A 62,145-nucleotide genomic window follows, 5' to 3' on the forward strand; every position below is an offset into this window, starting at 1 on the left:
CGGGCAGGAATCCGAGCATGGGGACAGCAATAGGCGATGGTAGGGCAATCATAGGGATGGGATTTCCCTAGTTCCCGAGTTTTTCCACTCCCTGGTTGGGTTTTAGAGTTTTAAACATGTTCCACCGAAGGGCTTTAGCTGTTTGAAAACCATGTTTTGAGGAGCTGACACACACATTTCTCACATCCAGCTAACACGTCTGGAGATGGATGGATGGACCTACTACAAGCCTACAAAGTGTGTTAATGACACCATCATGACTTTATTGACTTGAAACAGAAACCTTTCCTTTCCCACGGGATAAACGGTAAGTGGCGGGACAAACGGTTGACTTTCAATTTCCTGATAGGATAGGATACAATAGGATACCCGATAGGTCCACCGACTCTATACACGATGTGATTGCCCTGAGCGAAGTTTGGTTTTTCCACCTCACAAGCCAACAGAGAGTTGCTATACTACCCTGACTGCAAATTACATTTTCTGCCGCTAGGGTGCGTCAAAATTTCTAGGCTGTATCTTTTGTCGACGTTCTCCAGTGCCCAGGATAATGAGACTGTCTTTGTTGATGTCTGGTACCCTGCGAAGGGCAAGCACCAAGACATCTGTGTGACATATAGATATATGGGGTTTTGCCAAAATGACTTACTGCTACTGCCACCTTTGTGTGTGTGAACTGTGACTGGCAGTTTACATAGTTCAACAGCTTTATGACCAAGGTAGAGGATGAGGTTGGCTTTGGTTTCCTTCGATCCCAGGAAAGCTTTAAAGTCTTTGATTGGTGTAGAGTCTTGTATTTTGTATCCCTTATCATGTGCTTTTCCCATTGTATGGACCTATCTCGTCCTGTCTTTCATGGAGTTTGGGATGGTATAGTTGTTAAATAATAAGTATGTCATTGTAGCCTCGTGCCTTACTTTCAACATTTTCAAAGAAGCATTCTGCCAGATCTTGGCAACAGTCACTTTTCCTGACAACCATCTCCTGCACAACAGCCATGCCATCTATTAAGATGCTATCCAATGTGTGTGTTAATTGCACTGAGCTACTCTCTGTAGATTGTTCAGAGGATGCTGTTTCTGAAACCAGTCACGATTCATGGATAAAGGCAGACTTAGCTGTAGTGGGCAGCATTAGGCTTGCATATAATCAACAAATTCATATGTTCCCACAATTTCCTGCAAGTCCTGTTAACAGAATTATTGAAGACCAAAGAGCTAATTGTGGACTTCAGGAAGTCTAAAGCTAGCACACACACCCATTCTCATCAATGGGACTGAAGTGGAGTGTATCACCAGCTTCAGATTTCTGGGTGTCCACATCTCTTGGACCTCTCTTGGACCCTCAACACCTCTACCCTGATCAAGAAGGCTTACCAGCATCTCTTCTATCTGAGGAGGCTAAAGAAGGTCCACCGGCCTCCTCAGATCCTGGTGAACTTCTACCCCTGCACCATCAAGCGTATCCTTACCAACTGTGTCACAGTTTGGTATGGCAACTGCTCTACCCACAACCGAAAAGCACTGCAGAGGGTGGTGAAAACTGCCCAACGCATTCCTCACTCCCCTCCATTGAGGCCATCCAGGGCAAGCGATGCTTGCATAAGGCGCACAGCAGGTTCAGAGGAAGCTTCTTTCCTGCAGCTGAAGTCTAGCTCTCCATCCCAGTGACAACCAACCAACTAAGCCCCCCCCCCCCCACCCCTGGCAACCTTGACAGGGACAACAAGGAGGCAGACCCCCCCCCCCAATATATGTTGTTCATACATTGTTTACATTACATAGCCATATTTATTCTGCTCTTATAAGGTAACTGCTAATACACTGCACATATTTATATTACTCTAAACCTCTCTACTTTATATAAATCAACTGTATACTACTATCTACACTGCACTATATTTTTTGACCTGTCTATGCACCACCTGTCTATACTTTGTATATCACATTGCACTTTTCTCCTTTTTTGCACTTCTGGTTAGACGCAAACCACATTTCGTTGTCTTCATACTTGTACTCTGCAATGACAATAAAGTTGAATCTAATCTACTCTAATCGAATCTATTGGGGTGAGTGCAGAACATTACTTTAATTCAAATGATTATTAGGTTATGTGAAGGAAACTTTTAAATCAGTCAATGTGTTTTTCCGGGTATGCCAATAAATAGCATAATGGTGGTTACACCCATCACTGGTTGATAATCATGACATCTCATGTCACCCATGGTCATATTTATTACCTAAGTAAATCAATTTTATTAGAAAATTTATGTATATAATGGTAATACCTAACATATATCCATTTAAAATGTTTAAAAAGGCGATTATTTGCAATTTTTGGTGATATATCCGCCATCTTGGATTTTGGACCTGTGCAGTCCGGGAAAAAATTGGAAACAGGTAGTTTTGCAAACTATAGGGTCTGAAGAAGTGAAAAAACATAATTTGCAAAAATCTATATGAAATGTTCCAAACACCTTTTTTTGCTACATATCGCCCTGCACTAACATCCACACACACAACCGTACAGAACTCGAACTTCCCACCCTGAGCATGACGTCAAAACAAGATGGCCGCCGTGTGAATTTGGTGATAAACGAACAAATAAATATTGCAAATTCAAAAATGATCGGAAATGTCGTCCAATTTTCTAATACTATTATTTGATGACAACAATACATTTGGAAAACAGAATACAGCCATTTCGGCTTTTTTTCTTTTAAACAAAAAACTAAGCTGCACCCTTTTTTAAATTTAATCTTTTATTCCAAAACAGAATAATGAATGAACGAAAAAGTACACGGACCATAAAGGAACACTGAATATTGATTTCCAATATTATTGTTATGTGGTACCGTACCGGTATATAAGAAGTGGAACCAAGTCAAGCAGCATGTGTGTCTTGCAGCAAAAAGTTGCGTCATCTGATGGACAAACCAGATAACGATAACAACTCTTTGCTGTCATTGTGAAGTGTGTAACCCACCTCATGGTTATGGAAAGGAAATGTGTGTTCGCATTTCTATGTTTCCCCATACACAAAATATATTCACAGTGTATTTTAAAATATATGTAAATATTCAAAATTGAGAGTAAAAATCTATATTTTTGACATTTAAAATATATTTCAATATATTTTTTCCAAATAAGTGCTCTTAACATCCCACACCTTGTCAGTCTCCATAGCTTAACATGGTAAAAGTCAATCCCCTATTAAACATCTTTCTTAAACTGCTTTTCCATGTCCCACCCCCATTAAATCATATAAACAGATAAATGAAGAGAAAATTAAACAAACAACCTATAAGTTTAACTAGCGTTAACATTAGCGAGCTGTTTTCATATAATATAGGCATACATTCAGGCGAATTGCAACAGAAAGTGCATGATGTATCGCTTGCTGAAGTTGCTGCCATTGCACAAGGCTGTTGACCATCCATTTGGGTCCAGACCAGAGCAGTGTGTGCAGACTGCAGAGTAGGCTACTAACAAACTAACAAACAGAGTTGTAACAAACAAAAGTGACTGCTTTAGCCTATTATCAAGCTACATATTAGACCAAAAGTGTGCTTCTTAGCCAGTGAACGAACACTGGCTTGGCACTACACACAGTCGCATGCTGCGCACCTAATAGCAAGCTAATTTGGTAGCATAAATGTATGTTCCCTAGCCTAGCCGCTAACATTTGCACGAATAACAGCGGCACCAAGATTGCTAAATGAGCTTCAGAGCTACTTCAACTACTGGTCCCCTCGAAATAAGTTATTATGACCGCCGCGCAGCGAAGCGGCGGTCATATAGGTTTAGTCAGAATTTTTTTTTTTTTTTTTCTTTTTCGCATGCCCAAATTTCCGTCAATGATTCCCGGGACACTGAAAGACCGGGGTACACGAAACTTGGTGGGCATGTAACCCCACATGGCTAGCATGGAACCATCGTTTTTCGTTTTGATCTGTAGCCCCCCCGCTGGACTGGACCCCCCAAAAGGAGGGTAGGGCAGACACAGTTTTCTGTGAATATCTCGAGAACCGTAGGGTTTAGGAGGACCATTTTTTTTTGTATGTTGATCTCAAGGGGCCATGTCAACCCATTACATAACCACTCATTTCATGTATAGCGCCACCTAGTTAAACACAAAAAAGTAAAAATGAGGTGTTGTAATCGCAGGTATCTGTGACCTAACATAGTCAAAACTGCACGAATTGGAAGTGTAGGATCGTTATAACACCCTCTGTATTCACGCCAAGTTTTGTGGAATTCCGTTCATGGGGGGCCACACAATAAATTAATTTATGTTACTATACACCAACTGGCCTGTAGGTGGCCGGAGACAGTTTTCTGTGAATATCTCGAGAACCGTAGGGCCTAGGAGGTCCACCTTTTTTATGTATGTTGGTCTTAAGGGGGCATGTCAACCCATCCCATTACCACTTATTTCATGTATAGCGCCACCTAGTTAAAAATTAAAAAGCAAAAAATCAGGTGTTTTCATCACAATATCTCTGGCTGACAAGGTCAAAACTGCACGAAAATAAAAGTGTAGGATCATTATGACACCCTCCGAATTTCTCAGAATTATGAACAGGCAAGATGGAGGTGGGGTTGTATAAAATGAATTTTACATGTGAAATCTATGTACTAATCATGCTTTGGTACTTGTTGTCTAGCAGATACCAGTGAGAATTGAGTGTGGATAATGCAATTTAGTGAGACAGTTAGAATCATATAGGCCTTTCAGCGTGATTTATTTTTGTGGAAAAAAATGTGCTGGACTGGGCGGCGGTCATATTTTGTGCGGTCATACTTTCTGCGGTACATCTAGTTGATATTACATCACAAGTTACATGTGGTTTTGAATGGTATTATTTTATATATTGGTATAGTCACTACTGTTGAAATGTCATTTTCAAAATTGAATGGTGTTTATGTATCTAATGGGCTTGGGAGGGGTTACTCTATGAAATCAGATGGAGAGGCCAGTTATCAGAGAGTAGGCCAGTCAGTTCTGAATCCAGTAGCATGTTCCACCCCCATTACCCGCGTCATTAGAAGCTCACCAGAACGGGTGGTAAATTCAGTTGGCTATCCTAACAATAGACATGCAGAGCAAGCACATGACATTAATAATACAATGCATCACTCTATACCTACCACTCATTCAGACCCAGCACATACTCCACAGACCTGTTCAGGGGGCTGCCTGGATGCCTCAAGGCTAAACGTGGTTGTCCAATCAGATATTAAACCACCCCCATTCTTCAGAGGTGACCGTACTGACACATGCACTGTCCATGAATGGGAAGATTTGATGCAGGCTTACATTCGCCGACGCAAATATAGTACTTCTGAAATGTATGATGTGATAGCAAGCAGACTGATGGGAAAAGCCAGGGACATTGTGAAGGTTTCACTACGTAGCAACCCAGAAATTAACCCCTGTAGCCATCCTGCAGCTGTTTTTGATATACCGAAGCAGAACTTTAGTGAACTCCCATACTCTGGCATGCCAATGGCGGACTTTTATAGCACACTTCCAAAAAAAGGTGAGAGTGCACTGGACTACTGGGTGCGACTGAACAAGGCTATAGATGTTGCCGATGAATGTCTCCGCAGACGGGGTAAATGTGTTGAGGGAGTGAGTGCTGAAGTTGTGATGATGTTTGTTACTCACTGCCCAGACCCTCACCTGGCTATGTCTTTCAAATATAAACCAGCTGGGAGATGGACAGCCCCTGAAGTGCAGGAGCGCTTAGATAGCGAGATCTGAGACGCGGAGCTTCAATGAGTCAGCACTCTCCTCACGTTCACAGTCCGGGCCCTGTGGCAGTCACTCAGTCCACAGCACAGTTCAACCGCTCATTCAGCAGCACGCAGGCAGAGATCCTGTGAGCCATCCTGTACAGCCACCCGCAACTGTGCTGTTGACTGCTGTCCGTTCAGAGGAAGAGCCAGGTATGCGTGAGGTGGTAAGCATGCTGAATAAAGTCATCACACTGTGCTCTGCTTCTCAGTCATTCTCACGTCATGTTCAGCCTCAACAGCGCCAACGGTCCCCTCAGCCTTTAATGTCTTCTGCATGCAGAGTATGCAGCAGCACTGACCATTCCACCTTTAGCCATTGCAGGCTGCTGAAACTCTGTCGTCACTGCTTTCAACCTGGCCATTTCAAACATAATTGCCCGAGTGCCTCTCATCCAGCGGCAGCATCTGCACAGGCCAGCCGCACTCCGTTAAACTAGATGCCCCACGCTGTGAGAGGGCAAGCGTGGGTGGTGGTACAGAAGCCCTCATGAGAGAACCAGATCTGCTTTCCATCTACAGTAACAACAGTCGACTTTTGCAAGCAGGACAGGTGCAGATTCTCATTGGCTCGCAGAGACTTGAAGGGTCAAGTGAGCTGTTTTATGCACCTGCGTTGGTGAGTGGCAAAGTCACTTTGAGAGGAATGTTAGATTCTGGCTCCATGTCTTGTACACTTAGTGAAGAGGCAGAGAAGAGACTTCAGGCTGCTGGTGTGCTGCCCAGTGCTCAGTTAATCCCTGGGAATGTGGTGATTGTGGGTTGTGGTGGCTTAACAACGTACCCGAAGTGCTTCTATGACCTTGAAATTGAAGTGTATTCGTCTAAGTTTATTGTACACACTCTAGTTGTTGCTGGCCAGAGAGATGATTTCATAATTGGTACTAACGTGATCAAGTCTGTTCTACAAAACATGAGAAATAAAAAAGAATACTGGGAACTAATTTCCTCCAAAAGCAGTGACCCTGAATGTGAGCGCTTCCTGGAGCTACTGAGCTGTGTGTCACGGTGGGAGGGCCCGGGTGAGCAAGACAAAGTCGGAACAGTGAAGCTGGTGCATAGTGTTACACTTCTCCCAAAGCAAGAACACCTGGTGTGGGGTAGGCTACCCAGTGATGTCCATGTGTCCCCTGGTAGCACCATCATTGTTGAGCCTACTTCTGCCCGCTCAGCTCCAACGCACATTCTTGTGGGAAAGCCTATGTGGGGAGATCGCTGGGTCCCAATGAAGGTTCTTAATCCAACACTGGATCCTATCACTCTGCGGCGCAATTCTAAGATAGCCGATGTGTTCCCGTGTCTGGCAATGGAGGACTTGAACATTGCACAAGGACTGTGTCAAACCCAGGATGTTGCCACTAACCCAGTGTTGTCCAGTAGTGTGCACACTGATCTGGTTCAGGCAATGAAGGATGCTGGTTTGACTGATATCGACTTAGAGGGCTGCGAAGTTTCCCCTGCTGACAAAGCCAAGCTAGCCACCCTGCTCTTGGAGTACAGTGACATCTTCTCAAAAGACTCGCTTGACTGTGGGAAGGTTAAAGACTTTGTTCACAAGATCCACCTTTCAGATGACCGTCCTTTCCGGCTTCCCTATCGGAGAGTCCCACCAGCACACTACCACAAACTGCGGCAGGTGCTGAACGAGATGGAGGAGCGGGAGATCATCAAGAAGTCTGTGAGTGACTATGCCTCCCCTTTAGTCATGGTCTGGAAGAAGAATGGGGACCTACGTATCTGCACAGACTTCAGGTGGTTGAACGCTAGGACCATCAAAGATGCCCACCCTCTGCCCCATCAGTCTGACTGCCTTGCTGCGCTTGGGGGCAATGCTGTTTTCAGCACTATGGACTTGACGTCTGGATTTTACAATGTCCCCCTATGTGAAGCTGATAGGAAATTCACAGCTTTTACCACTCCGCTAGGGTTGTACGAATATAACCGTTTACCACAAGACCTATGCAACAGTCCTGGATCCTTTATGAGGATGATGCTCAGCATCTTTGGTGACTTAAATTTTTCCACACTTTTATGTTACCTTGATGATTTGCTATCTTTTGCTCCATCTGTCAGTGAGGGATTAGAGCACCTGAGAACTGTATTCGACCGGCTGAGAGCCAACAACCTCAAGCTTTCTCAAAAGAAGTGCCACTTCCTGAGACAGTCAGTTAAGTTTTTGGGCCACATAGTGGACAGTAATGGGGTTTCAGTAGATCAGGATAAAGTTGCGGTGATTTCATCCTTTGAGAAGACTGACTTGATGGAGTCAGATGGCTGCACCCCGTCCCAGAAAAGGATACGGTCGTTCTTGGGCATGGTCCTATACTACCAGCATTTCATTCCAAACTGTTCCTCCATTGCAAAGCCTCAGTTTTGTTTGACTGCAGGCTCTAAGCGTAGAGGCAGAACAGCGAAAGGTGGGAGGTGGCACTTTTCGCCAGTTGACTCCGCAAGACTGGACGGCAGCTTGTGATAGGGGTTTTGCAGAGCTGAAGGCTGCTTTGGTCAACTGTGTGGTCCTTGCCCATCCAGACTTTAATAAGCCTTTCATTCTCTCCACTGATGCGTCTCTTGATGGCCTGGGAGCTGTTCTCTCACAAGTCCAGGATGCGTCTCTTGATGGCCTGGGAGCTGTTCTCTCACAAGTCCAGGATGCGTCTCTTGATGGCCTGGGAGCTGTTCTCTCACAAGTCCAGGATGGTGATGACAGAGCGAGGCCAGTGGCGTTTGCAAGTAAGTCACTCAGCCGAAGCCAAGCCAACTACCCAGCACACAGACTAGAACTACCCAGCACACAGACTACAACTACCCAGCACACAGACTAGAGTTTGTGGCGCTTAAGTGGGCGGTGTGTGTTAAGTTCAGCCATTGGCTGAAGGGCAGCCAGTTCACAGTGTGGACTGATAACAATCCACTCACATACATCATGACAAAGCCCAAGCTGGACGCCTGTGAGCAGTGCTGGGTTGCCAAGTTGGCTCCATATAACTTCAAGATCAAGCATATTCCGGGAAAGTTGAACATTGTTGCCGATGCACTGAGCAGAGACCCCTTTGTCAAGCCTTTGAGCCAGCGGCTGCTTTCAGAACCATACAGGGACCTGCTTGGGTGTGTGAAGGATGTTGGAGATGTTCTCGTCCAGGATGTTTTCCGCTTCATCAGCCAGCCACAAGCACTTACCTGTATGAAGGGGTCTTCAGCCAGCTCCCATGCATCTCATGAGGTTTCAACGTTGCTTGATAGCCACAGTGACTGGGAGTCTGCCTCACAGCTCAGAGCGATGTCAGTAGTGGAACACCTGTCTGATGTGGTTCCTGTTGGCCAGCCTGCTTTCCCCGCTATGTCTTTACAGGACCTGCAGTCTCACCAGCGTCGAGACACGTCCATCGCAGCCGTTATACCTTATGTGGAAAGGAAACGAATACCATCTTTCCGTGAGCGTTGCCGAGAAAGCCAGTCTACTCTACAGCTGCTGAGGCACTGGGACAAACTGGTCCTCCAGAATGGTGTCCTGTATAGAGTTTGTAAGGATTTTTTTTTTACTCTAAACAACCAATACAAATAAAATACTATTTATTTTAGTAGGCCTAAGTATTGTGAATATAAATTGCCTACATACAAACGTAGGCTCTCTTAAATAAAACCCTGTGGTGTCATCTCTACACCATTGGTTTACGCATGTCCCACTATGGCCTATACGCTTTGTTTCATTCACACAAACATCGACTCAACGCCAGTGTTTCCCATCCATTGACTAATCTGTGGCGGGGCGCCACAAAATAAAAATCGGCCGCCACACATAAATATTCTATGTCTAATTTAATTTAAATTAAATATAAGATCAAGTCCTTGCATTGCCATTGAGCTGCGCTTTTTATGCACGCAGCATTTCCTTGCCCCGCCCCGCTCTCTCTCGTAGCCCGCTGCCCCTCCTCTGCATGTGCATTTAACAAAATTCACGATTGTTGAAGGATTGTTGTTGCCACATTTGCAACAATGCAAAATTTGCGCAGCATCGTGACCATGCTGCGCAAATTTGTTCAAAACTGCTGCATTGAAGATAACTCTGCTAAGATCTTATCACAAGTAGGCTACATTGAAGAGACTAAACTAAGTTAAGTTATGCAATCAAGCAGTATCTCAAAGCTAACGTTAGAATACTGTTTGAATGTCGAATTTAGCATGCTTAGCCTACTTACAGCTGCTTGTCAATTTCGTTGAAGGGCTCATTTTATTGACTCTGACACTGAATGTTTGCAAAATCCCGATGTAAGTGGAAAAGTGTTTTCCAAAATTCAAAAGTGCTTGTCCCAAGGAGAAGTACGAACCTTTATTTTAACTATGTAGAAAACGTTAAGAATTGCATCCACACATCAGCAGCCTTTAAACTGTGTTACAATTGCAATTTGCAAGGGTTCCCTCACGAACGTTTAAAGTGACAGGCCCTCAATTAGACCTATACACTACCAAGACGATGCCCCCCCCCCCCCCTCTTTTCCCGTTCTTTCTCCCCTCTAGTCTAACGGTAACCTGACCCTCGCCAGATGAATTTCGTTCCGCTTAACTCCGCCTAGCTTCACTCACATCCATCTGGGACCTCTTCCATTGAGAGTGATTTCTGCAACCGACTTTATGGTTCAGCCAATCAGGACGCAGGGCGGGAGTTTCATAGATGTGACATAGTGGAGAAGCGACCGTGAGACTGTTATCAGCGTCACAGGTTGGCTTCGATGTGAGTGGTTGAAGTAGCACGTCAATAGATGACGGACAAGTGGCTTATTCAATCATATGCAAGCATTTTTTGATAAGGCCCAGCCTTCTGAAAGGCCATTCCAATGGATCGGAGACCAGATGGATGAGTGGAGCTAGGCGGAGCGAAATTCATCTGGCGAGGGTCAGGTTAGTCTAACGGTGACCGTGTTGAAGAATTGAAATTGGTTGTGGTCTATTCTAGCCTGACGAGCCAGACCCACATTAAAATGTAGGGTCTGGACACTCACAGTTCGCAGTGCTCAGTCCGAGGGGCGGGATAATCAGTTGTCTTTCAAATTTCCTCTGCATGCAATAGGACAGCGGCAGCGCTATGAGTCCCATGCGTTTCCCACCAGCGGAGCTAGTTGGCTAGTTCAAACGTTTGCCAACTTAATAAAAGCTTAACTCGTGTCACACTGTTCGCCAAAAATAAAGGCCTCATTAAAATGTAGGGTCTGGGCACTCACCGTTCGCAGTGCTCAGTCCGAGGGGCGGGATAATCAGTTGTCTTTCAAATTCCCTCTGCACGCAATAGGACAGCGGCAGCGCTATGAGTCCCATGCGTTTCCAACCAGCGGAGCTAGTTGGCTAGTTCAAACGTTTGCCAACTTAATAAAAGCTTAACTCGTGTCACACTGTTCGCCAGCAGCAACATCCATCTTATTTGTTTTCAAGTTCACAAGCCAACGGAGAGTTGCTAGACTAGCCCTGGCAGCAAATGTAATTTAGATTTCTAGGCTAGCAGCCTACAGTAAGTAGGATAAATAACAGACCCGCCACAATGTGCGGTATGATGATTTTTTACGAGCAAGACGTTTTTGGTGCCCTGCATGTTCTTAAATAACAATGATCATCAGTAGCCTAATATTCAACCATTATTTTGTGTAAATGGGCTATGCATTGGGTTAGACACCAGGGGCCATATTCACAAAGCCTTTTATCTTACCACTAGGAGTAGGCTACTCCTAAATAGCAATAAAAGATTTTAGCTATAGGAGTTTCTCTTATTAAAGGGAAACTTGGCAGGATTTCCCCCTCTGCTGGAGAAATTGTGCATTATGCTAATTCAAACTGTGGAAAAAGGTAATGATAAAGCACATGGACTTGTTTACAAGGTAGCAAAATGGTTAGCATAAGTTCGGCAGACAATGTGGATGTTACAAGGTAAGAAACACGATTTAAAACGAGTTTCTTGTTTCTCACTTCTCTTTCCAGGACGGTAGTCTCAATGTTGCAAGGTTGGTTTTCCGCCTGGGGACGCTAGGGGCAGCGGGAAAAGTCACCATTTTCACCGGAACAGGTCATTTAACCATCCAAATGATTTCTAAACGGGTTTATTACGTTGAAATAGTTGCCAAGTACCCCTTTAAGTTATTCACAAAGCCTTTCAGACCTACTCTTAGTAAGGGAAAATGACAACTCCTGAACAGATTCTGGAGCTGAGCGCTCTAGAATCTTTGACTAAGAGTGAGTGAGTCTTCGTTGCTATGGATGACGTTATTACATATGCACGAGCTTGACTGAAGTGACCACCTTGATTGGCTGATGATTGTAACGCGGGAATGATTCCAAACACCTCCCTTACGATGAGTGGCAGGTGACAGGTCTGAGAATGTGTGCGCTACACAAGGACGGAAGATGATGAATAACTAAATAAAAAGGCCTAGCCTAAATGAATCAAGAGTAAGGCAAAACAAATAGCCTAGTAGCCTAATGAAACATACGGATTGATGTAGTATCTTTGTAACATTATTAAATCAATCTGTTGCCTATGCCTACGTTTGCAAAAGAGAACCTTTTAATTTGATTCACAATAATGTTACATTTAATTTACATGTTGACAATGAGTAGCCTAGTTTTGGTTGTTGTTGGTGCCGTTATTGCATGTTAGTTATGCCTACAATCAGGGTAGGAATTTCACGGCGGCCATGGCCGTCGTAGCCCCTTGCGTTGGCCGTGACGCCCCTTTGAAAATCAGAGCAGAGACGGTTGATAAAGTGTATATTAAAGAGGCCCTATGCAACAATTTTAGCAAATTATGCAGGTTGAGAGTCGTTCTGATGGTTCTACAACACTTTTTGGGTCGTTTGGTGGGTGCTTCGTCTCCCCCTAGTGCTTCTCCGCGGAAAAACCGAATATGCAACTTTCTGGTCACGGTCGGAACACATCCGAATGTAACTCGGCGGAAATACTCGAAAATGTAGTCAGATTGTAGTTTCTAAGAAGACTGCAAAACGGACTCCGACTTGGCTTTGTTGCTGTTGAAATTGTAAGTAGCCTACCTTTGGGTGAACTTCGTTTTTGTAATGTGATTTTTGCTCGACCGTTTTATTGTGAGCCCTATGTGTTTAGCCTGGTTTATTGATGCTAGCTCGCTAGCTATTGGGGGTTTAGCGTAGCAGTCACTTGCTACCGAAGCTGCAGGGGGAGCTATGTCGTGAATAATGCGAGCCCAAATCAGGCGAAAACCCAGAAACAGCGAAGGAACAACCAGACCTGCATAGGGCTTCTTTAAGCATCTTTGATCAGAGGTTTACAGTCCACGGTGGCCTTGGTGCCCCCTTATTTCAATATTCTGCTTTGCGTCCTACTAATAGCGATATATATTTAGCCTAAGGCCTGTCAAAACAATCTTAGCATTCACAGCGCAAATTACGCTGTGGAGAAAGTTAGCGCAAGAAAGAAAGTGCATCCAAATTCACCCATTCTTCTCAGTTGAACTACTCGCGAAGTAGCCTACTCATCACACATACATCACAAGTAAAGAGCTTTTTCTCAGCTTTTAAACGATGTCAGCCGCCAATTGCTGTGGTGAACGGTTCGCGAGAAAAGTAAATAATATCATTCAATTTAATCATAAATGCTACTTAAGGTTTTGCGTCCATCTCCCTACCCATTCATCTCGGCGGAATACTTCACGAACCCCTCGTTTAACACGTGACAAACCATATATCAGAATAAACAGCAGACCTTACCGAACAAAGGTGTAAAGCAGTCCCCTGTACAGTTAGCCGTTCCAGAGTAATCCCGTTTTGAATTTGCAGTAAATTTCAACATAGCCTACATGGATGTCTCCAAATTTGGGCTTTAAGTTTTACACTGTGTTTAAATTATTCCACATTATTTCATAACGGGCCAAATACAAAATAAATATAGCCGCAAGCGGCAATGGCGGGCCCAAACACCTGCGGGCCGCAACTTGTGACATGTCGGAATCCAACAAAGCACCGACGTGGTGCGTTTGTGAAATGTACATATTTGATGCGTGTGCTATTTGTTTTTGTATTTTATTTTCTGCCACATGTACTTCCTTGGCCAGGTGGGGGTGAAATGCAAGGCAGGCCCATTGGGTGTCATCATAATCATAATATATATTAACCTGAGAAATTTCAGACCATTCATTTTAAGCAAAGAACATTTCTGATACACTTTTTGGTTGGCCAGATGGTGGCGCTATGTTAGGCATGGAAATTACACATGTGAATATCATCACAATAATGATATCCAAATTTTTTGTAAACAGATCAATCACTTAAGGCATTGTCCATTTTCTGGCACATTTCCTGCTTGACCAGGTGGTGGCGCTATGCCAGGCAGGCTCATTGGGTGTCTGGATACCATCATAATTATAATATCTATTACCATGAGAAGTGTCAGACCATTTATTCAAAGCATAGAGCATTTCTGGCACATTTCCTGCTTGGCCAGATGGTGGCGCTATGCTAGGCCTGTGAATTACGAATGTGAATATCATCACAATAATGATGTCTGATATTTTATAAAGTTTCAGATCAATCACTTAAGGCATTGTCCATTTCTGGCACATTTCCTGCTTGGCCAGGTGGTGGCGCTATGTCAGGCAGGCCCATTGGGTGTCTGGATATCATCATAATCATGATATCTATTAACCTGAGAAGTTTCAGACCATTCATTCAATGCACTGTGATTTATGACACATTTCCTGTTTATGTGGTGAGATATTAAAATCATATCAAATATATAAGTTATCAAAAATCCCTTCACAATTTAACATCAGCGACATCTTGGCATAATATTCGCCAAATTTCAAATGAATCTGACAAACCGTCTAGGAGGAGTATGTTCAAATTGATCATGTGAAATCAGTATAATTGTCATTCTTTCTGTTTCCAGGTGGTGGCGCAATGCCAAACATGCATTATGGGCATGTGAATATTATCATTAACATGGTCTTTAATGACCTGTGAAATTTAAAACATTTCAAGCCATGCATTGTGAATTATGACACATTTATTGTTCATGTGGAAGGGTATTAAAATTAATAATTTCGCCATTTCGTCAAATTACAACATATCAAAAAAAGGCTTCACAATTTATAATCAGGAACATCTCGGCGTCATGTATACCAACTTTGACATGAATCGGATCAACCGTCTAGGAGGAGTATGTTAAAATTGATCATGTCCACAACACACAAAATCTCAATTACCTCACTTCCTGTGGGCGTGGCTAATGACATGTTAATACAAAAGTTGTTTGGTTTTGGGAGTTACATACACTCACCAAATTTGGTGTGTGTATCTAAAACTATATGCCAACCACAAGTCACAGTGACATAAGGGGGCGCTATGGAGTTCCTGGCCAACGCCCGGTGCCAAGCTTTTATCCATGTCTATTCACTGTATCACTTGATGTGTGTGCCAAATTTCATGCGTTTTCACCCATGGGAAGCACCTCTTTTGGGATCACAATTCAGCACATATTTCATCACATTAGTCTGCACAAAATCCCAAATATCTCACTTCCTGTTGGGCGTGGCTAATGCATTGTACATAGGAAAGTTGTTCATCTTGGAGAGATACAGACACCTACCAAATTTGGTGTGTGTAGCTGAAATTATATGCCAACCACGGGATCAGTCACCTAAGGAGGCATAAGGGGGCGCTAGCGAGTCCCTGGGCCATGCCCGGGGCCAAGCTTTTGTACCTAGCTGCTTTGTGTGACACCTTATATGTGTGTCAAATTTCAAGACTTTTCGTTTATGTTAACCACCTCAAAATATATGCCAACCACGAGATCAGTCACCTAAGGGGGCGCTAGCGAGACCCTGGGCCACGCCCGAAGTCAAACTCTTGTACATAACTGCGATGCGAGACACTTGACGTGTGTGCCACATTTCAAGAGTTTTCGACAATGTTAACCACTTCAAAAACAGGAAAGCAAAAAAGTAGAATAATGAATAATAATAATAAATATAGCCGCAAGCGGCAATGGCGGGCCCGAGCACCTGCGGGCCGCAACCCGTGACATGTCGGAATCCAACAAAGCCCCGACGTGGTGCGTGTGTGAAATGTACATATTTGATGCGTGGGCTATTTGCTTTTGTATTTTATTTTCTGCCACATTTACTCGCTTGGCCAGGTGGGGGCGTAATGCAAGGCAGGCCCATTGGGTGTCATCATAATCATAATATATATTAACCTGAGAAATTTCAGACCATTTATTTTAAGCAAAGAACATTTCTGATACACTTTTTGGTTGGCCAGATGGTGGCGCTATGTTAGGCATTGAAATTACACATGTGAATATCATCACAATAATGATATCCAAAATGTTTGTACACTTTCAGATCAATCACTTAAGGCATTGTCCATTTCTGGCACATTTCCTGCTTGACCAGGTGGTGGCGCTATGCCAGGCAGGCCCATTGGGTGTCTGGATATCATCATAATCATAATATCTATTAACCTGAGAAGTTTCAGACCATTTATTCAAAGCATAGAGCATTTCTGGCACATTTCCTGCTTGGCCAGAAGGTGGCGCTATGCTAGGCCTGTGAATTACGCATGTGAATATCATCACAATAATGATATCCAATATTTTATAAAGTTTCAGATCAATCACTTAAGGCATTTTCCATTTCTGGCACATTTCCTGCTTGGCCAGGTGGTGGCGCTATGCCAGGCAGGCCCATTTGGTGTCTGGATATCATCATAATCATGATATCTATTAACCTGAGAAGTTTCAGACCATTCATTCAATGCACTGTGATTTATGACACATTTCCTGTTTATGTGGTGAGATATTAAAATCATATCAAATATATTACAACATTCAAAAATACCTTCACAATTTAACATCAGCGACATCTTGGCATAATGTTTGCCAAATTTCAAATGAATCTGACAAACCGTCTAGGAGGAGTATGTTCAAATTGATCATGTGACATCAGTATAATTGTCATTCTTTCTGTTGCCAGTTGGTGGCGCTATGCCAAACATGCATTATGGGCATGTGAATATTATCATCAACATGGTCTTCAATGACCTGTGAAATTTAAAACATTTCAAGCCATGCATGGTGAATTATAACACATTTATTGTTTATGTGGAAGGGTATTAAAATTAATAATTTCGCCATTTCGTCAAATTACAACATATCAAAAAAAGGCTTCACAATTTAGAATCAGGAACATCTCGGCGTCATGTATACCAACTTTGACATGAATCGGATCAACCGTCTAGGAGGAGTACGTTAAAATTGATCATGTCCACAATGCACAAATTCTCAGTTACCTCACTTCCTGTGGGCGTGGCTAATGGCATGTTAATACAAAAGTCGTTTGGTTTTGGGAGTTGCATACACCCACCAAATTTGGTGTGTGTATCTAAAACTATATGCCAACCACAAGTCACTGTGACATAAGGGGGCGCTATGGAGTTCCTGGGCAACGCCCGGTGCCAAGCTTTTATCCCTGTCTATTCACTGTACCACTTGATGTGTGTGCCAAATTTCATGCGTTTTCGACCATGTTAACCACCTCAAAATATATGCCAACCACTGGATCAGTCACCTAAGGGAGCGCTAGCGAGTCTCTGGGCCACACCCGAGGTCAAGCTCTTGTACCTAACTGCGTTGCGTGACAACTGACGTGTGTGCCAAATTTCAAGAATTTTCGACCATGTTAACCACCTCAAAAAAAGGAAAGCAAAAAAGTGGAATAACAATAATAATAATAAATATAGCCGCAAGCGGCAATGGCGGGCCCGAGCACCTGCGGGCCGCAACCCATGACATTTCAGAATCCAACAAAGCACCGACGTGGTGCATTTGTAAAATGTACATATTTGATATGTGTGTTATTTGTTTTTGCATGTTATTTTCTGGCACATTTACTTGCTTGGCCAGGTGGGGCAATATGCAAGGCAGGCCCATTGTGTGTCATCATAATCATAATATATATTAACCTGAGAAATTTCAGATTATTCATTTTAAGCAAAGAACATTTTTTATACACTTTTTGGCCAGATGGTGGCGCTATATTAGGCATGTGAATTACACATGTGAATATCATCACAATAATGATATCCAATATTTTATAAAGTTTCAGATCAACCAATAAAGGCATTACCAATTTCTGGCACATTTTCCTGCTTGGCCAGGTGGTGGCGCTATGCCAGGCAGGCCCATAGGGTGTCTGGATATCATCATAATTATAATATCTATTAACCTGAGAAGTTTCAGACCATTCACTCAAAGCATAGAGCATTTCTGGCATATTTCCTGTTTGGCCAGATGGTGGCGCTATGCTAGGCATGTGAATTATATGTGTGAATATCATCACAATAATGATATCCAATATTTTATAAAGTTTCAGATCAATCACTTAAGGCATTGTCCATTTCTGTCACATTTCCTACTTGGCCAGGTGGTGGCGCTATGTCAGGCAGGCCCATTGGGTGTCTGGATATCATCATAATCATAATATCTATTAACCTGAGAAGTTTCAGACCATTCATTCAATGCACTGTGATTATATGACACATTTCCAGTTTATATGGTGAGATATTAAAAGCATGACATATTACAACATATCAAAAATCCCTTCGCAATTTAACATCAGCAACATCTTGGCATAATGTTAGCCAAATTTCACATGAATCCCGCAAACCGTCTAGGAGGAGTATGTTAAAATTGATCATGTAACATCAGTATAATTGTCATTCTTTCTGTTGCCAGTTGGTGGCGCTATGCCAAATATACATTATGGGCATGTGAATATCATCACTACCATAGTATTCAAAGACCTGTGAAATTTAAAACATTTCAAGCCATGCATGGTGAATTAAGACACATTTATTGTTAACGTGGAAGGGTATTAAAATTCATAGTTTCGCCATTTCGTCAAATTACAACATATCAAAAAAAGCTTCACAATTTAGAATCAGAAGCATATTGGCATCATGTATACCAACTTTCACATGAATCGGATCAATCGTCTAGGAGGAGTACATTAAAATTGATCATGTCCACAATGCACAAAATCCCAATTACCTCACTTCCTGTGGGTGTGGCTAATGGCATGTTAATACAAAAGTTGATTGTTTTTGGGAGTTACACACACCCACCAAATTTGGTGTGTATCTAAAACTATATTCCAACCACAAGTCAAAGTGACATAAGGGGGCGCTATGGAGTTCCTGGGCCAAGCCCAGTGCCAAGGCTTTTCCCCTGTGTATTCATGGTACCTCTTGACGTGTGTGCCAAATTTCATGAGTTTTCACCTATGGGAAGAACGTCTTCTGGCATCACAATTCATCACATTTTAGTCCGCACAAAATCCCAAATACCTCACTTCCTGTTGGGCGTGGCTAATGCATTGTACATACGAAAGTTGTTCATCTTGGGGAGATACACATACCTACCGAATTTGATGCGTCTAGCTGAAAGTATGTGCCAACCACTGCCTCAATCACCTAAGGGGGCGCTACTGAGTCCCTTGGCCACGCCCAGGGCCAAGCTCTTGTACCTAACTGCTTTGCGTGACACCTGATATGTGTGCCAAATTTCAAGCGTTTTCGACCATGTTAACCACCTCAAAAAAGGAAAATGCTCTGAGACAAAGTTAAAATAATAATAATAATAATAATAATAATCCTTACAAAAACAATAGGGCCTTGCGCCCTTCGGTGCTCGGGCCCTAATAATAATCCTTACAAAAACAATAGGGCCTTGCGCCCTTCGGTGCTCGGGCCCTAAATATAGCCGCAAGCGGCAATGGCGGGCCCGAGCACCTGCGGGCCGCAACCCGTGACATGTCGGAATCCAACAAAGCACCGACGTGATGCGTTTGTGAAATGTACATATTTGATGCGTGTGCTATTTGTTTTTGTATTTTATTTTCTGCCACATGTACTTGCTTGGCCAGGTGGGGGCGCAATGCAAGGCAGGCCCATTGGGTGTCATCATAATCATAATATATATTAACCTGAGAAATTTCAGACCATTCATTTTAAGCAAAGAACATTTCTGATGCACTTTTTGGTTGGCCAGATGGTGGCGCTATGTTAGGCATGAAAATTACACATGTGAATATCATCACAATAATGATATCCAAAATGTTTGTAAACTTTCAGATCAATCACTTAAGGCATTGTCCATTTCTGGCACATTTACTGCTTGACCAGGTGGTGGCGCTATGCCAGGCAGGCCCATTGGGTGTCTGGATATCATCATAATCATAATATCTATTAACCTGAGAAGTTTCAGACCATTTATTCAAAGCATAGAGCATTTCTGGCACATTTCCCGCTTGGCCAGAAGGTGGCGCTATGTTAGGCCTGTGAATTACGCATGTGAATATCATCACAATAATGATATCCAATATTTTATAAAGTTTTAGATCAATCACTTAAGGCATTGTCCATTTCTGGCACATTTCCTGCTTGGCCAGGTGGTGGCGCTATGCCAGGCAGGCCCATTGGGTGTCTGGATATCATCATAATCATGATATCTATTAACCTGAGAAGTTTCAGACCATTCATTCAATGCACTGTGATTTATGACACATTTCCTGTTTATGTGGTGAGATATTAAAATCATATTAAATATATTACAACATTCCAAAATCCATTCACAATTTAACATAAGCGACATCTTGGCATAATGTTTGCCAAATTTAAAATGAATCTGACAAACTGTCTAGGAGGAGTATGTTCAAATTGATCATGTGACATCAGTATAATTGTCATTCTTTCTGTTTCCAGTTGGTGGCGCTATGCCAAACATGCATTATGGGCATGTGAATATTATCATTAACATGGTCTTCAATGACCTGTGAAATTTAAAACATTTCAAGCCATGCATGGTGAATTATGACACATTTAGTGTTTATGTGGAAGGGTATTAAAATTAATAATTTCGCCATTTTGTCAAATTACAACATATCAAAAAAAAGCTTCACAATTTATAATCAGGAACATCTCGGCGTCATGTACACCAACTTTGACATGAATCGGATCAACCGTCTAGGAGGAGTACGTTAAAATTGATCATGTCCACAACGCACAAAATCTCAATTACCTCACTTCCTGTGGGCGTGGCTAATGGCATGTTAATACAAAAGTTGTTTGTTTTTGGGAGTTACATACACCCACCAAATTTGGTGTGTGTATCTAAAACTATATGCCAACCACAAGTCACAGTGACATAAGGGGGCGCTATGGAGTTCCTGGGCAACGCCCGGTGCCAAGCTTTTATTCCTGTCTATTCACTGTACCACTTGATGTGTGTGCTAAATTTCATGCGTTTTCGATTATGTTAACCACCTCAAAATATTTGCCAACCACGGGATCAGTCACCTAAGGGGGCGCTAGCGAGTCCCTGGGCCACGCCCGGGGTCAAGCTCTTGTACCTAACTGCGATGCATGACACCTTACGTGTGTGCCAAATTTCAAGAATTTCCGACCATGTTAACCACCTCAAAAACAGGAAAGCAAAAAAGTGGAATAACAATAATAATAAATAATAATAATCCTTACAAAAACAATAGGGCCTTGCGCCCTTCGGTGCTCGGGCCCTAAGCCCTAATAATAATCCTTACAAAAACAATAGGGCCTTGCGCCCTTCGGTGCTCGGGCCCTAAATATTACAAATGTCGCCTAGATATCGGTAAATCAGAGGACAGCTGAGTTTGTGAAAGTAGCCTTATGCATGCATCTAGGCTATTTGACTTTCTTAAATCTAAGCTGTGCTTAAAATGTTCAATACATGATTTCATAACAGGCCAAATATCAAATAAATGTTAAATATAGCCTAGATATCTACAAATATTAGATGATCAGATGATTTACAGTTATATGTAATGCGTCATGTTTCATGTTTTTGTAATGTTTCATACAGTGATGCAGGTCTACTGCAGTGAATAGGCTAAATACTATGGAAAGCCGTTCAAGACAAAACGTCTGTCAAAATAACGCCTCCACGTGTAGATTTTTTTACTTCTTCAGGAGTAAAAAATAGACGTCTGAGCGTCAGACGTCATATTTTTACGTGTGCCACACGCAAAAACTTTGCGTCTGACGTCAGACGTTAAAAAATGACGCCTGGTTGATTTCAGAGCCAACCCAGACGGCACACATAAATCTTACCGATGTCGGGCCGATGAATGCCGTTATAGTCTAGAAGACATCGCATAGGAAGCGTTTGCTCATTGGCAAGACATCGCAGAGATGTCGGCAAATCATCGAAAACGACAATGAGCCAATGTTTCAACAACTCATCGTTTGCTCATTGGCAAGACATCGCCGGGATGTCGGCAAATAATCGAAAACGACAATGAGCCAATGTTTCAACGACTCATCAAAGCTATGCCCACCCCTGGCTTATACGACCTTTATTTATTTAGGTCGGAACTTGAGATTGCACATTTTACACTAGGCTATAAATTATTAGATCTATAAAGACACAAGAAAGATGCCAGAAATATTTTCAGTTCATTTTATTGAATGTTTAAAAAAGTCTGAATGATGAAAAAAATGCTGTTAGAAAATGTTCCCCAAAAAATCAGGTTCTTCTCCTGCAAGAGACAGAAACAATTAATTCACTGCAACACTTTCATCTTTATTGTCTACCCTTACCGATTGCTGTTAATGCATTTTCATAGATGCAGAGAACCACTACCGAGCTCGGAGAAATAGATTTCAAACCCATTAGCATTACCTCAGCTGATATTTCAATCAAGCAGAGGCGAGCTCAGGGCCGCGTTTGGGCATTGGGCAAAGGGGCTGCTGCCCCGGGCCCCGGCCACTAGGGGGCCCCGGCGCGGGACATTTAAAAAAGAAAACAAGTGTCTTATCGTCACCTGTCTTTGCCCGTATCAATGCATGTTATTACAGACAACAATGGCTTCGCATGAGACAATTAGGAAATATGAAAGCGGATCTCGAAAAAAGAGAGAGCTTCAGCCAGACGTTCTCAGTAAGGCGCGCCAAAACCATGGCCGTACGCACTGTGCGTATCAGCCAGGCTACTCAACAAGAGAGAATTTCCCCTGTGTGCGTGTATTCACACCAAATTGGCCTAGGCTACCATAACTTCTCAACTCTGCACAGTAGCCTATTCCATTAACTGCATGCCAGTAGGTTATACAATTTTCTGTAAAGTAGCCTAAAGTTTGTAACGTTATCAAAATCAACTTAATGCAGAACTACGCGCGCACCTTTTGTTTGAGCAGGAGAGATAGACAGGCATGCTACAGAAGTTGTAGGCTAGCTTGTTATTTTCTATCAGCACACAATGGTATAAGCTAATTCATTAACTCGAGACTCATCATGGATATAACAAGTTTTTTAAACAACGAAAACAAGGATGGAGACAGCAAAGCGAGAGGAGTTATTTCAAATGGGCAAGCTGCAAGCACAAGGTAGGCAAGATTATTGCTTGTCAAAACGTTAGGCTAGAATCACCACTGTTTAAAGCCATACGTGAACGTAGCCTTCGCTAGAAAAAAACTAGGTAACTTTAGCCTTTATAGGGCTATACAAAGTTGTCCAAATAAATAGGTCGTTGGCGTTGTTGTTATAAAGATATTGCATGTGGATGTTATTAGCCTACTATATGTAGGCTACTTTTTAACTGACCAATGCAGGAACCTAACCGGGACAAATATTATCAAAGCGTTGAAAGTTAGGTGGGTGTGTGCGTACCATCGCATTCATTCCTGCAGGTGACCTGTCCACTTTTTTCAAAACGAGGATCAAAATAGGGATAAGTCCACGTCTAGGCATACTATCCCTGTCCCTGACAACGTTACCGTTATCGGCTGCGACACCCCCCTTGTTTGTATTTGATGTGGTTGGGCTGTGTGTGTGCGCTAGACTGCGTGTTTCAATGTATTTGACGTCGTGGCTGGCTATACTAGGGCTGCGTGTTACAGTGTATTACAGACAGCGTGTTACAATGCATCATGATGTGGCTGTGTGCGTGCGCGCCAAACTCTAGGCTACAATGTTTCATGAGTTCAGAGTTCGGGAGTTCCACATTTTAGTCTGACCTGGGTACCACTGGCAGTTTTCAAGCCTTAGTTGAAGTAATTGATGGTAATAATGTAATATTTCATGGTTTATTTTTTGTGTGCATTGCCCCATGTTTGTAGGCTACCGGTACTTGTTTTTTGTATGTTGGTACAATTGTATGTTGGTTATATGGTTCCACAATATAAATGCAAATTTAATTTTTACATTATGTCTGTCATAATTTAATTGCCTCTCTCTCTCTGTCTTATGTATATTGATAATAATAATAATAGGAATATATATTGAAAAAAAATGGGGGGGGGGGGGGGCCTCGGGGAGGCCTCTGCCCCGGGCCCCAGATGACCCTAACCTGGCCCTGGGCGAGCTAATGCCGTTACTTGGCTAGCGCGCTAACGCCGGCCAAAACACGAACTCTGGAAGTGACTAGAGAAAGTTGGGACTGAAACGTAGCCTACATTTGCTTTGGGAACTTCGGCTGATGCATCTGTGCATTTCCTCTGTGCAAAGGCGTTATGATGACACGACCAGCAGGTTAGCTCAGCCAAGACAGTAACGTTAGCCTAGCTCCCACTCCTCTCCATACAAAAACGACAGCCTTTCCTGGGTGAAGTCTCACGGTCAAATAATAACTTGCTATTCTTACACCCAAGCATATTGCTGTCCTTGTACCGGTAATCATGGATGCTGTAGTGTTAACATTTCGCCATAGCCGCTAGCTTTAACATATTTTCCAGTGTTAGCTCAACTAGCTAACGTGAATTAGTTCACAACGAAGTTGTAATTACCCCAAAACAGCTCTTTATAAAGTAATGTACACCAAGTTATGGCTTAGCCTAGCAAGCAAATATATAAACAGTCATACAATTGACACAATGCCTATTTTCTGACAATTTACATGAGTGCATTTACCAACCTGAAAATCGCTGCTCCAGGAGGCTGATCTGACGTGCCTGGCTGCCTGCTACACACGCAAAAAAAAAGAACAGATAGAGCGGGATCTGCGTTGGGTAGTAGGAACGATCAAAAGCCAACATACATGGAAGCTGGGGTAAAAAAAACATAGCGGGATCTGCTTTGGGTAGTAGGAACGATCAAAAGCCAACATACATGTAAGCTGGGGTAAAAAAAAACAGATAGCGGGATCTGCTTTGGGTAGTAGGAACGATCAAAAGCCAACATACATGGAAGCGACTTCAGGCCGATACCCCTGCGACATTATTATATGGGAGGATTCCATGCTGATCTGAAACCGACATCGGGCAGATGTACGTGTGCTGTCTGGGAATAGGCGAGTTCGACTTGCGGCAGATCTGTGCAGATCTGACTTGATGTGATGCATGCTGGGTTGAACACAATGCATACTGAGATGGACGCAATGCTTGCTGGTTAGAAATTCTGTCCGACTTCTGTCAGCCGGCGAGGGACTTACCACCGTGACACCATGTCACATGGCCTTAAAATATCGCGGGAGTCTTAGCCTGCAGACAGCAGTCTTGCAGTTGCCTTCCACGAGCTGAAACACGCCCTCATGACGTCAGTTCAAAGACGTGATAGGGCCATTTGGGAGGAATGTCCTCATGATGATTATGACTGGAGGCTCATGCTGCTTCCTTATGTTGGAATATGCGAAAATAAACAGAAATCGAAGGGATACCTTCTTATACGTGATTTCTGCAACAATGGTAGGCTAGCCTACTGAAAACGTTTGGATATTCTGTTATTTTCTGCTGTTGGCTAAATAGATAGACACACATATAGGGGAAACACTTGATATTGAATTTATGTGCTACAATGCAGGCCTGTTAACTGTATGACAACAGTGGTTTATTTAAACTACATCATAAGAATTTATTTCGTTAGTCATCATGCTCATTTTAATGAGTAAGAATGAAAGTTCTGCTGTGTTTATTGCAAACAACATTCCGCGATATCTCCCGCGAGTCACGTCAGGCAGACTGTAGCCTTTCTGTCTGGGATGAGCTGCCCTCTGTTGTAGCTCCTCCCGGCTAGCTTCTGAAGATCACGTTTATGTAGAAAGCCAGACGAAAGTCAGACTCAGTCAAGACGAACAAGCCTAACGCCTTTTCCTTCTTCTTCTTCTTTGCTTAATTGGCGGATTACAGCTCTTTGGTGCATACCGCCACCTATTGTACAGGAGTGTGTAAATGGACTTAACAGACTATCATGGCCCGACAAACATTTTTAAGAAACTGCAGATCAGTGTTTGCTGATTGTGTTAGGCTTGCGATGTCAGATCATGTGGAGGAAGATGGGATGCCCATTATAACTAGGTAGGTTTAATCATTAGGCTACTTAATCATGCGAGTTTTGCAGAATTTCCTACGACAATGTTGAGCGATTGACTGAAGGTAGGCTATGCATGTTCACACCCATGTGGAAAATGGATGTGCCTCCCAGTGATTTAAACTATATAAAATATGCTGGACAGAGAATATTAAGCGATGGCCCTTCCTAGCCATTTCTCACTGTGCGAAGTCCGTTGCCAGACTTTTCAATAGCCTGTAGCTATGCTATTGTAGAATTTCGCCGACCATAGAAAACGCAATGTCGTAGGCTAGCAAAGCCTTGCTGCCATGCACTGAGAGTCAATATAGGCATGCTTCTGACTTAGAAAGACTCTGGTTCCTTCACTTCATGCACACTTAAATCAGCTCTCTCTCTTGCCACGATGAATAAGGATGTTGCAAGCTCATGTGGCCATGGAGTTAGGCTAAATGTTCAGGTGGTAGTGCAAAAAAGTATTACAGTGCAAGGATAAAGTCCAGCATTATAAAAGAGAATAATGTAAACAGTAGGAGATACAATAATAATATAATACTGTAAACAGTAGGAGATACACAAATCAACATTCAATATTAGAGTATTGAGTATTACGATTACAGCCAGTGTTCAAGTATTAAAGCAGGGGTTCTCAAAGTTTTGATTGGTGAGGGCCAATTCAGGAACCCAACATTGAACTGAGGGCCGCCAAAGGGGCAGGGGGAGAAAAAGAAAAAAAAGAACCTGGAAAAATCCCATTTGTAATCATTTTAATGACCAGGTTGCATCTCTACAGTTTATATTGCATTAAACACATTTTAACTCATAACTGAGGGCTAAACCTGGCAAAACTTGTGAAAATCTTAAGGAAAAATTTCAATGCACACACAATCCCTGGGGTTCTCTACCCTCAACAGACAAATTTGGGATAAGTTCTGGTTGCAGTCCATTTCAAGTACAAACTTATTTAGAACAAACAGTCTCAGTGTGCCTTGCTTCTTATCAGCATAGGCCTTATTCAGGGCCAATTCCACCACAGGAAAACCTGACGGCCACGAAACACCACTAAACGTAGATTCATTCTTTTCAAAGCACACTGTACAGTTTTAACAGTTTTACAGATGTTATCAGATGTTATCGTGGGCCGCCAGAAATGTTTCCGCGGGCCGCCATTGGCCCCCGGGCCGCACTTTGAGAACCTATGTATTAAAGTTAGGACGGTTAGGGGTTAGTTAGGAGGAAGGGGTTGTGCATGGGCTAATATAGCCAGTAGACAGTCTGTACACAAACATTGTTATAAGTGGTAGTGGAGGTGGAAGTGGTGGAGAGGGAGACAGACTATGCAGAAAAGTCCATCTCTCCTTTGCATTGTACAGTTGTATGGCCTTGGGGATAAATTAATTCATGTCTGTCAGTTGAGCATAGCAGTGTGCGTATTCTTGAGCTGATCATGAATACAGTAAACATTTTTTCAACAAAGAAATATAAGTGATATCCACTAACTTTATTTGGGAAGGTATATTGGTAGGTTATAACCATGCAAAAAGAAAGTAGGTCGAGTCAGAAGAAAGTAGGCAATGTCACATTTTCACTATGCTGTTGATATATAAACTTTTTTTGGCTGACTCATTTATTATTGTTGTCCATGGTATAAAGCTTACTTACAATACAATACTTTTCAGAATGAATGCAATGAGGAGGAGTGTTCAGTGGGCCAGAGGAAGACTGATTGAGCCAGACTTTGCCAATGGAATGCTCAATATAATATCAGAATTCCTAGAAGAAATGGAAAATGTCACAGTTCAGCAAGGTTGGTTGTGTTGTGTGAAGTGTAAGGGGGCGGGAGGCAGCTACCACTGGTTTACTGGAACAGGGGTCACAAGAGGCTTGGAGCCATCTAAAAAACACCATTGAAGACCACCTGCCCACACCCAAATTTATCCATGACAAGAGTTGCTGAAAGACCTCCAACAATACAAAAAAGGCAACATGTCCCCACTACCTGATTGTATGTTAAGCACTTGAAATATGGTCTTTGAATGTCTTCTGCAATTGTCACACATTTTTTTATGTTTTCAGGTGAGCCTGGATACCATGCTCCACAACTTCAGAGAAGTCAGGGGCGTCCAAGGTTCCTTGTTACACGGGAGCATCTGATGTTTTTCATGTCATTTAATTTCACTGCTCGTCAGATTGCTGAAATGTTGGGTGTGTCATCACGAACGGTGAGGCGACTCCTAAGGTAAGGAGTAGGAGAGGAGAGACATAATCAAATAAATAAATACTATAAATACTAATAACTTTGAATCTGCTTCCATGTCAGTTTCATAACACCAGGTAAATGTACAGAATAGATTAATTCAAGAAAGCCCGACATTAATATTACATTTTACTTCAACAGGCAGTACAACCTCTCCCTAAGAGGCCGCTATACCAATCTGCCTGACACCGATTTGGATCAAAGGGGCAATTGATCGGGGGCAATGACCAGCTCGGTGCAGAGGCAGTAAGAGCACGGCGGGCAGGTGAAGGCCTCACGGTACAGCGGAGGAGAGTTCGCCAGAGCCTATTACGTGTCAACCCAGAGGGGGCAGCAACTCGGACAATGGCTCATCGAATGAGCCGCAGAGCTTACCGGGTTGCTGGGCCAAATTCACTGTGGCATCTCGATGGCAACCACAAGCTGATTAGGTATGTTGTAAATTCCTGCCTACCAGTTAGTTTGTCTTAGAATACTATGCATAACAAAACTATACACACTACAAATTATATACATACAATAAACATGACATGAATGGGGTGGTATGTGCCTTCTTTTTGCTTGTCTTTACTTAAGATGGAGAATTGTCATACATGGAGGGATTGACGGCTTCAGTCGGCTTGTGGTATTCCTGAAAGCCTCAAATAACAACACCAGCCTTACCGTATTTGAGAGCTTTCTTGCTGCCATCGAAATGTACGGGGTGCCCTCTCGAGTCCGTGTCGACCATGGTGGTGAGAACAATGCCGTGTGCCCATTCATGGAGGTGTTCCATGGAAGTGGGAGAGGAAGTGCCATTAGAGGAAGGAGCACACACAATCAACGGATTGAGAGACTGTGGGGAGATGTTTGGAGAGGTGTGACCAACACTTTCCATGCCCTCTTCACACTTTTGGAGAGCGAGGGAAAAATCAATGTGGACAATGAAATGCCTGTTTGGGCTCTTCATTTCGTGTACCTGCCCAGAATCAACGCACAGCTGCGGCTGTTCTTCAACCAGTGGAATCACCACAGGATGCGCACGACAAGAAACATGTCCCCATACCAAATATTTATCAGAGGATGTCTGGCTCAACAAAACAGTGGCCATACAGCCATGCAGGACATTTTTGGGGATGATCCTCCCACACCGCATCCTCCGAACCCTGTTGAAGCGGGAGGTGCAGAGAATGAGGTCGAACCAGAGGCTGTTCAGGTCCCTGCTAATGTATTTCATCCAGACCAACAACAAATGGAGATATTGCGGCAACTGAATCCTCTTGGTGGTGAACCAGACAACTTTGGTGTGGACAACTCCAACATCTGACCTGAACAGTCATCTCATACAATTTGAAAGTTAATAACAGAAGTCAACTTTACCAGGGCTGCAAATACATGTGGAGGGCGGTGTTTTTGAAAATAGCCAGTACCAGGATAAACAGCAATTGAACATGGAATTTAAATTATAGAAACGTTTTCCAAAAGTCCCTTAAGCAGTCCTTCGAGGTATTAAAAAAAAGTAGTCAAATCATTCCAAAACAAGGGGCCTGCAGAATGCCCTCTTCCATGAATTGGCAGAAGGTTTCATACTCCTGGTGAATCGGTAACCTGAGTACTATTAGGCAGGTGTTGGCTTCTGGAAAAAGCATTTTGCCTTCATGCAGGAATGTTACCTGGGGTTGTTGGGGAAACCCCAGAGGAGGCACAGTGGAGGCCCCAGAGGTGAATTCGAGAACTTGCTCCAGGCTTACGGCGCATTCTCCCCCTGAAACACAACAAAGGGGTGAAAATGTATGATATGTCACGTAAAAAGTAATTCTGGCCTATTCTAAATTCCAAGTTAAGTAGTGGGTTTCGCTGTGTGTGAGTACGGGGTATACTGTATGAGGAATATAGATAGTATACCTTGGATGTCAATAAGCCAATCCATGAAAAAACACATGGTCCTTGACTCCGCTGCCCTCCTGTTGCTCCCCTCTACAGAGTAGACCACTTCGAATAGGTCCTGCAGGTCCCTGGCTCGAAGTGGCCTCACCTCGCTCACAAACATGCTGTAGAACACATGGGGGTGTTCCCTCATCTCCCTCAGTAGGCCGAGGGTTCTCAACCCCTCTGCAAACCTGTAAAATATATTACATCATATTAATTACATTACATTACATTTGGCTGACACATTTTTAACCAAAGCAACTAACATGGTAAACAGTTTTAAAGCAATTCTCTCACAATTCTAGGACAATTTAAAAAAGGTAGAGTACAGTAAGAATAAGTGCATAAGTGAGTGCTGTGTTTAAACAGTTGAGTGTCAGTTCTAGACAGGTGGTAAGTGCTAGGATCACCAAGACTAGTTGTAAGTAGTGCTGAGAGGAGATGTCCTCTGAAGAGCTGGGTCTTCAAGAGTTTTTTGAAAATGGAGAGGGATGTCCCTGCCCTTGTAGGAACTGGCAGTGCGTTCCACCAACGAGGAACAACAGATGATAAAAGTTTGGATTGGCCTGAGCGTACCGGTGGCAGAGCTAAACGTCGCTCGTCTGAGGAGCGCAATGGTCTGGAGGTAGCGTACGTCTGTATGAGGGCATTCAAGTAGGTGGGAGCAGAACCGGACACATATAAGAAGTCAATGATTCAAGGATGTCTACTGCCACATACTGTGTTATTTACTGCCCTGTGCATGGATGCAAACGGGTGAGTGAGTACATTCTATGTCACTGATGCTGCAGTCCACAATATATACAAAAGTCAAAACCTGTAACCTTTTCTGTAGTTTCTAGACTAATTGCTTACTGCTCCAGGGCACTTTGCCTCCGTCCATCCACGTAGAAGTCTGCAGCAGTTTGGACAACCATGTTTTTGTCCTCAAGCCTGGATATGTATCGCAATGCACCAATGATGTTGAGGCTATCTCCTGCACTTGAAATGGCATTGTTTGCTTCTTCGACAGTTTCTGCGTCCTGTATCTGAAAAAAGAAAAAAAATTAAAGAGTGAGCAAGAAATTGAGGTGACACAAATGAAAAAGACAAGTGCAATTAAAACATTTTGTATGACAGCCAACAAATGAAAACGGACTGATATAGATATTACATAAATTAATAAAAAATAGTTTGATCTACAAAGAATAAATCAATTAATTTCCTTCTTACTTTGATCAACTGTTCTCTGAAAGTTCGATCATTGATTTCATCAACCCTGGCAGGGGGTGTTGGTATCTCACAGACCTGCTGGTATAGTCTTTCAAAAAAGAAATGTGGGCCAACTCCACCATGCACCACACAAACAGCTATCATTTTAGCTACCCATGTGTACAATTTAGTCTGCAAAGCTAAAATGAACACGATACACATATGATGAAACACTTTCAATCAGCCAGGGTAAAAACTTAGGGAAAAAAAACAGAATATGACTTACCCTGAGTATTCAGGCGCAATTGCCGGCTATTGTCATGGCCCTCAAAAATGTTGGAGCCATGGATGGCCCTCATCAGCAGTCTCAAATATTCCCTTGTTGGGCTTCCCTCATCCACTGCCCCTTCACCAGTGTTACCATAATCGACGAAAACAATGTCTAATTTAGCTTCTGGGTTGAAGTCCCTGCGCTTGAATGCGCGCAAGCTACATATGAAAATATCGTTCCTGCAAACATTGACTTGGTTGCTTGATAGACAGACACTGTCATCAACCCTACAAACCAATCGTTTCAGTACAGTCTGTAGATCAGTCCTGCAAGCACAAAAAACAGACATGTATGTTTTATTTACAGTTATATGCCAAATGTATTAGATTATGTGTTTTAGTAGTTTTAACCACCAGACTTAAACACGAAAAAGGATGGGGTATATTATCAAATGTTTATTATACGGCTCTTCACAATGCTAGTAGAACGCTTCATTGACTTGAATGGGATTTCCCAATGTCTATGGTAAAATATTTTCATGTAATTACCGCTGCAAACATATAATTACCGCTGTCAATGGCAACAGGTTTTGTGCTGCTGATTTAAGTTTTTCATATCACTCTGCAAGTAGTCCGGTCACTTCTTGCATTGGAACTTCATTCAAAAGTGAAAGCAGACGGTTGATCAGCTGTGTTCTAAAGAATGTTTGATTCAAGTACAGCGTGTGTTGCAAACTATTTGTTTCTCAGCAAAAGCCACAACGAAACAGTAACAAATACATGTAAAGAGACATCTTACGTTGTGGTATCTGCTACGTTGAATGAATTCACATGAACAGGAGCATGAACAGGCATTTCATCCTCTTCCTCTATGGAGTTTGAGATGGTCAGATTGTGGGGTGCTCCTTGTTGGTGCCCCCCCCCCCCCCCCCCCCATCCCAATCCTCCCCCACCTTTTTTTATGCAGCCCTTGCCACTTAATCTACTAAACCCCTCTTCTACTGCACTTTCAACCCCCCCCCCCCCATTAATGCACAAATAGGCTGACACCAGACATAATTTCACTGCATTTCTTACTTCCAGTAACTATATGCATGTGACAATAAACTTCCTTGTATCCTTGTATCCTTGTTTGTAGGTGGATGCAGACCATGGTCAGAATCAGATTTGAATATCTGAATAGGAAAGTGACAGGAGATTATCCAAAACAAAAAAAGGACTGAAACAGGACCCCCCCCCCATAGATTATCACTCTTGCAAGTCATACATTGCTAGTGACTGTAGATTTGAGAACTTACATTTTCAGCATCCTGCATATAATCATTATCCTGGTCAAGATCCACAGGTTGCATCATCATCATCATCATCTGGCACATAATCCTCATCCTCAACCTGTGTGTTGTGCATGGAACAGATAGATAGAACAGGTGTTAATTGATGTTATGTTATCTTTTTTTTTAGAATTTTTTGGGCTTTTTATGCCTTTAATTTGATAGGACAGTGGAGAATGACTGGAAGTGAGTGGGAGAGAGAGAGTTGGGGTGGTATCCGGAAAGGACCACGGGGCGGGAATCGAACCCAGGTCGCCGGCGTACGGTGCAGGTGCCCCAGCCAGTTACGCCACAGTTGGGGCCATGTTATATCATATCTTGAAAATGGGAGTTGTATGTGTATGTGCTTCTTACACATACAACTAAAATGATTGCTATAAATAAATATAAAAACGAGGGATTTCACATGTATTTAGACCTCTATTCCATGGCCATATTACATGATCCATATTCCTGTATTCCATATACTATTGAAACTCATTGATTATCAATGTAAGCCTATGCATGGGGATAGTGAGTGAGCCAGGTTAGTTCATTTTCATCTTCTTGTGAACTCCACTGTATTACAGAAATCTTAACACACAACAGGCAGTAAAAATGCCACAAGTGATGGAGATATGACAGTTGATGGATGCAATACGGCTGGAGCATTTGTTTGCATGCTCTGGAAAAAACAAACCACATTCATTAATCATTTAAAATGGCTGGTTTTCAGCTAGGAGACAGTAGGGGCAGCAGGGAGAGCTTCTATTTTCGCCGTAACAGGTCTTATAACTATCGCAATGATTTCTAAAACGTTCTATTAAGTTGAAATTGCTGCATTGTTTTGCTTAAAAAAACACACACACACCTGCACCTCATCAATGGAGAGCCACAGGACATAAACAGTGCACGATTGTTTTATGCCGTAGTATTCTATGTTGCGTCTTTCAAAGCTGTAAAGCGGAGTTGGAGACAGTGGGAGCTGGATAGAGAAAATTTCACTTGCCATGTCATCTAACCCAGCAAAAGCAGCTAGGTCCTGTAACAGAAGCAAATAATAATAATAAAAAACAAGCTTTGTAATTGCATGTGTAAATTGTATATTTTCTGCAACCAAGAACAGCCAACTTTACATGTTGGTGAGAGACTGGGTGTGTGTGCTGGGCTGCTGAGGCCAATCTATTTGAGTACAAATATAACATTCATTTAATGTTCAATTGTCTGCCCGTTATTCTCTATGTAAAATCAATATGTCTCAAAGTCCTAGACAGGGATACAACATTACACACAAGCCTGATAGTTGGGCTATGAAATCACTGTATGATCAATCTTACTAAAATAAAAACTTGCCTCAAATGGCTGAGTAATATTAAAAGCCCGCCTTTGCAGTCTCCCATCCGGATACTTAAATTGAATAATCACGCCGTCATCTGGCTCGGGGATGTTGGCTATATGTTTCTGCCTATCTTTAATTGCCTTTTAAAAGGAATTCTGCAATGAAATTCACAGCAAATAAAAGCTTAAACCGAATTACATAATTCATCATGCTTGTGCATACCTTTCTCCTCCGGTTTTCATACCCCTCAATTTGTCTCCGTCTCATGTCCTATGAAATTTGATATGCAATTAATTACACCACACCATCAACCATTGATGCAGCATTGTTTTGTCATTTTATTATTGTGATGCTTACCCTTGCCCTATCAATTTCAAGGGAACTTGCATATTCTTGGTCTTGGACTTGTCTTAAGGCTCTCCAAGCCATCAACTACAGTACATTAACATCACCATGACACACAGAGACCACACACAACAAAACACAAAATAAATCACCAAATGAATCCATACATGGGTAGGTGTTATGGCACTGTTTTACAGTACTGAAGTATGAAAACATGCACTGCAAGTAGCCAAAATAACAGACCAAAGCAACAAAGCAAAGCAACAATGTCAAACTGGCTAACCTGATCTGGTACAACACTCTGGGTAGAGGTTGGTGTTGTCTGAGAATGGACAGGGAAAATACAGGGAGCATAACATGAGTTAGTCTAAGACAAAACGTGACATACACATTACATTTTTTTCATTGACGTTTTCCAGTGCTAGGTTTTCGGCTAGGAGACGGTAGGCCAGTGGTTCTCAAACTTTTTTTTTCATTCCCCACTTTGATCAAGGGGGCATTCTCGAGCCCCACCTGTCCCTCATCGCTCTAAGAAAGTGGTAGGTCAAGCTTAAAATTGTCAAATTTATTGAAATAATGACAAGTTCTAAATATATCCTCTTCAACAGTTAAAATCAAAGTTAAAATCAGCTGGTGCTGCAGATATAATAATAAATAAATACATAACACACATATTTCTGTTTTCCAGCAACATATTAGGAAGCATAGGCCATTTTACAGCATTGTACAATATATTCAATGAAATACCAACATGCTGCATTAAATGGATCTATAATCCAGTCATACTGAGCACTGCTGGTTGGGAAATATTTTTGAAATAAACTTTGCAGGGATGTGATGTAGGCCTACAGTTTAATACATCGGATCACAAGAGTGCCTCCCAATCAGACGTTTCAGCGATTTCGCTCAGAAATCTCAAAGGCATAATAGGCTACTGTCGCGATCGAGGCGCCTGTCCCATACTCAAGTTTTTTTGGTGAATGCAGTAATCTTATTTGCTAGGTGAGGTAGGTGTTTGTCTTTGCCTTGTAACTGGACATTTAACTCAAATGTATTCTAAGATAGGCCTATATCAAATATATCGCTAAGATAGGCCAGCTTCGTCAAGAAATGTTCATTAGTGAACGTGCTTGCAGATTCAAACATGCGCCCTTCTTCCAAGAAGAGGCGACTCGGAGCTCAAACACGCGCGACAGCACTTTACCTCGGGAAAGCCACCTTTCCTCGCTGTGAAACAAACAGTACAGCCTTTTGTTCAGCTACCATCTCTTCGCAAAGTGCGGAGAATAGACGCGCTTTTAAGGGCCGGGTTTTGATGAAATTCACCACTGTCACAACAACGTTCAAAATCTCATGTAGGTCGGGACTAACTAAGCTGCCTTGACACGAGCGCTTCCCTGTAAATAACACAGTGCGTCCATTGCGCATCGGGTGCTACCTGGGCCCAGATAAAAAAATAAAAATAAAAAAAACTCCTGTTTTTCACGTCAGTTCGCGCCCCACCTGGCATGTCTCCGCGACCCAGTAGTGGGTCGCGACCCACAGTTTGAGAAACGCTGCCGGTAGGGGGAGCCGGGAAAGCTTCTATTTTCGCCATAACAGGTCTTACAGTTTATGATTAATGCTTAATTAATGTTATGTTATTAATTTAGTGTGTAAAGTAGGCTCACTTGATCAACAATTACATTCTGGCCAGAGGATGGTGGGGTTATCTGATCTACCATCTGACCTGAGGGTGGTGGTGCTGTCTGAGAGTAGACAAGAGGCGCAAGCAACATTCCATTCATTTACAGTCATGACATGCTGTATTTTAGACTACAATTTAAGTCTGTGATAAAACATGAGAAAAATTGTTGCGAAATACACATATATCCCACTGCTTACTTTGAGTCTTATGTAAACTGCAGACCTCGAAAATTCTGGACAAGCCTTTATGGCTGAAGGACACAAAGAACTTATTCCTACCGGATGAACTTTTCTCCACCTGTCTACCCTACACAAATCAAAGTCACCATCCTGAAGGTCTGGGAATGTCTCTTTCACCTTCTTTTTGAAGTCTGTCTCAGACATGGAGAAAGGGACATTTATTTTTGTAATTGATGAAGCCTCTGCATGAAAGTAAAAAAAAAAAAAACTTGAGTAATCTGTATGCAGCAACAACACAATTAGAAATGGCATTATATGCAGTCTGGTAAACACACTTCTTGAGCCCAAAACCTCTGCAGAAGGATCTGTCAGAAAGCACAGCCTGAGGGTGCACAGCCTCAATGCCCGACTGGCTGAGGACCTTGTGGACCTTGTGGTTCTTGCGTTGCGGTGTGGATCCACCCTTCGCTGGAAGTCCCTTAGTCTGAAAGAAATTATTTACAAAAAAGGGGAAATTCAACATTGGAAGAATGCAAAACAATTGTTACTTTGAGCATAGGTGCAAATTAGTAGTGAATTGGTAATCCTGAAAACTTAAAACAAAAGGGCAAGACATATGTTTATACACCAAATATGTAAGGGATAATGTATAGACCCTTTCAACAATAAAAACAAAAACAATGCTTGAGTGTTCTATTTGGGCCCCAATCTACTTCCTCTGCATTAAGATAACATATGGAATGTTAAAAAGGAAGTCTTGTGGGGCCAACTATGATGCTGATAATGGAACTCTCTTGAAAGGGTCTATAGAACGCCGGTCATTATTGGGAAAATAAGTTTCGACAGGGCGAACTGGACCCCGACGCGCCAGTGGATGAACTGAGCTGACACTGCGCGCTGTAGTCACGGTTCTGTTATGTGCAATCTAACAACTTTATACCTTGCATGCCTGTTGCAAGTGAGGTTGTGCTATTACTGCGTAGTAAATTGAGTTTGATTATTAAGTTCGCAGGCACGTTTTTGTTCATTTTGTGCGGACACGTTAGGGTTAGGGTCCCCCAGGGGTATATGGGTGCAACAGATTTATGGACATCTCTTTGTTGTCGCAAAACTAAACGAATGTTTTACCCATAGACTGTAAAAAGTTTGACCAAGGGTTTTGATCATGGTTTTGAACTTTAAACTTTAGCCATGATAGTCTGTTAAGTCCATTTACACACTCCTGTACAATAGGTGGCGGTATGCACCAGAGAGCTGTAATCCGCCAATTAAGCAAAGAAGAAGAAGAAGAAGAAGGCATTGGCTCTGAAATCACCCAGGCGTTATTTTTTAACGTCTGACGTCAGACGCTCAGACGTCTATTTTTTACTCCTGAAGAAGAAAAAAATCTACACGTGGAGGCGACAGACGATTTGTCTTAAACGGCTTGCCAAAAAATATAACTTTGATCATTTTTATAGCCTACTACTGTATAGTTAACGTTGGCCCTAGTGCCCTGACATGTGGCCTTTGTGTAGGGTTGCCAACTTCCTCAACCCCAAATGAGGGACACTTCACTTCAAATGCGGGACCCCCCCCCCCCCCCCCCCCCCCCAAAAAAAAAAAAACTAATTTACAAATGGTGTACTGTCACTTTAAGAGCATAGTCTACTCTACACAGTATTCATAATATTTTGCCAGCTCCATTCAAATATAGCCTATGGTCATTCCACAAACTAACATTGTTTGTGCCACATTTAGGCCTATAGCACAATTATAAGTATATTAAGTTGGTGTAAACAACCTTCATTCCTGTGGAAATAGAAGCATGTAATGATGCTAGCTAGATATTTTCTGTTTGCAATTAAAAGTGAATTATGAACCTGGTAGCCACCTAGCTATCTAAGTGGAAAGTGTTTCAATTGGCATAGTTATCATGTGCTTCATGTAAATGCTTAGTTTAAGAGAAACGGATTATTGAAGATTTCAAGACTCACCAATTCCATTACACAAAGGCAATTGACCACTCTTCATATTCTATCAGTCCAAATCACAGTGCGTGCAGCCTATGTCAAAGTGCCCTCACATTGTAAATGGTCAGTAGCATAGTGTGAACCGGATAATTCCGCAATCTTCTCGCGTTGTTTTTGTTGTTCTCGTGATTTCCTTTTAAAAGTTTCTTATATTAAAAAGGTGAAATCAATTACCAATGACCACAAGCCAGCTGGAAACTTCCACCCTCTCTCTCTCTCGTTCCCAATTAAAACGAGTAGCATAACGTTCAAGTTAGATCTGCTGCATAATAGAGAGACTGAGAGGACCCAAAAAGTATCATCCTTATGTAAGATGCTTTTGCTGCATTTTGACATTGTAATCGTTCTCTAAGAGTGAAAAGCAGTTTGCAGTAAAGCTTTTCTGGCTAAATTGTGGTGCCCCTTCTGTCCCTTGGTGCCGTGCGCACAGTGCGAGATGCGCGTGGTTGCGGCGGCACTGGACACTTTGTTCCAGGTGCGTTTACAGTAGCCTACTATTGACAAGTTAACAAGGCCGATGAGCTGTGATTGAAAATCGGGAGTGGCGCTGTCCCTGACGGGACAAATCAAAATCACCCAAAATACGGGATGTCCCGCCCAATTCGGGACGGTTGGCAACCCTACCTTTGTGCCCTCCACCAAATATGCCCAACTGAAGGCCAAGTGGCCTTGCCCCCAGAATGTTGAAATTCCAAGCCTGCCTACAATGCAAAATTGCTTCCTCACGGAAGCTCCTGTAGCCGCATAGGATTTCAAAACAGGCGAAATGCCACAAAACCGGTTTGTGAATAGGTCTGTGAGGAGTCCTCTCAACTTCTTTTAAGCTGTCACAGCTGGTGGGAAGGTGTGATTTGTTGGGGGCAGGGCCGGATTAACTGGGCACAAATGTCTGATGGCCCCCCCTGCCCCCCAGTCAACGTGAATCGGGTGGTCAGTTAATAGGCCTATATCGTGAAGATTTTTCTTGCCATCTAAGGCACGAGCGCATCTATGAGGCCAAGACCAAGAAGCCCGTTTGTTTACAACTAACATTACATTTAATTAAACTGCTTATAGGCTATGCCGAAATAGTTTTCAACATTTTGAATATTAGTGTCGGTGAATTAGGAAATGTTCTCAAAGTAGCCTTATGGCTGAAAGCTGCTTGGGATCCCCCCCTGTCAAGCAATATAACCATACAAATGCGCGCACTCATTGTTTCAAAAGGAGTAATTTCGGCTTTGTCAGAACTGAGCTGTGGACGGCACGGCATGCCCAATTGAAAATAAATTAACGCAACGCAACACAACACAACACAGAACCCGCTTCTCTCGCGTCAGTCACTGACAGTAGCCTAGAATAAATGCATGGGGAAAAAACTTCCCCATGACAAAGACATCGTAAAACACTGAAAGTTAATATTTTGTCACTATAACATACATCTGTCCTTTGTCAAATGTGTTATGTTCCAAGTAGCCTATAGTGCGTAATTTTGCTTCATAAAGTTGAACAAATACATTTGCTTGTTTCACAGAAAAATATAAATAGCCAGTTATGGTCTACAGTGCAGAGTTGGTAAGTTATGGTAGGCCAACATACGAGGAGTGAACATACGAACAGGGGAAATTCTTTCTCTAGTAGCTGAGTAGCCTCAGGTGCGCACGTATAGACATAAGGCCGAACATGCAAGCGCCAATGAATCGTGCTCTCACAACAATCACGCCGTTAAACTTAAATAGGTTACATCACTCTAAGTTCGCCTTCAAGCAAGGAAAACGATGATTTGAAGACATCTGTTTCGTTGGAAGGGCAAGGGGTAGCAACAGGGCAACACAGAGACAGGCCGATGGCAGGGCTGTTATGAGAGTATTAAAATATGGGATATTCTACGGGAAAACATTAAAACGGCAAGACAGCGGGGGGAAGTTAAAATACATGAGAAACACGGAAAAAGCATGCATGCATTGTTGGCATGCATTGTTTCGGTCCCCGTGCACAGGGATTATTAGGGCCCGAGCACCGAAGGGCGCAAGGCCCTAAGGCCCTATTATTATTATACTAACTTTGTCTCAGAGCGTTTTCCTTTTTTCAGGTGGTTAAGATGGGTGAAATTTGGCACACACATCAGGTGTCACGCAAAGCAGTTAGGTACAAGAGCTTGGCCCCGGGCATGGCCCAGGGACTCAGTAGCGCCCCTTAGGTGATTAAGGCAGTGGTTGGCACATAATTTCAGCTAGACGCATCAAATTTGGTAGGTGTGTGTATCTCCCCAAGATGAACAACTTTCGTGTACAATGCATTAGCCACGCCCAACAGGAAGTGAGGTATTTGGGATTTTGTGCGGACTAAAATGTGATGAATTGTGATGCCAAAAGAGGTTCTTCCCATCGGTGAAAACGCATGAAATTTGGCACACACGTCAAGAGGTACCATGAATACACAGGGGAAAAGCCTTGGCACTGGGCTTGGCCGAGGAACTCCATAGCGCCCCCTTATGTCACTGTGACTTGTGGTTGGCATATAGTTTTAGATACACACACCAAATTTGGTGTGTGTGTGTAACTCCCTGAAACAATCAACGTTTGTATTAACATGCCATTAGCCACGCCCACGGGAAGTGAGGTAATTGGGATTTTGTGCATTGTGGACATAATCAATTTTAACGTACTCCTCCTAGACAATTGATCCGATTCATGTGAAAGTTGGTATACATGATGCCAATATGCTTCTGATTCTAAATTGTGAAGCTTTTTTTGATATGTTGTAATTTGACGAAATGGCAAAACTATGAATTTTAATACCCTTCCACATAAACAATAAATGTGTCTTAATTCACAATGCATGGCTTGAAATGTTTTACATTTCACAGGTCTTTGATTACCATGGGAGTGATGATAATTCGCATGCATATAATGCATATATGGCATAGCGCCACCACCTGGCAATAGAAAGAATGGCAATTACACTGATGTCACATGATCAGTTTTTAACATACTCCTAGACGGTTTGTCAGATTCATGTGAAGTTTGGCAAATATGATGCCAAGATGTTGCTGATTTTAAATTGCGAAGGTATTTTTGATATGTTGTAATATGTCATGATTATAATATCTCACCATATAAACAGGAAATGTGTCATAAAGTCACAGTGCATTGAATGAATGGTCTGAAACTTCTCAGGTTAATAGATATTATGATTATGATGATATCCAGACACCCAATGGGCCTGCCTGGCATAGCGCCACCACCTGGCCTAGTAGGAATAAAATAAATATCATTATTGTGATGTCACATGTGTAATTCACATGCCTAGCATAGCGCCACCATCTGGCCAAGCATGAAATGTGCCAAAAATGTTCAAGGCTTTGATGGATTGATCTGAAACTTTACAAAATATTGGATATCATGATTGTGATGACATTCACATGTGGAATTCACATGCCTAGCATAGCGCCACCATCTGGCCAATCAGGAAATGTGCCAAAATGTTCAATGCTTTGACTGATTGATTGAAATTTCACACAAAATTAGATTTCATGATGATGATATTCATATGTCTTATTAACATGCCTTGCATAGCACCACCAATTGGCAAGAGAAGGAATGTGTTTTTCCCACGTCTGTTGGGTATCACAATCAGATGCATCATTAATCAGATTAGGTGTATATGACATCCAAACACCCAATATGCCTGCCTAATATAGCGCCACCATCTGGCCAACCAAAAAGTGCATCAGAAATGTTCTATGCTTAAAATGAATGGTCTGAAATTTCTCAGGTTAATATATATTATGATTATGATGACACCCAATGGGCCTGCCTTTCATTGCGCCCCCACCTGGCCAAGCAAGTAAATATGCCAGAAAATAAAATATATAAACAAATAGCACACGCATCAAATATGTACATTTCACAAACGCACCACATCGGTGCTTGGTTGGATTCCGAAATGTCACGGTTGCGGCCCGCAGGTGCTCGGGCCTGCCATTGCCGCTTGCGGCTATATTTTGTCATATTATTAATCACATATGATTATTTGTGAAATTGTGCAAACAGGCGCAACACATTTGAAAAGGAAGGACTGGTAGCATGCAAGCTCACGGGAAAGATTGATTTAAGAACGTTATCACAGTGTGTGGCTGTGGCGCAAAGCAGCGCGGGCGGAAGACAGCGACAATTGGCAGGGGAGGGTCATGTCTTTTTTAACAATTCTGTCGGAGGGTCATTGAACAATTTCTAGCAGGCAAGGGAGGGTCATGCAACTTTTGACTGAAGCACTCAAAATTCCTCCGGTGGCCCCTTCAATAAATAACGAAGTCCCTAGATTGCTGCTGGGCTATATGTCTTGGTTCATGTCTGTTAACAACTCATTGCCGTCAAACGCGTAGCCTATCTCACGGTTGCATCCATTACAAACAAACATGCAATGTGAACGTCTGGGATTGGGAAGAGCACTAAATGCTCTACTGAATAAGCATGAAGTCAAACCTTTAAATGAAAAACACTCTAATAATCAAAAAAATAAACCGCTAATGAAGTAAACTTGTGACCATCAAAAATCATTTATCGCCTGTAACTCCGTGATAACAGGACGTAACAAGAAGACATTTGGAGGTTAATATGCTCTATATTTTGTCCAAATGATGTCTGTCTATCATCGTTGCACTCGGAGAAAACCAGAATGTTTAATTTGTCCTGCGTTTCTTCTACGGCTGCAAACGGGATTCACTCGCAGTTAACCAAATATTTCTTTATTAGGGCAGGGCAGGCATATTTCTGGATATTAAATTATTTCTAAACCAGTCTGCTAAAGTCTGTAGTGAAGTCTGTGTAGGGTTTTCCAGGCTCCATTTCGTTTTACGAGACACCATGCTCACTTGAGCCATCTACCAGTTGTTTGGGTTGTTGCAGCGTCTCACTGGAAAAATACACCGCATGATCCCACGTGCGGACCGCGAGTGAAGCTGGCCAAGTTGACGCACTGCCCACTGTACGTATATGGGGAAAGATGGCCGTTTTGGTTATTTTTTGTAGGCGAACTTCAGAGGTCTATGTTGGTCCAGGAACAACTCTTACTTGAACAAAACACGGTCACCCACCTAAACACACACACACCCATGTGTACACACGCACGCACACACACACATATATAAAGACACACACACGTGCGCACGCACACACACACACACACACATGCATGTGTACACATGCAGACACACACACATATACAGTATAAAGACACACACACACACACACACACTTTTCTCCAAAGGATATTTAAAGCATATAATAGAAAATGCACGCAACTACAGCAGTAACACATAGGGATGACACTAAATGAAACCAGTCTATGCTTTTATTGGCCAAGGTGCAGAAATAATACAATAGATTTTAAAAGTAACTTGTTCCTGCTGCTAATACCTCCTAAATTGTATTTAATTACATGTGTTTCTGTGTAAATGAATGATGTAATTTGATGTTCTCATGTAATTTCTGCTTTGTGCGCTGTAGGTACTGTTTTTGATTGTTTTCTACAGCTAGCTGTGCCCAGAGGCGGACAGAGTACACAGCTTCATTACTTGAGTAAAAGTACAGATACCCTTTGCTAAATTTTACTCAAGTACAAGTAAAAGTACAACAGTCAGATGTCTACTTAAGTAAAAGTACTGAAGTACTTGTTTTTAAAAGTACTTGAGTATCAAGAGTACAAGAGTACATTTTCTAAATATTGCATTACTACTGCCACAGTGCTTACATTTCAGAAACATCCTACATGGAGTTATGAAAAATGTTAATGTTAATACCTTGGAGAATGTAAAAGGAATTGAAAGTAAAATCAAGTCATTTATATCTTTTTACCATGTTGCCAGGGATGGGCAGTATTTAATACATGTATTTAAAATACGTATTTCAAATACAAAATACTATTTTGTAATTGAAACATTTGAAGTGAAAACTATCATTAACTTGTTCAGAAAATTGAAATAGTCTGGCAAGGTGGGGCCACAGGTTGGCACATTCCCGGGATGGACCTGCTGCGTCTTCATCTATTGTTTCGTCCATGGTTTCGCCTCTTATCTAAATCTGACCATGGAGTTGACTTTGGCGGAAAGCTGAAGGTGATTGCTGATAGGCTGTCCCAATCAGTGGCGCCTGCACAATCCAATCACGTTTGAGAGGGAAACAACAAATTGAGGGTTTCCGAGATTTTTGCTTTTTCCTTTTTTTTAGAAGTAGTAACGGGGCCCCAGCAGTGGCGCGACTGGCTGGGGCACCTGCACCGTACGCCGGCGACCCGGGTTCAATTCCTGCCCCGTGGTCCTTTCCGGATCCCACCCCTGCTCTCTCTCCCACTCACTTCCTGTCAGTCTCCACTATCCTATCTGAGTAAAGCCATACAAAAAAAAAAGCCCAAAAAATATACTTTAAAAAAAAAAAGAAGAAGTAACGGGTACTCACGGTTATGGATAGAAATGTAGTGGAGTAAAGAGTGCAATATTTGCCTCTCAAATGTACTTGAGTAAAGTCATGAGTACTCCCCAAAAATGATACTCGAGTAAAGTACATGTAGCACTCGGCTCAGAAAATATTGTTTAATTATCTAAACTAGTTTTATAGAGTGTCTGGACCAGTTCTATCAGAAGATTTCTATGTTAGACTGCTGGAGGTAGAAAGTTGCAATGCAATGACTCAGAACACGTGGATGGTATACTAGTACGTTTCTGTATTGTATTTAGATATAAAAGGTGAATTGTATTAAATAGGTAGTGCAAATAGTACAAATATTACATCAATAACAAATATAAATAACAAAATAAATAAATCACAAAATGTGCAAAACCATTCAATAGTAATATACAAATATCATAAATTCGTAAATATTACCGTAGTAAAACAAGTCTATCTTAAGTTGGGTGCACCCTCTAAGCTACTGTAAGTTTGTTACATGAAAAATAAATAGTACAATAGGATAATCACTATAATATAATGTATCAATTGCAAGTTATCAGTATCCACTGTTACAATCAATCTGTTCTGTTCTTTGTTTTCCAAATTATCATGAAGATTAATGCATTACATATCATTGTACATTCAATAAATTATCTGTCTGGTGTGGGGAGGTAAAAAGGGAAAGTCAATGTCAGTCTAGAGTCAGTCAAAGTCATGGGTGGTCCTACCGCCAGGGAGGCAATGGGGGTTCAAAGGTTCAGAGGTTGGGTTTGGCTCGCCATCATATTCAACAAAATGTTTCCATCCACACTAAAAACCTGACCGAATTCCAAACTTCCACCGTTACACGTCGTTCTTGTCATCAACGGCCTTATGATTGTTCCTCGGTTTCTTTTCTGTATTCAAGTATTATTAGTTTGTCTTCGTTCGTGATGTTACAGTTGGAAGTTCATTCTATTTTGTTGATATTCTGTTGTTCTATTTTTCCAATCGGTTATCAGCTGTGAAAGCAGTTAGCGGTCTTCAGTCTAGTAACGTCTTATCATTTTGTTTATTGTTGTCAACGTTACCGGGGAGCTACATGCTGATTGGTTGAGCTGCCTCTACAACTTAACCCATTGTTGTCTGGGCTACATACAGATCCCTCAAAACTGTACTCAAGTACTGTACTCAAGTAAGTGTAGCCTACTCTGTTACTCCAGAGTGCCACAAATACTCCTTCGGGGAAGGGCAGGCTGGAATGGCAGCATTCCTCCCAACCGTCTCCTCCCTTTCTGGGAAACGTGCAAACAGTCGGGGAAACCAAAAGGGAAACCAAAAACCCTTCTCAATGTCCAGGTCCAGTAGAAAAACTTGTGAACAACAGATGTCTTGTCAGAAGATTGACAGACTCTGTATCGACATACGTCCATGAGGGATTAAGGGTAAGTCATGAATTAATTCATAGATTTGTTCCTGTATTAATTATCTGCTCTAAATTATTGACTGATCGTCTGCAGGCTTGGGTGTGTAAAAGCCAATGATTGAGCTTTGAGGAAAACAGCATGGCTTCACCAGATAAGGAACTTTGTATGTTACATACTATAGTGCATACATTAATGATAACATTGTGCACATTATTTTAGTTTACTTTCTTTTTAAAATGATGCTTTGGTTTATCATTCACAGTGCAGCACTCAAAATTAAAAGAGGAGGATCTACCACACCAAAGTATGTGTCTGTTTTTTTGTGGTATAGGGGTGCTAATCGTGTTTACAGTAGATGATTATTCCTTATGCCTCATACCAGATGCCTTATTCTCTTATACAATGTGTAGCCCATTTCTCCTAGACATAATTGAACTCAATTGAATAACCAATATCAATACGATTTTGACAATTTTCTCAGATTTCCTTATTCAGTTCCTTCCTCTTGTCTGAGCCAAGTCCAATTTCAGTTCAACTTAACCCTATCTTATTCATGGCGCCAGACGTAAGGCTAGCTTGGGACCTATGCAGAATAACTGTTTCCATCTATTACAAACATATGTGCACCCATCTTTGTGTTTGCCAGAAATGAAGTGTGTTTAGGCGCATTGGTATCTTGAGACACAGGGAAACTGACCAACCAGGGGCGGAACTATATGGTGGCAAGTGGGGGGGGGCACAGCCACCATTGGCCCTTGTGCATGACTTGCCATGAGAATGACCCTGCAATTGTCCATATGGACACGCCAAATTCCATCTAATTTAATTTTTATTTCAGACTCACAGGAAGGTTATACTGTAGCCTATAAAAATAATTATAACTAAATATAGATAAATAAAATCATCTCAATACTCTTACTTGTTTTCTAAACAGGACCAGGTGTCCCCCCAGCAGTTCGACCAAGATGCAAGAAAGGTAGGTCAGATAATTAATTACTAAATCTAATATCTGTAAAATTGTTTAGTTTGATCAGATGCTAACATCAGTAGCAGATTTGTGAACTACTTTTCATTTTGTGTAGTTGATTAAAAAAAAGTCAAATTTATTAATCATGCATTTTGGCATCAATTGAGAGATGTAATGAGTTTGCACATTTCTTTCTTTCATTTACAATATACTTTAAACAGCTAGCTTTTGTGTATTGAATCTGAACTCTTCAAGGGAATGGATGTTGAGTATTTAATTAATAAACTGGAATGCATTCTAAGTCAAGACCAAAGGTGTTATATTAAAAACTCATTATTGATTAACTTATTAATATATGTTATGGTTATTTCTGGGCAAATTTGTGGTTGATTTAATATTTGTGGCACCACCACAGACTTTGGGGCCAATTGGGCAATAGCCTTCCTAGCCTGGTCATTACCATTCTACGTACTTCCGCCCAAAATTTGATTTCGGTCTCACATGTAGTCTGGCCCAACCCACATTATACGGCTTGCGTTTCGCCGAGCCATTCAGCGAACAGTTGAGTGATGACGCGGAACTCGCCTGCCGAGTTGCTTGTAGTCCAGCGAAGCTGGTAGTTCAACAGCATAGCAACAATGGCGACGGAGGAAGAGACGCTAGAAGCTATCCGCGAAGTTGTCTCAACTCTCGAGAGCATCACGCAATTAAAGCACAAACAAGAGGCTTGTCTTGTCAATTTTATGAATGGCAAGGATATCGTAGCTCTCCTTCCAACTGGCTTTAGGAAAAGGCTATAGCCTTCCCTGAGCTAGTAAAAAGCTAGTTTGACATTTTTGATTGTTCTTACATGTGAACTTTAGCAGCCTGATAGCTACCTATCCATCAGAATAGAATCTGGAAATAAGTGCATTCATAACTTCAGGAGGAAGAAATTATGACTTGAAGACTCACCAATTCCATTTAACAGCAAGTAAGTAAGGCCACTTTATTTCTGCACATAGAGTATGCTACTGATGGTAATGTTGATACCACAGATGAATGAAGACCCAGTCGGACCAATGGTAGGAAAAATCAGGAACAGTTTCATTTACAATAATGCGCATCAAGGGAGAGACAGCATGACTTCACCTAAAGATCCATCAGCTGCTCTAACTAGACAAGGAAATAGTTAGGGTTTAAGTATCCTTCCAGGCTGACTGGAGATAACGATAGTCATCCCATTTCAGGTGGACTACACTGAATCAGACTCTGATTAGTGGCAACCTGGCAATCTGGAGCAGATAGCTCCTGACGCAGCCATGAAGAACAGTGAAACACTGGGACAGTACAGATATCATACAGAGTTATTGCGTAGAATCATACTTTTAGTGTCAAAGTGACCCACTAGTGAGAAATGCAGAACATTAAACCACATATTGGAATATTGGGCATAATGCAGAAAATTAAACCACATATTTGAGTATTGGGCATAATGTTCTATTCCACTTTGGCCCCGTTTACACGAAGGGAAGACGCAGATATTTCCCTGCGGTTTGGCCTCTCATTTACACGAAAAACCTGGTTTTAATCACAGAAAACGATTATTTCTAAAAACTCCGGCCAAAGTGGAGATTTATGATAACGCTGGTTATGTGTTGTCGTGTCAACTGGGAGAAACGGGGTTTTAGGTTCTCAAACGTCACATTACGCGCCAGAAAATGCTTAACGTCATGTGAGTGCCCTATGTTTACAGTTTGTTTGGCTACTGTTTATGGATGCTATTAAGGTGGTACACATTTTTACGTTTGTGCAAACGCTTTAGGCCTGTTTGCATTGGCAAATATCATTCAAAAGAGAAATAGGAAGTGATTTGTTTCTGTTGTTGCTAATTTCGGGATTCTGATTGGCTAACGTGGGATTGAGCTTCTCCTTACACTGCCACCGACAGGTTTGGCATGCTCTTGACGGCATATATACACGGGGAAACTTCTCTGACAGGTGTGCATGATGAAAACTGACAGGTGTGCATGATGTTATTTTTGAAAACGGAGAGGGTGAAATGTCCGTTTATGAAAATAGCCGGCCATGTATAAATGTAGCCTTTATCTCACTACCCAAGCTAGTACCACATGTCAACAGTGACAAGCCCTGCAAATGCGCACTCTGCTTTGCTGAATTTCAACACTTTGGCTCAAAAGGGCTAACCCCTACTCACTGAAACAGTGAACATGAACCTTAGATCTTTTACGGGAGGACACATCTCAAATATATTTTTTTCTAGAGCTTTTGAGATCCTTACAGTAATAGTAATTATTGCTACACTGCCCTGCACACATGAGAGTTTGTCATACCAGGTAAAGCGGCTGCTGGACTCGAGACATGTCAACGGGGACTATAATACCTTATTGACTGGGAGGGGTATGGCCCAGAACAGAGATGCTGGGTCCCTGCACGACACGTCCTTGATCGAGGCCTTGTTCGATATGTCCATCGAAATAGACCAGATCGCACTGGGCCGCTGGGAGTCGGCCGTAGGAGAAGGGGTTCTGTCACGAGGCTATCCGACCAGCAAAGAGCGACAGAGAGCTCCTCCAGGGAGACAAGCAGGAAGTAATGCATGCCCATATTTGGACTTCTGGTGGATGGACTCACCTGGAAGACATTACCTAATTGCTTATTGTCATTTGTTTTCATGTGTATCACCTGTGTTAACTTGTTAGCTGTTATTACTTGTACTATTTAAAGTCTCTGTTTGTTTTGCCTCTTGCTGAGTCTGTATTGTAGTACAAGCTGTACTTGTTTCTGAGTTCTTCAGTAAAAGCCTTGGACTACCTTCTCGTCATTCTGTGACTCTGCATCTTGGTTTTCACTGGTAAACCATCAGTTTTGGCTAGCAGATAGAGCCAATGGTGGGCCATCTCTAAGCGACTGTAACAAATCTGAGTCCTCATCTCCAATTTACGAGTCCAAGTCCGAGTCAAGCCCTAATCCTTGAAATTAGGGCTTGAGTTGGACTCAAGTCAGAGTCTGTGACTCAAGTACTACAAGCCTGGCACAAAAAAAAAAACATATTTCAAAGGATGACCTTTACAAATTGTGTTCTTTTAATTGCACACATTCAATATGATGTGAAACAGATGACATTTGACATTAATCTTATTTGTTTTCTGCACAGAAATAGCTGCTCCACCAGCAGTTCCACCAAGACGTAAAAGAGGTAGGTCACAAAACTGAGTACTTTTCATATGTGTAGTTGAGAAAAAAGTTAACATGTATGTGCTCTCCAGGTCCCAAGGATTGCAGATGTAATTAATTATGTAGTTCTAAATGTAGTTTAAACTCATACGAGAAGAAAAATGGTCTTCCTTGTCAGATATAACACACTTTGTATTCTTCTCAGAAAACTCAGTAAAACATATTTCTAAACATATATCTATCAAAGAGTGGATTGTCCGCACACTTGCTCCCATCAGGAATTTTTTATTGATTTGAAAATCAATAAAAAATTCCTGATGGGAGCAAGTGTGCGGACAATCCACTCTTTGATAGCCTAGCACTTTTTGTCCAGCACCTGCCTTGGATGTGCGCACCAACATACTACTTTTCATAAACATATATCTAAACATATATCTCCTGTATGATAGTAGTTTTCCTGATTGCATGTGTTTTACAAAATACTTGTTTCTGAAAGGTATCCTTTGTGAAGTGTTGATTGTCTTTACAGGTCATCTGCTATCATTTCTTAGCAAATTGGGTCTTTTGGAATTGTATCCAAATAAACTCACTCTCAGTTCTTTACTGGAGATAAGCAATGGAACAATGTTAGAGAAAGAGGTGGAGTCTCTCAAAGATGTCCCTCTGGCTTTCATAAGAAAACTACTGATGATCAATACAAAGTGCCGGAATCACACAACCGCAGACTCTGGTGGCAATGATGATGATGAGGAGGAGGAAGTCAATCCCTTGGATCTGGTCACCGCACTCTACCTTTGTGCTGACAGCTTTTTGCAGCAAGAAATGTCCATCAAGATGTCAATGTGTCAGTTTGCTGTTCCCTTTCTGTTACCTTGCCCTGATAATAATCAGTGCACACTCATGGTATGGGCTCTTAGGAATATTTACAAAGAGTGGCGACCCCATGACCTTATGCACAACAAAAACCATTTAGAGGACAGTGTGGTCCATGCACCCATACCTCTCCTTACCTTTGTTCGTCTGAAAGACTGTAGACTCTCCAAATCCCAATTTATCAATCATATCCTGAGTAGTCCACAACAAAGTTTCACACACAGAGACATGGATGGAGGAAATGTCCCAAAGAAGATCGCAAATGGCCTGGTGGAGATTGTCTGGTGTCTTCCATGTGGACAGAGCAACATTGATGTGTTTCCTGAACCTGTGGCAATAGCTAATATGAGGGGAGACATACTTTCCAAAGAAACACAATTCAGTTTCCTCATGCAGGTGTCTACTGCAGTTTTTGTGTTCTTTGACACAATGACCCAAGAGGAGGAGAGGTTGTTGGTTTTACAGGGCCCTCTGAAGTCCAAACTCTTTTTGGTGATGAATTCTGAAATGGAGGGATATGTTGATACACTGAAACTCCAGGAAAATCATGTACTAATTCGAAAACGGAACCTCAACATGGCAAAGTTCTCCAAGCAGATCATTGGTGCCATAACAACAGCCTTGGAAGCGTGCAAGAAAATTAACATAGAGGAAATGTCAGACATCGCACATGATTTGGGGATCTCTGTAGACGAATGTAAAAATAAGGCCTCACAGTCAGCAAAGATTGCAGCTGATAACATAATGAAAGGCATTGGGGTTCGTCCAATAGCTGACTACAAGAAGAAACAGCTGCCTCTCCAAGGTGAATACTTCAAAAAAATAGCTGAAATTGAGATGGAGGAATGCAGACTGCAAAACGCAGGTGATCTCAGTCTAGAGGAATACAAGGCTCAACTTCATGGGGAAAAATGTACACTGAGAAAAAAACAAGGCAGCATCAGGACTGCACAAGCAATGGGACAATTCATTCAAGCACTGTCTACCACAAACAAACAACAGAGAACATTCTTTTTCAAATGGATGTCACTGAAACTAGATAGGAAATCTCGTTTTCACTTAACAGAACTTCGCAAAAAAATCAAAGAAACAGGCCAGGGAAAGGACAACATATCAACAGTAGAGATTGATCAGCAGCTTCTGGACAATTCTTTGGGCATTGAACATTACATGAGAGAAATGGGACAGATGTACGAATCCAGACAGTCAGATAACAGAAGACACCTCCCTTCTGTTGCTGCTGAGCTTTTACTTGATGGATACCCCATGGAGCTTCTCGATGGAGATGCATCCATCATTCCAGAGAAGTGGGTGACTGATGTTCTTATGGAGGTGCACAGAAAAGTAGGGAGCTCTCGACTCTTGGTAATGTCTGTTTTGGGTGTGCAGAGCACAGGGAAATCTACTCTCCTCAACACCATGTTTGGTGTCCAGTTCCCTGTTAGCAGCGGCCGCTGTACTCGTGGAGCCTACATGCTCTTCCTCTCTGTTGGACAGGAACTCAGAGAGGAGCTGAAATGTGATTTTGTGCTACTCATTGACACTGAGGGCCTTAAAGCACCTGAACTTGTCAATCTTGACAGGAGCTACGAGCATGACAATCAACTTGCAACACTTGTAATAGGCCTCAGTGATGTGACCATCATAAATATTGCGATGGAGAATTCATCAGAAATGAAGGATGTTCTGCAGATAGCAGTTCATGCATTTCTGCGGATGAAGCAACTTGGAAAGAAACCAGTTTGTCATTTTGTGCACCAAAATGTCTCTGGTGTATCTGCACACAGCAAACTGATGACAGACAGGAAGCACCTTTTGGACCAGTTGAATGAAATGACAAAGATTGCAGCAGGCATGGAGAACCAGTCTGAAATAAAAGAGTTCACTGATGTTTTGGATTATGATGTAGAAATGAACAACTGGTACATACCAGGCCTGTGGCATGGAACTCCCCCAATGGCACCTGTCAATTCAGGATACAGCGAAGCTGTACATGAGCTCAAAAGGAGTCTGCTGAAACCTATGAACACTGAACATTTATCAGAGATTCCAGATTTTCTGATATGGATGAATAGTTTATGGAATGCAGTTAAACATGAACACTTCATCTTTAGCTTTAGAAACACACTTGTTGCCTATGCCTATGACAGCCTTTGCAAAGAGTTCTCAGGATGGGAATGGTCATGCAGGAAGTGTATCTACTCATGGCTGAACAACGCAGAGACGCAGATATCTAACACTGACATCAGCAGAGTACAGAGTCTGTCTGGAGATTTGGAATTGGATGCCTTCAAAGTAATTGCAGATCAGACATCTAAGATGAACAACAATTTGAATGAGTATTACAAATGCAGAGACAGGCATGTGAACCTTGTGGAAAGGTACAGGGTTGAGTTCCAAATTAATATCAAACGTCTTGGCCAAGAAATGACTACATTTGTTAACAATAAACTTCAGTCTGCAGTTTGTCTGAAACTGGACATGGAACGGGTAGAAAACATTCAAAAACAACACACAGATGTCATCGAAAAAAAAGTTAGTGAGCTCTTGAAAACGTGCAAAGAACACAAGACAGAGTTGTCAGACAGTGACTTGGAGGAAGCATTTAAGAAAATGTGGACTGATGCAACAAGAGGCATTTCTCCACTGAAAGAGAGGGACATTTGCTCTTGTGTTATGAAACAACTGCGCAGTAATCTGGCCCACCGTAATGTGCAGAAAGAGTTATCAAAGATTGGAGATCTAACCAGATGTGGACTTGAGGATTTCGAGGTGAAAATGACATACATAGCAAGCAAGAGAAGAATGAAATATGCATTAAAAGGGAGAAACATTATATCAGACATTCAGGATTTTGCAGAGAACATAATTCACAGATGTGAGGAATGTATTGAAGATATCGTAAGGGCTAGTAAAGATTTTCAGGATCATTACAGTAAAGAGCTTCTTGAGAAAATTGATGTCGACCTGAAAACAATAGCAAAGAAGACAAACACTACTTTTGAGACTGATTTGAAAGTCCACATATGTGGCATTGCAGCCCGAAGATTCTTAGAAATGCACCGAAATTTCCTGTCGGATAAAAACCCCCAAAATCATTTGGAGAGATCCAAGAACCAGTACTTATCAGATTTCATTGACTCCTACAGAGAAAAAGATCAGTGCCTCCGGAAGGCCCAGGCTTTTACCCAGCTCTGCATCAAACCTGCAGTCACAGAGTATATCAACAAGTCCCTTGGGATTGAGATTGTTGATGGGATTCTGTCAAGCAGCCATTCTGCCCAGTACAGTTCACGATCATACTTTCAATACACCATGTTGGCAGAACTGTTAGAGAAAGATGACTTTTCAAGCTTTTTGAGTTACATCTTCAAATATAAAAGCTTTGTGAAGAAATGGATTTACAATCAAGTTGTTGAATGGCTATCAAAAGACATGGGTCTGCTTAAGTTGAAGGGCCAAGTTCTGAAAGCCATCATTGAAAAGATCACAGAAACAACTGAAGTTTTTCGGAGTGAAATCGGTGACCCTAATGACACTGGGAAGGCAACAGTGTTTGTTGAAAAGTTGTGCCGTTCTCTCAGCAAAGAAATCTCACTTCCCAAGAGCACTGTTAGAGGGGTTCTCTTCCAGATGTCTTGTCGACGCACTCCATTTATTGACAGTCTCTTGCCGTCTTTGGACGACTTAAAGAAGCAGCTGTTCAAAGAATTTGCAGAATTAACTGACATTGAAGATGCCCTGAGCACTCTCAGAATCAAACCACAGAATGTAATTTTCAAGAGGGTATTTGGATGTGGGAAGCGGTGCCCCTTCTGCAAGATACCCTGTGAGGCTGGAGGGAAAGATCACGCCCAACATTATGCCACTGTGCACCGTCCACAGGGTTTAGCAGGCTACATGTATGAAAAGGCAATGACTCTTGATGAGCAGCTTTGTACAACATGTGTTTACAGCGATGGACGCTTTCAGAATCATGAGACAAACTATGAGTATCACCCTTTCAAGAAATACCATGTGTACTATCCAGATTGGAACATTGCTCCAGACCCATCCATACAGGCGTCTGACTACTGGAAATATGTGATGGTGAAATACAATGACAATTTCGCCGACAACTATGATGCCAAACCAGCTGTCTGTCCTGAGGAATGGCACAGTATCACTAAAGAACAAGCTTTGGAAGGACTAAAGTCAGCCTTCAATGTAAAATAAGCCTACCAGCCACAGCCACCACTAACCACTCAGTGAGTTGCACAGTTTTGAAAACGAACGTTAAGGGTTGTTTTAAGGACATGTTTGTGCATGCCTGTAGCCAGCCACTCTGAAGCAGTCAAAGGTGGTTCAAAACGAGTCAGAAAGTCGAAACAGGACCCATTGTCAAACTTTCGGTGTCCACCACTCTAGTTCATCCAAAACAAACCAGAAAAGGGACTCAAAGTGCTAAATACCGGATTCATCCTTTAAGTCTAGAGAAACAAATAAAATATCCACCACCCTTCAAGTTGGAGAAGAGTCTGTGCCGTGCACCTCCTCCTATGGGTGGAAAAGACTCCTGACCAGTCTACAATTACTTCTGCAAATTACAATAAGTTACAGCTTCAGAACATAAATCAGTCCCAATCAGACATACCTCAGTTTCAATCAGACATAACTCAGTCTTAATCAGACATACCTCACACCCAGTCAGACATAGCTCACTCCCAATCAGACATAACTCACTTCCATCAGACATACCTCACTCTTAATAAGACATAGTTTAGTTGCAATCAGACACAACTTAGTTCCAATCAGACATACCTCACTCCCAATCAAACATACTTCAGTTCCAGCCAGCCTCCTCTCTACTTTAAGAATGTGTCCTTTCCTACCTGCTCTCTCCCTTCTGCCTCCCAACCACCATGACAAGACAGGGCCCCTCTCCTGAACACACACATGGAATCGCCGCATCAACACATGGCAACCATTCCAGTGCAAGATACTCTCTCTCTCACACACACTCTCTCTCTCTCTCTCTCTATCTCTCACACACACACACACACTCTCTCTCTCTCACACACACACACCTACCCACACACAGGCTACTCTCCTGAACACACCACCTGAATCTCGACATGGCTGCATGGCATGCAGTCACACCTGCAGCAGTAGACCAGCAGCCCCTGAAGCAGCAGTAGTGGACATGCAGCAGTAGACCAGCAGCCCCTGAAGCAGCAGTAGTGGACATGCAGCAGGAGATCAGAGACCAGCTGCCCCTGATGCAGCAGTAGTGGACATTCAGCAGGAAACCAGCAGTAGTGCACATGCAGCAGGAGACCAGCAGCCCCTGAAGCAGCAGTAGTGGACATGCAGCAGGAGATCAGAGACCAGCTGCCCCTGATGCAGCAGTAGTGGACATGCAGCAGGAGATCAGAGACCAGCTGCCCCTGAAGCAGCAGTAGTGGACATGCAGCAGGAGATCAGAGACCAGCTGCCCCTGATGCAGCAGTAGTGGACATGCAGCAGGAGATCAGAGACCAGCTGCCCCTGATGCAGCAGTAGTGGACATGCAGCAGGAGATCAGAGACCAGCTGCCCCTGATGCAGCAGTAGTGGACATGCAGCAGGAGACCAGCAGCCCCTGAAGCAGCAGTAGTAGCCATGACCACCCTCCAGATGCTGGGCACAGGGCAAATGTTCGTATAGTTGAATAAGATAATTGAGACACGTTTTCATTGGCTCATACAGTATCAGTTCAGAAAGTCTTGTGTGTATTATGAAATTGCACTGCTGAGGGCCTGCAAACTGTATACTGTGTTCATTATGATGGAATGACACAACCTGTTTTAAGTTGATATACTTATATTGAGTGTAATATTTCAACTGAATCACAAATGCTTTTTCAAATTTGTCTGATGTTTGTAACTTTTATATTGATGTATTGAATTTTGATTTGTTTGATTTCTTGATGTTTTCTTTGTTTGCATGTTCTGTCCATGTGTAGGGAGACATTGAGATACACACACACACACACACACACACACACACACACACACACGCACACACACACACCTGCAGGCACACAGCCGCACTATAGATACACACACATACTACACTATAAATACACACACACACACTTGCAGGCACACACCCTCACTATAGATACACACACATAATACGCTATAGATACACACACACATACTACACTATAGATACACACACACACATACTACACTACAGATACACACACATACACTATAGATACACACACATACTACACTTGCAGGCACACATCCGTGATAACATGTTCATATTGCAAAGTAGACTCATTCTCTGTGCGTTTATGTTTTACGGTGATTTTTTTCCTTATTGATGTGGATATTCCTTTAATGCAGGTATAGAAAAAAGTTCCTTCTAATTGAGATCATTTCATTTTATTTGACATCAATATTTTGCTCAAGTAAACTATGTGGTGTTGACTAATATTATTTTATGTGTAGGGGTCATGGATATTATTATGTTCTTTCAAATGAGGGGTGTTGAAATTTGTAAAGTGTTAAAGTGAAATGTAAAGTGATGCTTTGCTAGACTAAAATGACAATATATAGGTTACCCGTGAGAGACTGTGTGTCTAAACCACCGATTGTATATAATGTAGATATAAACATACATTGCACTGTTTGTTTCATGGGTGTGAGAGATGCTCTTGTGTATTTCTTAGTCATTTAATCTTTACATGCTTCAAGATATTTTAAGGTGCTCTCTGTCATTATTACTTGCTGGCACTTGTGTTATGTAACTGACCTTTCTGATGTATTACACTCTTCACACCCAATTCATTCTTGTCTCTTTTAATTATACAGGCTAAACATTGATTATTTTTAAAGTAGCAAATTCATCTATATGACACATTTAGTTTATTCACTGCATTCACCCATAGTATACCCCTCACCATGAGATCATCCAGTACACACAACACTATAAATGGTCTTGTTTTTAAAGGCATTGTGGTAGAGTCTGAGGAGCAGCCATCTTTAGAAACGTACCACTGAGCACCTTTGGTGTCCAAACACAGATGACCAATAGCAGCACAAATATATACATAACCAATAGTGGCAAGTGGTGAAAGCATTGGTAGCATCACTGACTGACATTAAGCTGCATGTCCATGTTGCCTTGCATGAGAGTGTCTTCTAAATACAGATTTGTGTTATTGTGTAAAAGTGTTATTAACCTGGATAATAAGACAGTTTGGTTTACAAATGATATTGTTGCTTTATTAAGCTTCTTGTGGATTTGTCTGACAGTATGCCATGTGCTTGGAACGTTCGCAGCTGCATAACAAAACGAAGACTTAAAGTCATGACACTAATAATATCTACACACTCTCAGTGTACACTGTACAATAGAATAATCTTTCATTACAGGAAAAAAAACAACATTTACATCTGATAGAGCCATCATAAAGCATACAAAAGTCACAAAGTCATAATTACAATCACATGATGATGTTACAGTGTAGACACACTTGACAGCTGGAAATACTCCACACACACACACACTCTCTCTCCAACCTCGGTAAGACTCTCTCTCTCTCTCTCTCTCTCTCTCTGAGCAGCAGCACAGGTTAGTGACCAGAGCCAACATACAGGAAGAAAAAAGATGTCCAGTGAATACTACTCTGCCAGTACTGCCTCTTTCCTACACACCACCTCCCATGGGGTACAGACAACAACTGCCGTGGATCAGGGGTGGGTCTGCTTCCGTTAGCTGCTGCATAGGGTGGGAAGAGCTGAACACCAGTGAGATCAGCTGAAGCCTATCAGCAAAGACAACAATAAATCTGAGAGGTGCTAGTTTATCAAAAGTTGTTTACAAGTTTCAAATCCACAGAAACGTTTTCCTCATGGAGAACAGTCTGATTCTAAGTTCTAAGAAGCCACCAGGTGTTCTATACACTCTAACCATGCTACAAAGCAGATAACCAATCAGAAGCCTCTACAAAGGAAGCTGTCTGGGCGTGCTCACAACATGCTGAAAAAAGTTCAGAAGATCTTCTCCTTTAGCCTCAGAGCTTTCAACAGCAGCAGTGGCATCGCTTTTGAAATGGGTGTCTTTCAGCAGGACATAGAAATAAATCCAGTGTAAAGAGTCTAGTAGCCTACAGTGCAATATATACTGAACGATCTACAGTGTCTATACATTCTTCATATAGGAAAAATAACTGACAAGAACAAGTGAAGAACTGGCTTAAGCAACAACTTCAGAAATGGTTACAGCATATATATTCTAACAAGGCACAAACATAGCATTTTCACACAAACGTAGCATTTTCACACAAACGTGTAGCATTTTCACACAAACATAGCATTTTCACACAAACGTGTAGCATTTTCACACAAACGTAGCATTTTCACACAAACGTGTAGCATTTTCACACAAACGTGTAGCATTTTCACACAAACGTGTAGCATTTTCACACAAACGTGTAGCATTTTCACACAAACGTAGCATTTTCACACAAACGTGTAGCATTTTCACACAAACGTAGCATTTTCACACAAACGTGTAGCATTTTCACACAAACGTAGCATTTTCACACAAACGTGTAGCATTTTCACACAAACGTAGCATTTTCACACAAACGTGTAGCATTTTCACACAAACGTGTAGCATTTTCACACAAACGTAGCATTTTCACACAAACGTGTAGCATTTTCACACAAACGTAGCATTTTCACACAAACGTGTAGCATTTTCACACAAACGTGTAGCATTTTCACACAAACGTGTAGCATTTTCACATTACATCATTTAAGCACATGGGGAGAAGCAACAGTTTCTACAGTGACGTATGAAGTGCTATACATTCCATCAATAAATAACATTAACTGAAGTGCTAGTAGCAAATTCCTCTTTTTTCTGAAATTATTTACAAACTGACAGTCTCCACAGGTGATTCGTTATACTGTACAAATATAACTGGTTCTCTCCTAACAGATTAGTCTGTATAGAATCGTAGGCAGTCTATCTTATCCTCGCAGAGTAAATTATCTAGTCTGAAATCTTAGGTAGTCATTGACACATACTGATGTGCCATCTGAAATGGCTGCTAAATAAGCACTTAGAGGCTTGCAAACAGACTCAGTGTATATTTTAGACTTCAGCCCTCGTCATGCAGAGCAGCATTCAACACAAATAAGCTGGGGCACAGCAGTTAGACTTCAGCCCTCGTCATGCAGAGCACCATTCAACACAAATACGCTGGGGCACAGCAGTTAGTTGTAACAGTAGCAAATGGCACCAGTGAAGAGGTCTGACACATCCATGACATTCATGGTCAGCTTTCTGAATAATGAATTTCATAACACACAGACCTTTATAGGAGTCACACACTGAGGCCTACACTCGTTATGTGTGAGTGAATTTGCAATGCAAGCGAATGTCAGGACACTAATGACTAAGATGGGACACCCCTGATTATTACACAGCTCTGATATTACACAGCTGATATCACACAGTTTTGATCACTCTGTAGACACATTGTAGTTAGTTACGGCACGTTTACACTCTGTAATTACATTTTTGGATTGTGGTTCAAATTTGGGTTCTGTTATTACAAAAAGCTCTTACTGATAATTAGAGTCTTACACTGTTGTTAACATTATTAGTAAAATGTAATAAAGCCTGTGTAATATTATATTTTATACAATTTTTGACTGGATGAATCGAAAACGAAAATATAAATGTATAACACCTAGAGGTGCACACTCCTCTGAGATGCACAGATTTTGTCTTTGTTGCATTTTAATTCCACTTGTTGTAAGCTGATGAGCGCGATCAGGAGAGATTATTACAGTCTCTAGCTAGTAGAGTTATCGTCATCATCACACACACACACACACACACACACACACCACCAGCGACAACAATGCAGTCTCCTCACAGCAGGTGCCCACAGTGGGGGCCGAGCCTCCTGAAGGATGTGACAGAGCAGAGCGGAGATGTCTGGAGCTCCAGGGGGTCCAGGAGAGGGGCTGTCCTGCTGGAGTTAGCCCAGCGGGGGGTGCATGTGTCTGGGGAAGAGTCAGCATCTTGTCTCCAGGGGCTCCAGGAGAGGGGCTGTCCTGCTGGAGTTAGCCCAGCGGGGGGTGCATGAGTCTGGGGCAGAGTCAGCATCCTGTCTCCAGGCTGGGCCAACTGAGCCAAATGAGAGATGAGGCTTTGTCAGTGTAAAGATGTCTTGAGGCAGCCCAGATCCCTTATTCCAACAGGCGGATTAAAGTCTCGTTCCAAACAACAGCTCCTGAGTGTCCTCATAGTCCCAGCGCCTCAATCCTGTCCACCTCAGCCCAGTAGCCCAGCAGCAGCGCAGAGGTCATCTCAGTCCATAAGGGTCATGTCTCCGACACTGCCCCTCAGCACCCCTTGGTGCCTGTGAACCCCCTCCAGACGACTAGCTCTGCTCCAGCAGCAACCCCCTCCAGACGACTAGCTCTGCTCCAGCAGGAACCCCCTCCAGACGACTAGCTCTGCTCCAGCAGGAACCCCCTCCAGACGACTAGCTCTGCTCCAGCAGGAACTGCCTCCAGACGACTAGCTCCGCCCCACACATGAGATGTCCACGGGCTCTGCAGTCAGGTCCATGGCCTCCATAACCCATAACTCCACCCACCGGCCTGTAGCCCCA

The 62,145-nt window shown here is 42.2% G+C and overlaps 2 protein-coding genes across 2 annotated transcripts; one reads left to right on the top strand and one right to left on the bottom strand.

Moving 5' to 3' along the window:
• Positions 1–29,684: 29,684 nt before the first annotated feature.
• LOC143106689 (G2/M phase-specific E3 ubiquitin-protein ligase) lies at positions 29,685–31,678 on the bottom strand. The gene is made up of 4 exons (XM_076271100.1): positions 31,506–31,678; positions 31,149–31,321; positions 30,270–30,484; positions 29,685–30,129 (listed from the first exon to the last, which is right to left on the bottom strand). The coding sequence occupies exons 1-4, from the start codon at positions 31,647–31,649 to the stop codon at positions 29,888–29,890; spliced, it is 774 nt and encodes a 257-aa protein (XP_076127215.1). The 5' UTR covers positions 31,650–31,678; the 3' UTR covers positions 29,685–29,887.
• Positions 31,679–46,369: 14,691 nt separating this feature from the next.
• Positions 46,370–58,290, top strand: LOC143105753 (interferon-induced very large GTPase 1-like). Its single transcript, XM_076269843.1, has 6 exons — positions 46,370–46,478; positions 46,554–46,623; positions 46,723–46,764; positions 47,395–47,436; positions 50,585–50,626; positions 51,134–58,290. Exons 2-6 carry the CDS (start codon positions 46,599–46,601, stop codon positions 55,690–55,692), a joined length of 4,710 nt encoding a protein of 1,569 aa, XP_076125958.1. The 5' UTR covers positions 46,370–46,478; positions 46,554–46,598; the 3' UTR covers positions 55,693–58,290.
• Positions 58,291–62,145: the final 3,855 nt, after the last annotated feature.

The sequence above is a fragment of the Alosa pseudoharengus genome, unplaced genomic scaffold (genome assembly GCF_046254945.1).
Source record: "Alosa pseudoharengus isolate Yale_2024_CS ecotype anadromous, Long Island Sound unplaced genomic scaffold, YU_APseudo_1.1 YU_APseudo_1.1_scf_6, whole genome shotgun sequence".
In the NCBI taxonomy this organism is placed as follows: Eukaryota; Metazoa; Chordata; class Actinopteri; order Clupeiformes; family Clupeidae; genus Alosa; species Alosa pseudoharengus.

Bases quoted from the DNA above. Each gene is read 5' to 3' on its own strand.
- LOC143106689 (XM_076271100.1), bottom strand. From the start codon at position 31,649: ATGATAGCTGTTTGTGTGGTGCATGGTGGAGTTGGCCCACATTTCTTT. The intron at 31,322-31,505 runs GTAAGAAGGAAA...TTCTTTTTTCAG, and splicing joins TCAGAGAACAGTTGATCAAA to ATACAGGACGCAGAAACTGT. The intron at 30,485-31,148 runs GTAAGCAATTAG...TATATTTTACAG, and splicing joins AGGCAAAGTGCCCTGGAGCA to GTTTGCAGAGGGGTTGAGAA.
- LOC143105753 (XM_076269843.1), top strand. From the start codon at position 46,599: ATGGCTTCACCAGATAAGGAACTTT. The intron at 46,765-47,394 runs GTATGTGTCTGT...TTTTCTAAACAG, and splicing joins GGAGGATCTACCACACCAAA to GACCAGGTGTCCCCCCAGCA. The intron at 50,627-51,133 runs GTAGGTCACAAA...TTGTCTTTACAG, and splicing joins TCCACCAAGACGTAAAAGAG to GTCATCTGCTATCATTTCTT.